This window comes from Cupressus sempervirens, chromosome 4 (assembly GCF_028749045.1).
Source record: "Cupressus sempervirens isolate cs-2001-9-10 chromosome 4, ASM2874904v1, whole genome shotgun sequence".
In the NCBI taxonomy this organism is placed as follows: Eukaryota; Viridiplantae; Streptophyta; class Pinopsida; order Cupressales; family Cupressaceae; genus Cupressus; species Cupressus sempervirens.
The window spans coordinates 779,038,763-779,110,851 of record NC_143121.1 but is presented as its reverse complement, the minus strand read 5'-3'; the positions used below and the strand labels follow the sequence as shown (position 1 = coordinate 779,110,851).

General features: G+C 34.4%; 2 protein-coding genes across 3 annotated transcripts; one reads left to right on the top strand and one right to left on the bottom strand.

Moving 5' to 3' along the window:
- Nucleotides 1-7,304: 7,304 nt before the first annotated feature.
- Nucleotides 7,305-10,291, top strand: LOC149563707 (RING-H2 finger protein ATL65-like). The gene is made up of 2 exons (XM_089826848.1): nucleotides 7,305-9,248; nucleotides 9,965-10,291. The coding sequence occupies exon 1, from the start codon at nucleotides 7,825-7,827 to the stop codon at nucleotides 9,124-9,126; it is 1,302 nt and encodes a 433-aa protein (XP_089682974.1). The 5' UTR covers nucleotides 7,305-7,824; the 3' UTR covers nucleotides 9,127-9,248; nucleotides 9,965-10,291.
- Nucleotides 10,292-50,641: 40,350 nt separating this feature from the next.
- LPA19 (photosystem II 11 kDa protein-like protein) lies at nucleotides 50,642-60,451 on the bottom strand. 2 transcript variants are annotated; one of them, XM_089826846.1, is made up of 3 exons: nucleotides 60,007-60,451; nucleotides 59,476-59,894; nucleotides 50,642-50,962 (listed from the first exon to the last, which is right to left on the bottom strand). In XM_089826846.1, exons 1-3 carry the CDS (start codon nucleotides 60,095-60,097, stop codon nucleotides 50,825-50,827), a joined length of 648 nt encoding a protein of 215 aa, XP_089682972.1. In that variant the 5' UTR covers nucleotides 60,098-60,451; the 3' UTR covers nucleotides 50,642-50,824. The 2 variants fall into 2 exon arrangements, with proteins under 2 accessions (XP_089682972.1, XP_089682973.1); XM_089826847.1 differs by having other exon boundaries at nucleotides 59,476-59,899; nucleotides 60,030-60,451.
- Nucleotides 60,452-72,089: the final 11,638 nt, after the last annotated feature.

Genomic DNA, 72,089 nt, shown 5'->3' with positions numbered 1-72,089 from the left:
TTGAGGAGTCTAGATCTACCATGCGGTCTTTCTAATGTAGAGTGTGTGCCTTTTCCCATATTTCTATTTGGTCCACATTATCATTATGAATCAAGATAAACTCATTTATCAGTAGGTTGTATGTTTTTAGATTATCTTTTATATCCTCGATTGAAATGTTATGTTCTACACATTTTTCACATATCTGGATCTTTTTAATTTCCTCATCATGCTTAGAACCTATTAGTTTGAGGTTCTTCAAATTTTGAACATTTGTTTATGCCCTACTAATATCTCTTATTGTTTCTCATTTTTCTAAGATAGGCTTGGATAGGAGTGTGATGTTTTCTTTTGATTCCCTAATTTCCTCATTATCTTGAATTTCTCCTTCTGATGCATGCTCTCTTTCTTGAGTAATCACACTTTGTCTTTTAGTCTCCTTTCTACTAAGATGTTCCAATTGTTCACCTTCCTCTACAGCTACTATTAAATGTTCCTCAATGTTTGCTTTATTATGTTTTGTGATGAACTTATCTAGATTTGTATTTCTCTTTATAGGTATGAATTTGGATTTTGATGGATTTGTATATAATGCATTGTTGACCAAAGATATGTCTTTGATTTGTCCATTATATTTTTCTTATTGCAGATCATAAATTGATCTCTTGTTATAATCCTAATAAATCCATTCTCTTTGTTTTCTGAATTTAGGTTGACTAGAATTTTTCTTGAGCTATACATTTTTTTATCCACATCTATCCCTATAATATTTCCTAGTGTCGATCCTAATCTTACTAGAGTTTGAGAGTGCAGAATTTCCATAGGGATGTTTTTGATGATTAACCATTTTGGAAATCTAAGCTGATGAATTGATGCCTCAGTGATGTTTGGTGACCATATAATTAAATTAATTAGAAAACCTTAAAAAAAACACAAAGGAGCAGACAATATTTTCTTTTTAACTGATTTAGTATTACAATGAATGTATACTAATCTATGAGATAGTGGAAGTATACTTACCTATTCCAGTTTGAAAGTTTGAAACTAGTCCCCCAGTCTTTCTTCTCTACCTTTTGGAGCATCCCAATATGCATACAATCCTTTCTTTTGGCATTCATGCCATTTTTCTTCCATAATTTCATTACCAATGATAATGGTGTTTTTTTTTTTTTTTTTTTCCTGATCTAACGTTGGAGCTTGATGTGATCAGGCTAGGGTTTTGGTAGGTTGATATCAAATTTTTTAGTGTGGAGGGAGATATACCTTGGGGAAAAAGTGCAAGGGATTAGATCTATCTATATATTTCTTGATAGTGTGCTTATGATATATACTTTGTTCTTGATAGGGTTTAAATGGAGCTAGATTAATGTTAGAATTATAATTAAGAGCCGAAAAGGTCTTCGATGGTTTCAGGTCAAAACCTATAGGTATTTTATTTGCTTCTAAAATTACTACTGGTTTTTTATGGTTTAGATTTGGTTCATTTTGAAGTTCAGATCTATTTCCTAGATGTGGTGGATGTAAGTTGGGAAAGGGTTGGAGTGAAGAATGCCTAATATGATAAAAAAAAGCTTGTTACCTTGACTATTTTTGGCAAACTGAGCTCAGTTACTTGGGCCAAATTTGCTTGTCCTTATCTAGTTATGCATTTTGACTCCTCCATCTCTGTTCAACCGCTTTCATTGAATGTTTTCTTTTCCTAGTGCCTTAGTGCTTTGATCGATGCCTTTCTTTTGCTTTCTATGTTACACCATTTTCTAGCCAGGGCTCTGATCTGTATACATTTTTGCGTTTGGTTCGGCCGCCCTCTATCTTTGGATTTCTTTACTCCTTTCATTATGTGACTTCCATATAAATATTTATTAGATATTTGTAGTATGAAAAAAACTATAAAAAGGCTATGATCAACTAATAGGAGTTTGTTGAACAATCTAAACTCATTTCTTTATAATTTTAAATTTTAGTATATATAATGACAAAAAAAGAACAATGTTGTTGAATTATATTTCTCATTTACAATAAGAAAAAGAGTAATTGTAGGTCAACATTAAATTCATGGTTTTAATAAATATGTTTTATCTATACATTTAATGTCCATGAAGTGGCAAAAGTGCATTGTACATGAATCAACATCACATGTTTTCAAAGTACATTGTTACAAGGCATTAAAAATAACACAATTTTTAATGTCATGTACAAGTAGGACATGCCTCCAACCTCCATGTTGATGTATGTGAGTGGTATGTTTTAAATCAAGCTAAAATGTCCATGGATAGCTATATTCTTATTCTAGTCACATAAGACTAACAAAAGAAATATTGTGATGTTAATCCATGAACAAAATCAAACATAACTCTTAACATATTAAATTTAGAATTTCAAAAACATAAACATAAACATTGTAAATGATCTATGCCATTTTGAAATGTTGAAATAAGAGAACATGCCAATGATATTGCCCATAAATATGAAGTACCAATTGCAAAATAAAAACCACAATAATTAAATACTTAACAATCACCTTCATGATATATGTGCCTATCATTCATTTAATATAATCTATACATATAATCTATTCATTAAAAATTGTAACAAATAAACATAGTCTATTATCATGTAAGATATCTTCAAGCTCAAAAATTAGTTGTATTAGAAACATATACACATCATATACATACACACACATCTGTATGCGTGTGCATATGTATGTATGTATATAGACACACACACACACACGCATGTGTGTGTGTGTGTGTATACATACATATATGTGTGTGTATGTATATATGTATGCATATATACATGTATACATATATACATATATATACACACATATACATATATATACATATGTATACACATATGCATATACATATACATATACATATACATATACATATATGTATGTATGTATATATACACATTGCTTATCTGTTGCACAGACTATTCATATTGATGCAGGGATCCCTTTCTCTCTGTAACTAACCTATCTTACTAGCCCTAGCCCTACCCCACCCCACCCCACTATCTAAGGGCTTATAAGGGGAAGGGCCCACCCCCCATAATTTTATGGGCAAAATGGGTAGATTATAAGGAGATGGCATATTGTGCATGGGCATGTTACCGATCCCATAGAGGCACAAGGAGTACACCCACTAGGGTGGGTTAGGGGATAGGCAATATTGAATTGAGAAATCAATGCCAGTATCAGTCAGCCCTAGTTCGTCACTATCACTATTAGAATAGTTAGCCCTGGTGAATATATTGGTGGTGCATGATGTTGGACCCTACTATTCTATGGGTCGCCAATCGAATCCATTGGGGATTGGTCTCCACTCTTTAGCCATAAGAGGTGGATCAACAAGAATTGGGTCAGCACCAATCTACCATATTTGGATATGGATATGGTTTGTTAACTGCATAAACATCTAGCTTTAGACCCCATACTTTGGCTCTATAAATGTTCTCAAACCCTTCCTTCTATTGGTGGTTATAGGTCCTAGGTTATAGATAAACAAGTGTTGTTTCAATTCAATTGCATGCTTGATAAATGAGGGTCTTGGGCCCCTCATTTATTGGGCCACACCCATCACCAACAATAAAAGCATAATGGAGGAGAGGTAATCTCATCAGCAACAAGTAGGGCACATGAATCCTCGAGCAGGGTGCATTACCCCTTTCATTTTGATATCTGACCTATGATTACCATTTGGAGAGGTTTGTTTAATATTTGGTTCCAGGTTGGGAGAAGATAGATTTGTTGAGCAGCGGATCAATTTCTCACTATAGATCCCTTATGTGCCACACTGGCCCTAGTCAGCTAGGCCTACCCCTACAGAATCAACCTAGGGGGCACACATGTATGCACCAGAACACCACCCGCCCCCATACAGATATACATACATATATATATGTACACACACACACACACACACATATACATATATATACATATACATATACATATGCATATACATGTATGTATGTATATGTATATGTATATGTATGTATGTATATATGTATATGTATGTATGTACATACATACATACACACACACGCACACACACACACACATACACACATACATACATACATACATATATGTGTGTGTGTGTGTGTGTGTGTGTGTGTGTGTGTGTATTTATTAAATCAACATTTAAAGTAGGTATAATGCTACACCATATGAAAAAGTCTATATTTCTTAAGTGATTAGTCGTGCACAAGTGGATTGTGCTTAAGTCAAACTTACTCCAATCTTTATGCAAAAATATGTTTGTGGTAGGTTTTAAATTAGATTGAAATACTGACATAAGAGAATAATAAGATTCAATTGTAATGTTAACCCACAAACATAACTAAACACACTCTCACATATTTATATTAGAAAAAAGATACATAAACATTATAAATGATCTATACTGTCATTTTAAAGTTATAAATTAAGAAAACCATCATAGTATAACCCACTCACTAAATATAAAGTTCCTACGTCTATAAACAAAAACTAAATTAAAACTTAACTATCACCTTCATGATACATGTATGGCGCAGTGGAGGTTCAATTTGAGTATAAAAAATAATGACAAAAAAAAGAACAATGTTGTTGAATGATCTTTCTCATTTACAAAATGAAAAAAATACTTGTGGATCAAAATTAAATTCATGTTTGATATATATGCCTTATCTATACATCTAATGTTTATCAAGTGGCAAAAATACATTGTACATGAATTGGCATCACTTTTTTCAAAGTACACTCTTACAAGGCATAGAAAAGACTATGATTGTCAATGTCATGCACAAGTAGAAAATGCTTACTCCAATCTCCATCGGTGTGTATGTGGGTGATAGTTTTTTAAAACTAGGCTAAAATGTTCACAACTAACTAACTATATATCTATAGTAGTCACATAACACTGGCAAAAGATATTGTGATGTTAATCTACAAACAAAATAAAAAATAACTCTTAACATATTAAATTTAGATTTGAAAAAAAACACATAAACATAAACACTACAAATGATCTATGTCATTTCTAAATGTTGAACTAAGAGAACAATGCCAATGATGTTGCCAATAAATATTAGGTACCTATTCCAAAATAAAAACCATAATAATATTAAAGACTTAACAATCACCTTCATGGTACATGTGCCTATCATTCATTTAATATAATCTATACATACAAATATTTATATCCCTATACATTTATACATATTATTGTCTATCCAATTAAAATTAAAAATTTGTAAGAAATAAATATAGTCTATTATCATACAAGATATCTTTAAGCTCATACAAAATTTTGTAAAATAAAATATTAGTATATTTATATTGACAAAAGAGAACAATGTTGTTGAACAATCTTTCTCATCTACATAAAGAAAAAGACAATTCTAGGTCAACATTGATAATGCCTAATATATATGTGTATTTATTAAATCAACATCTAAAGAAGGTATAGTGCTACAACACGTGAAAAAGCTATATTTCTCAAGTGATTAGTCGTGTACAAGTGGAATGTGCTTAAATCAAACTTACTTCAATCTTTATGCACAAATATGTGTGTGGTAGGTTTTTAATTAGATTGAAATACTAACATAAGAGAATGACAAAAATCATTTGTAATGTTAATACTCAAACATAACTAAACACACTTTCACATATTAATATTAGAAAAAAGATACATAAACATTCCAAATGATCTAGAGTGTCATTTCAACACAATAAATTTAGAAGACCATTGTAATAAAACCCACCAACTAAATTCAAAGTTTGTACTTCTAAGAATAAAAATTAAAATAAAGACTTAAATAAGTCACTAAGCAACAACATTAATAGTGAATTATATATGCTTGGATCAAATAGCATCATTGGTTGTATTTATTAATTTCAAATAGAAATACAACATTTTTTATTTTTTAATTAATTACACATACGATTAATGAAGACATTGTGAAGAGGAGGTGGATGTCAATCACTTGATTTACTCTACTTGTATGAGAGTCCAAAGTATCCACAAAAAGATCCTCCTACTCGCTATCTTTTATCTTCTTCACAAATTGATGATATGAAAATATAATCAATGATGCATTTTGATCCCTATATAGACGTTGTCAAGACATGAGTCTCAATCACTTGATTTACTCATCCAAAGTATCCACGAGAGAGTTGCAACCCTTGTCGTCTTTATCTTCTTCACAAATCGATGAAACAAAAATACAATCAACAATGCATTTTGATCTTTACATATACACCATCAAGACGCGGTGGTTCTGGATCATTTGATCTACTCTACATTAATAGGATCTTATGTATCCATGAGAAAGCCCCAAGCCTTGTCATCTTTATCTTCTTCTTTACAATTCGATGTACAATCAAGATGTTGTTTGATCCCTACATAGACATTGTCAAGAGGAGATGGGTCTCGATCACTTGATTTATCCTACATCAATATGATCCAAGCTATCCAAGAGAGAGTTTCAATCCTCATCATCTTTATCTTCAACCAATGAAACCAAAATGCGATCAACGATGCATTTTGACCCCTTTATAAACATTGTTAAAAGGAGGTGGGTCTAGATCATCTGAGTTACCCAACAATCAATATGATTTAGATTACCCATGAGAGAGTTCCAATCCTTGTTATCTTTATCTTCTTCCTCACGAACTGATGAAACAATAATACATTCAACAATGCATTTTGATCCCTACATAGACATCATCAAGAGGAGGTGGCTCTTGATCACTTGATCTACCCTACATCAATCTAATCCACAGTATCCACGAGAGAGTCCCACTCCTCATCATCTTTATCATCTTCTTCTTCTTCTTCACAAATTGATGAACCAAAAATATAATCGACAATGCATTTTGATCCCTAGATAAATATCATCAAAAGGAGGTAAGTTTCAATGCCACTTGTGCTGCTCTTGACAAAATGGCAAAAAACAACACACACAAAAATATGAAAAAAATTACAAATATGCAAAACACATTATTTTTCCACCAAATTTTTTGTGGTTTTATAACACTAAGGGCACCGATCACGAAGATCAATGGTTGACTTTTTTGTAAAATAATATTATGTTTTCCACAATCTAAAAAATGTACTCTCATTTTGTACAAAGAATAGACATGTCCAATGACCACTTTTAAATATCACATACTCTAAAAAAATATTGAACTTCGAAAAAGTTAGTCAACTTGGACTATTTGACATTTCTAGCCTAAGAATACTAGATGTTTACAACAAGGATGTCAGATTTGGATCACTTGATTTACCCTCCATCACTAGGACCTAAAGAATCCATGAACCCATGAGAGAATGTGACTATACAACTTCATTTACAAACAATTACAACATACTAAAGACAATTACACACTAATAACAGACTATTAAACACAAGAAGAAACAAAAAGCACTTTTGAGGATAATCTATCAAGAGCAAACAAAACCAACGGAAGCGTGGGGTTTCTTCAACGACTGTACTACTCCAGCTGAAGGAGATAAATGCTCGATTGGCACTCCAAAATAGGGGATTGAAAGTCCCACTTTCAAGGACGTCAAGAACCATTAAAATATTTGGCTAAGTATGTTACTAATAAATGTGACAGCACCTCAACCGGAAACATCAGGCGATCATTCAATGCAGCTCCATCAATCTCCTACCCCTTCTTTACCCTTCCCTGTTTCACATTTCCATCCCCATTCATTCATTGAGATTCCATTCATCCGTTTTTTTCCCACCTGGAACCTTTTCTTTTTCAGCTCTGTATGGAGTTCATTTTTGTTCTTCTGGTTTTCCGCCATTAAATGAGCTCCGTGTGCTCAGTATTTCGACATGAGTTCGGCTCAGCAGAAATCCCATGTCTGGGAAGGCTCACCCGTGTTGTATGAGTTCGGATGGGGGGCAGCTCCTCCAGTGGCGGGAATCGAACCCGGGTCGAAAAATAGAGCTGCAAGTTTAAGCCCGGCACTTATAGCCATGATTGCTGTTCTAGGCAGTGCTTTGTTGATTGTAATCTACTACAAATTCTTCTACAAGTACTGTAAATCGTGTCCGAGGCGTCGCGGGTTCGAATCCCCGGAGATGGATGATGGTGGGATGATGTTTCAGGACCCGGAGGCCTGGCAGATCTTCAATCACAGCTATGGGCTTGATGAATCTGTGATTAAGTCCATTCCCCTGTTTGTTTTTAGAAAGGGGGAAGAAGATGGGGGGAGATTTTGGGACGGTGGTCTTGAATGCTCTGTTTGCTTGTTGGAATTCAAAGAGCTTGACTCTCTCAGAGTTTTGCCCAAATGCAGCCATGCTTTTCATGTCAACTGTATTGATGTCTGGTTGCGCTCACATGCAAATTGTCCGCTTTGTAGGGCAAATATAGTGGTGAATTGGAGTAATGGAAGTTGCCCTTTTGTTCCTGCCATGGCGGGCAGAGTACGTCCCAATCTTGAGCATGGCATTGCCGGTGTCGTACATGACAGCTTCAGATCTATTGAAGAGAACAACAGTGATGTGGCGCAGAGGAATTTGACTCAGGGATTCACTGAATCCATGGATGTTTTACATGAAGCTGATGGTGAAGAAGAATTTGTTGATGTGGGATCCAATTTTGAGGATTTGGGTGCTTTTGGGAAGCCCGTTTTGACGAGATCTTATTCGTTTGGGTGCTCGGGTAATGAGCAATATGGTGGTAATGGGCTCGAGACGTTGTTAATGGCGGATACCTCTGCTTCTGCTTCTTCGCCATGGAAGAGGGCGTTCAAGAAGTTTAATTCAAAGGGAAGTGGGCTTTTCTCGTTAAGGTCCCCGTTTTTTAACAGAACCAGAGGATCCTCTGCCTCAGCCTCTGCTTCTGTAAATGGGTTTTCATCAATGATCATGTCGCCCGCAAGAGATTTCAGTCACAGGCGTTACAGGAGAGATTTCAGGCATGGAGGAGGAAGCACGAGTAGAATTAGAGGCGGGAGTTTGAGCCCCCCAATTTCAAGAGTTCATTATCAACAATCGGGCAGAGCACAGGCCATGACTAGTCCCCTGTTCTTCAAAAGAACAAGTTTTTCTATTTTTACACCGAGCAGATTGAGATCAGGAGATCCAGAGGCCCTTCTTTCGCCCGATAGATTCAGCAACCAACCTTAACGAGGACTTGGGATCCTTGGGTTTTTTGTTGTTTTCGATCAAGCGGAAAAGATCAGATGTTCTGTAAATCTTCTAATTCAACGACTGATCAGATTATACAATCTCGGATCATCTCAAGCACGGTATACAGAGTTAAAGATCACAACTTTGAGTGAATAAAAAACTGTTTTTTTCTAGATTAGTCTTTTGATATCATATATATTCAGTGTTTAAAGACCGCATCTTTAAGTCAAAGACCCGTTTATTCAATTATTTATCTTTTGATATCATCTGAATCACAATATACCGTGTTAAAAATTGCAATCATAAGCCAAAAACTAGGTTTTGTAAAAGATTCTTCTTTTGATATCATCTGAGTGACAACATGTGTAAAAGATTGCAACTTTAAGCCAACAACTGTTTTTTCATAAGTTTTTTCTATTGATTTCACCTGAATCACAGTATACCGTGTCAAAGAATGCATCTTCAGTCCAGAAACTGGTTTTTCAAAAGAATTTCCTATTGATGTCATCTGAATCACAATATATCGTGTTAAAGATTGCAACTTTAAACCCAAAAAACTGGTTTTTCAAAAGGTTTTTCTACTGATTTCATCTGAATCCACGATATACCGTGTGAAAAGCAACTTAACGCGAGAAACTGGTTCTTCTTCTCAAGATTTTCTTGTGATTTAATTGAAGACAAATTTTCTTCTGGATTTCTCCTGTGGGCATTCTCTCTTGATTCTATTTTTCACCTAGGTGATGAATGTTCATTTAAAAATTTGTTGGGTTTCTCACAATTCATTGATTTAATGGGCTGATACTGATCTGAGCATTGGATTGATTATGAATTGCAGAGTTGTAAGAGGGACATGCATGCACATGGACATCTTGGTGCAATTTGGGTGGGCGTGGGGGAGGTTCAATTACTCTCTCGCTCTTCTCTCTGCAACAGTAATAAATGCATGGTAAATGTGGCGGTGGAAGGCAACAACCAGAGGGACCGCATTAAATGAGCTGCACATTAATTGTTCCAAGCATTAAATATGACCGATGGGATTTATATACCGTCTGACGTGCTTTCCAATCAATCGTTACTGCAATCTTCTTCCACTATACAAGTAATGGTCATCTTTTTGTTTTTGCCACTGATTTAATATAATGGGACCCGATTTATCTTCAAAGCGTAGAACTTTGAATTTTTTCGTTTTGGTTCGATCTATTTATTAGGCAGCTTTTATCGTTTTCCAATTAAAAATTCTCGAAGTTCCAAAAATTCATACTTTGTTTCATTTAAAAAACATCTTGGAGATTTTTTTTAATGTTGTAAATTAGTTCCAAGCATTATCTTCAAAGCGTAGATTTTTATTTTTTATTTTTATTTTCGTTAGGCCGTTTTGTTTTATTAGGATTATATCGTTTTCCAGCAAAAAAAAATTCCCCGGTTGTCAATTAGATTATATAAATTTATATTTTGTAATGAATATTTTGGAGCCGAATTTTTTACGATTTATTCTTAGGCCGAACTTTTTTTGGGGAAACAAATTGTTTCTATAATAGAAAATGGTGTTTTTTTATATTAGAATATGTAAACTGGTCAACTTGTTTTTATCACCAGTTTTTAAATTCACATTCTATGCTTTGAAGTTGGATTTTTTAATATTTTGATCTGGTTTATTTTATGGAAGTTATTAAATTTAAAATATCTTATTTCTTAATTCGGTCAAGTTTGGGAAAGTATGTGTTCTTTAATATTTCTATTTAAAGTCGTTCTTTTATATTTCTAGTTTCAAGTCGTTCTTTATATATAGGAAAGGAAAGGAAAGGTGGTTTTATAGTCCACGACACTATGCCATAGTTTTTGGGTTTACATATGGTGACAGTGATATGGGACTACCTCATACTCTTTTTCGAGAGGCGCTTGGCGCTACAAACGAGGTGTACATACCCTACCCCCCAGTGGGATTTGAACTTGTGACCTCTCTTTCAAGAGTACAAGTTCTCGTATATATATATGAAGTCAGAATTTTTTAGAATTTTCTAATTTTATTCTAGAGATTTATGTGATGCTCGTATAGATGACATCTGAATGTTTAGAAACATTTTCCATCTTAAAACTATTTTCAGTCTGTTCATTTGATCATATAAAGTTTAGTGGCAGGTCCAACCAGTTCATTTTCAGTTTTTATTGATTATTTTTTATTTATAATAATCTTTTCTATTTTTAAAATATTTTTTCTTTATTCAGACTTTGTATATATTAATATTTAAATTTTGAGTATTATATTCTAAAATTAAATTTTCTAAATTCAATTGTTAGGAAAAAACTATACAGTTTTTACTTTTCTGGCAGCACTCTTGCATTCTTATAATAGATCATAAATTATGATTGGGAAATGTTGATGATAATAATGTTTACACAATTAATCGTAAAAAACAAATCTCTAATAGATTGTAGAAATTGAATAGGTGCTGTTATTCTCCGTATAAAATGCACCAAAGATTAAAAAAACGTCAAACGCGATTTTTTTCAGATTCACGAAAACACATTAAAATTGTTTTAAAATTTTGTTGTTTTACACTTGAGAATGACAATTTGTAGAAAGGATAGCGGCATTTAATTAAATAGCTCTTATCATTTTAAGCTCGTGCTAAAGATCAGTCTACAAGACCAAGAATATAAAAAGTAACAACATTTGTGTCTTTCAGTGTTAGTTCTATCATAGATCTTATTAAGATAATCCACAATTTTGTTGAATCTTAGGCCACGCAAATGATTTATTCAGACCATTCACCTTGAAACTGCTTTGATAATGATTTATCAACGGTTCAATTTGTAAGAGAATAAAAAATAAAAAATCCCGGGAAACAATTCATCACAAGCATTGCATGTGGTACCACTTGTGGACAGGCATGACCCCGGCTTTTCTCTGGCCGAGCTGCATTTCTGTGCATTTATGAGTTAATGATGGTGAAATTGACGTGGCGTGAGCGTTGAACGGTCAACTTGGTTCATGAGAAGGTGAGTGTTAAATTCAACTGGTCTATCTATCTGCAACCAGTTTAATTCAGTTTAAGCCCATGGGCAAAGCCACTAAATTTAATTATGTTTTGTTTATTAAATAAAATACTGAAAGATGTCTGGTTGGGCTTTGAGATGTTTGAAGAAATGAAATGATTTTAAAAATAGTAATATTCAGTTTTGATTAAGTAATTTCTTGGGTTGTTTGTCTATTTGTTGGGAACTTTGGTGTGTTTTTCTGTTTTGCTGGATGGTTTCCCACAGTTGTATTTTGATTTTCATTGTTATATCTTTCCTGACTTTTGTTAAAAGATTTTGGGTCCTTCCAAAATCTGTTTTCACTTAATCAAAATAGTAATATTTAGTTATTCTTTGAAAAATGTGTTAATTATTCGAAAAAAATCTCTCAAAACTATACATTGGTAGTTGTATATAATTAAGCCGATAGGCTTATTGTGGGAGCTTTGCTCCCCAAATTTAATGTGTCAACGGAAAAGTTGCAAGACCACCTCCATTTTTAATTTTTCGATGAGCCAAAAAAGTTTGTCCTCAAGTTTTAGATTTTAGAAATTACTAAAAAATGAAATTTTATTTTATTTTCAGATGAGCCAAAAATATTTATGTCATCAAGTTTTAGATTTTAGAAATTACTAAAAAATAAAATAATATCTCTATTAATTAATTCTACTTTCCTTGTTATTTTCTTTATTCCTGTAACTTTCTAAAAAATTTATAGTAGTACAACTTTTCAATTTTTATTTACTATTTTTTTACTGATTTACTAAAAAATGAAATTTTATTTTATTTTCAGATGAGCCAAAAATATTTATGTCATCAAGTTTCAGATTTTAGAAATTACTAAAAAATAAAATAATATCTCTATTAATTAATTCTACTTTCCTTGTTATTTTCTTTATTCCTGTGACTTTCTAAAAAATTTATAGTAGTACAACTTTTCAATTTTTATTTACTATTTTTTTACTGATTTTTCTAAATTTACTAAGGCTTTTATTTTCTTTATTCCTGTCACTTTCTAAATTTTTTATAGTACTACAACTTTTCAATTTTTATTTACTATTTTTTACTGATTTTTCTAAATTTACTAAGGCTTTTGGCCTTGCAAGATGGGTCTAATATTCTAGGATTTATGTGAGCTATTATATTTATTACAGATTCTACTTTTTTTTCTTAGATTGAATCTGTATGAATGCACATATGATTAGTCTTTATCTAACAACTTTTATACAGAGTATATTTGTCTAGTCAGGGCACTAGATGATGTAGAATTTTGTGTAATAGAATTTGTAACATTTTATATTCTTAATCTTATAAAAAATCTATTATGTTGTTATTTTTGGATCAATTTTTTTGATGGGGCATTGTGTATAGCTTTTATTAAATCTTTTCAAGCGTCAAGAATTCAAAACTTGCCATGTTTTGAACAAGAAGAAAGCGAACGACATTATGTCAACAAAGCTTGTAGTGGTGGTGGTAACGTGGTATAGATTATAATTGGTAATTGATGTAAATAAAACGAAGTGTTCCATTTGAGTTTGGTTGTTTGGCGTTGTCCAAGTGAAGGCACTCAAGCACGAAGGAGGTGTCTACTTTCAATGTTGAGTGAAGCAATTAATGACAGAGATGTTTCTTAAGTAGTGGTTAGTGGAGACCACAAATTTCTCATTTGGGTAAAGATGAAAATTAATCTGCATTGAATGGCTTCCTTTCTTTCTATATGATTTTCTACTAGAATATTATATTTTTACCATAGAGATTTTTATAGTACTGATAAATTTAATGGAACTGTGACGAATTTTTGGCTGAGGAATTTTACCAAAAATAGATGGAGAAATCTCATTTTTTATTCTTTGTTAGTTTTAGCTTTCTTTGATTTTTACTCCATCTACATTTGTCATTTGCTATTTTCATCAATTGATGAAAACATAATCAAGTGAGTGATAAAGAAAAGAAAGTGGATTAATATTCAATATTTTTGAAGACTTAAATCTAACAAACAATTGAGAGACGGTTGTATATGTACCTTCTAACTTTGGACTCACCATCAAAGAACAATGAAAATTTAGTGTACTTCAACACTTTAATCTAAATAAATTATGTTAAGAGTTAATTGTTTAATTTTATAATATATAACACTAATGGGAAAAAAATAAAAATAAAGAATCAAGGAATAGTTCTAATATTTTAGTAAAATTTTAACTTCATTTTCTATTTTTTTAAAAATATTCTATAGGAGTCAAAGTTAGTTATAATTTATTTAGCTTTTAAAATGTGCTTATCAATTTTCAATTATATTATATTTTAAAAATGATGATTAACGTTAAATTTTTATTTTATATTTTTAATTAAAAAAATAAAAATATCAATTTTTTTGTTGAATGTATATTAAAAGTTTATTTTTTCTATTTGTATAGTAGTCTTAATGTGGGATGGAAATATAGAGAGATGTTGGTGCTAAATGGTGGCTATTTTAGAACTATAGCATAAGGAGACAATTTTAACCATAAATTACTATCCATATACAAACAATACACGTCCTACAATATAAAATGATTAGACAACTGAAGGAAGCTTTAGTAATAGAGATGATAGGATTTTCTCATTGATAAAAAAAATTACGAATGAATAAAGTAGATAGTTGTGATTTATATGTACCATCCTAAGTGTACTCTAAAGATAAATGAATGCATATTTTGACAAGATGTCAACAGATAAGTAAAAAAATTTGTCTCATGTTCTACATTCTTCACTACCAATCATAAGTTCTCTTGTGATCCACTATCCAAAATTAGTTGAAATAGTATGCAAAACCTCTATTATAGAAATAATGAAAATGTGATCTCTATTACAAGTATAAAATTTGAACTCTATCTAATATAAACTCATTTTTTCAATCATATACATCCTATCGGCTCATCGTTGCACATACATAAACGTGCAACTGCTAGTTATGAGGACATTTGTGTACAACTAGCTGACACATTTGTTGAGTGGATGTTGTCCAACATTTTCAAATGGTCATTAAAAAAAAAAATTAGTGCCTTTTTGGTTGTCAGAATGTTATTTGAGAATTGGCATTTGGAATTCTAAATTTGGGATTTTGGAATTTGAAATCTAGATTATAGTGTACATAAATTATTTTGGGACCATTTGATTTATTTCCAAAAATATTTGATATTCAAAATTTGTTATTCTAAGCCTGTTTGGTTCAAAACACGAATATGTGATTTAGAGAATGAATATATAAGTTACAATGTGAGGCAGTGTGTATCTCCAACATGTTCAAGGACCTATTCACATGTGGTGCTTCCAAATCTACCCATGCTAGAAATGTCGATAATGGAAACCCATATATCTCAATTGAAATTGCTGCTGATTTCGTAGCACGTGATAAATGAAACTAGAGAGCTTTGCATTACTCTCGAGAAGAATTTGGGCAAAAACTTTAATGAAAAGTTACTATCAAATGTGGTTGTCCAATGTGTCTCTATACGAGTCTATGCGCTATTAGTGTATGTTGGAATATGATTTGAGAATTGGCATTCAAAATCCTGAATTTGGGATTCTAGAATTTGAAATTTAGATTACGGTTTTCAGACATTATTTTGGGACCATTTGGTTTAGATCCAAAAATATTTGATATTCAAAATTTGTTATTCCAAGCATGTTTGGTTCAAATTACGAATATGTGATTTAGAAAACGAATATAAAAGTTACAGTGAGAGGCAGTTTGTATCTCAAAATTGTTCAGGGACATGCTCACATATGATGCTTCCAAATCTATCCATGCCAAAAATATTGATAGTGGAAACCCATATATCTTAGTTGAAAATGCGGCTAATTTCGTAGCCTGTGATAAATGAAACTAGAGAGCTTCTCTGCATTACTCTTGAGAAGAATGTGGGCAAAAATTTTAATGAAAAGTTACAATCAAATGTATTTGTCCAACGTGTCTCTATGCAAGTTTGTGCACTATTGGATTCATGTCATCGTAACTCAAGGCACATTGGGCTACTAATGATTTTCAGATTGGAGGCCTACAAAATTGTGTAGATACTAATGGAGAAAGAATCTCATGATCGAGGGATTCTAAATTAAATGTCACGAATTAGAGGAATGTTTAGTGGGAGCTTCAAAGGAGATCATAGATTGGGTGCAGAGACATGTGCCTAAGAGATTCTAACTATTGAGATTAGTCTACGATGGATCTTGGGATTTGTGTGGATCTTTGATGAGTGTCAATGCTCGGGGGTCAAAGAATGCATCTACTGAATGCTTTGATTGAGTTTGAATGTAATGTCTTCCCATGGCTTGAGTTGGCAAGGATCTCAATGGTGGAAATGTCCCAAAGACTACTATTGAATGATGGGAGATGCATGGGTTTGATTTTGCAACCATTCTTTGACGATGTTATCTTTTGTAAAAAGTGGATTTGCATATTTTGAATTGTCACTATTTAGATGCCAAACCTAATTAAATTTCACTTTATTTAGGATCCTTATTTTCAAAATATGGGATTTAAAATGTGGATTTCAAATAATAAGTATTTTGAGGGGAGATGGAGTACTTGTTTTCAAATGGGAATACCAAATCCATATTTTCTTGAATTCCAATTCCTGGTTTGTAGACCTAAACAGTGGATTAGGTTTTTTTGAGAATTCCTGCTCAAATCCACGATCCAACCGAACCCTTAAGGATGAGATCTCTACATAGAGTTAATGCCTAGAAGCCAAGAAACATTTTCTAAAATGACAATTAACATACTAAGAAAAGAAAAATGGTGGATAGGTTAATTGTTTAAAGCTAAGGTTTTAGCTTTAAGGTAATTCACACAACTTTCTATAGAGACCATTAGACACAAAGTGGTTTAAAAATGGTCATTTCAAAGTTCGGCTAGATACCCTCTAAATTCTTGCACCAATAGTTGTTCACTAAAATATGCTAGTACTTGTGGCCAAATGTCCCAATAGGGTGCACAAATGGGCCAATTACCAACCAAAAAAGGTAAAAAATAATTGGTTATTAATATTAGTAATTAGGGGTTCAAAATGACAAAAAAAGTTGACATCAGGGGTGATGAGCTAGTTGTCGCCCATGGTCGCATGATCGCTACGTCTATCATTACCTATCTTTGCAATTACTGCTCATAAAAAATACCAAAAAATAATGTCACATGTATTGATAGTTGATCCAACATGTAGTAATAATTGATCAGTTTTTTAGTTTCTTGGTTGCTGATTGTTCCATTTGTCCGGAAAGTACCATTTATTTGGTGAGTGGCTATTAGGGGTGAACATAATGGGGTTTCAAGTGAATGTTTTAAAGTGACACTTTTAGACCACCCCACACTCTACGAGCTCTACAGAGAGCTTTGTAAATGCGGAAAAGTTGAAAGCTTTAAGCTCTTCACTCACACACATTGGTTAACAAAAAAATTGACAAATTTTGACATGCAGATTAGGAGTTTTAGGTGTCCGAAGTTAGCCTGTGTGGCTACTAGGTCATCTCCCCTATTGGTCCCCATATTGGTTACTACGTACTTTCCCTAGTTTAGACTCTCCATATGTGTAATAATGAGACAATAAGAAATTCAAATGACCACTTTTTAGTTCTTGTGTACATAAACATTCAACTTTAATGTAGATAGGCTAGAACACTGTTAGTAAACAATTAAGTCAGAATTAAGTTTGAAAATATATAAAGATTAGTCATGCTCTTCTATTGTATTGATTATTTAAGAATATATTGAACATAAGATATTGTTAAGACTAATATGCTATTTCTAGTAATTTTAATTAACAATTTTGCAATCTCTCATTTAAATATTCAATTAAATGTTTTAATCAAATAATCACCCATAATATAGTCATATTGCTCTTTCTTAATTAGAATGAAGATAAAAAATTTGTATAGCCACAAAATTTAGTGTACATGTGAAACATAATTTAACATTGAAATATTATTATAATGATAAAACTGTTTGTTTCAGATTTTTCCTCCTTTTTAAAGATTTTTTTGTTTTTAAATATTGTTTCTAATACATTTATTTTTATATTATCGTAATGATATAAATATATATCTTATATTTTCTCTTCTATTTTAAGTTTTTTAACTGTTTGTAATGTGTATGTGTATTTGTCACAAAAAATAATCTACAATTTTATCTATTTTTGACATTTGTTAAGATTTATATAGAGTTTTCTTTTGATAGGTAATGCGTTAAAGTTTAGATATTTAATATTTATTTAGAGTTATTTTACATATAATAGATGGTAATGTATTTTCTAGGCATGGAATTTTTTCTAAAATTTTAAAGTATAAATCAAGTGACAACAAAATTTAGAAATATTCTACTGTTAGAATGTTATATATAAAGACAAGTTCTAATTTTTATTGATGATCTATCATTTAAACTATATATTACAAGATTGAAAAGTGGGAAAAAGAATTGTATGGTATACTATTATATAAAAGTTGACTCATAACTTACAAAATTAAAGAAATGATAGAGAGCTTTTATTGTTCATTCCATTACTATTGTACCAACATTAGATCATCTTTAGATTATAAGAGAATTTTTGCTATTTGTTACATTATTAAGACATAGTATCATGCCAACATGCTAAGCATATGTATAATCAATCATTATCATTGATTTAATTAAGAAGAATTTAAATAACTTCTTTCTATGACATTATTTTTATTATTTTTTAGATATAAGATCAGTTTTATAGATATTCGATTAATTTTTGCAAATATAAAGATGAACTTAAATAACAATAATAGTTTTCTCTATTCTAAAATAATCAAATGAAAAAAATTGATTATCTTTTACACTAACATCATGATAAATCTATATTGAAATTAAAACTAAATATCATTTTATTGTTCAATTTATAACTTTTAGTTTCAATAATGTATTCCATCACCATCTTTATCCCAAATCAAATTATTAGTCGATAGGCCTTTTCATGGGGAAACTAGCTAGCCTCGTCTCATGCAATTGACAAAATTAGTCTGAAAACATGTTTTGGCCCCATTCCTAACGAGATCAAAAATATTTTTGTTAATAAATCCTTGATCAAAGGCTAATCGACAAGGGGAGTTAACAAATAAAGAGCCCTAAATTAGGAGAAAATGCTTGTATATTTATGATCTAGTTGATTCGAGAGAGTTGGGTCGAAAACTTATAAATGTAAGAAATGGTACTTACAGGTGAAAGGAGGAGTACCCATTTATCAAGTCACGTCTTTTATTGTCATGCAACAAGAGGAGGGAGCAGAACTAAATCCGTTTGTCGTGGAAACCTTCAAAACTTATAAGGGTTTGTAGGGCTAAGACATCTTTACAGCTCTAGTGTAGTGTGTTAAGGTGTAAACACCAATTTGATGGAACATGCTTCTTGTGGAGATGTTCTATAATTTTGTTTTATCTGGATATGACTTTCTTCTCACAATTAATGTGTTCTAATTAGATGTGAACCCTAACTTTTGGAATACACTACTTATAGAGATGATGTTTGACCGTATGCAACTATCAACTATACCCTTGCACCTACTCTCCATACAAACACTGATTAATAATTAAATTAAATTATAAATTAGATATATTATTTTTCCAAAAAAATTATTAAAAATCAGTAATTTTTTTAATTTCCAATTATACAATGTGAAAAATAATTTATTTCATTATCTAAGATGCTTGTTTTTAGAAAAAAAATAAAAAAAGCATTTGTCTAACATGTATCCAATTACGTATATACTATGGTGAAGTAAGTACTTACCGTTGATCGATACATTCATGTTGGACAGGTACATAATACAACCTCCAATCCACTATATTTTTCTTAACCAAAGTGTTGAATTCAAACTACTCAGATGCACATATGAGTTTTGTGGTCCAAGTACTAGAAATGCTTTGTTCTGGCTACATTACATGTTAGTGGAATACCCTTTGTATTGAAAGGTGTTGAATTTTATATTGACTCAATGTTTATAAGTCAACAAACAAGAGGCCAAAATGGAAGGACACAAAAATTAATTGTATAAGAAAGCAATTAAGGTCATAACATACATGATATACATATACTGTTTTATCCTATGTGGTTTAAACTTTGAAATATTTATAGTTTTGATTAAAGGAAGAAGAACAATTATGCAAACTTTGTAATTGTATTGTTTATATCCTTTTCCAATAATTAAAAAAAGAAAATTGTATTAAAAAAAGTAGTTGTGATATAGAATGTTAATATAGAAGAAAATTGTTTATTAAAGAATACTCACATTTACATACAATATTTCATTAAATTTATTTTGAAGTTCACCTTCTTCTAACATATATTAGTGTTAGTAAACAATATTTGAAACCACAATATCTAACATTTTATCTAGAACCAAGTCCATAAAATAGAACGATGAAAGAATTGTGTGATGCATGGTTACTCAAACTTGTTAGAAACATCTAACATGTATTTGGTCATTTTGAAAATTAAGGGAAACACATATTTTGAAAGTATTGTAAATATTGTCATGGATAATCAAATTTTAATTGTGAAGTTTGAAATAAATTTCTTGATTTTCTATTTTAGTAGTATTGGTACACACAAATTCATCTTTCATTTGTGTGCATTTACGTGATTTTCACATAAATGATGTATTAGAATTTCTAGGAACTATTTTGATCTTTTAAAACTTTTTTCATTCAAGTTCGTTTGATCATATGGAATTCACTTGAAGATCCAATGAATTTAATTTTTCATAATTTTTAGTTTTGTTGATTATTTCTTGTTCATGATAATCTCCTCTACACTAAAATGTTAGAGTAATTATTTTGTTACGCTTATTAATTAGATAATCTTGATTTAGTTAATTAAGTGGTTTATTACTCTAGTTATTTAAGCTTACTCTTAGGTGAATAAAATTAATATTTTATATTAATTATAATGCGTAAACCTAGTTTTCTTTTCCTTTAGGGTTTTGTTCACCTTTAAGGTTGAACATTTGTATTTTTCGTTTTTCATAACTTGGAATACATTTTGCTCTCACTTTGTTGAGAATTTCCAAGCTCTGCTTTTTCATTTTCTAGTTTCTCTTCATTGCAGGATATTTGTATGCAGGTGTTCTTGGTGAACTGTGAAGTTGGTTTTCTCAACTTCTACATGGTATCAGAGCAAACTTGCTGCTTCCTCGTCTAAAGTTTCTTGAAGCCACGATTTGGAGTTAGAAACCCCATCTTTTTCATAAATTTTTTCTTCAAAAGGGAGAAGGGCAATTTTTCGGAGCACTTTGGGCCCAAACAGACGCTGCCATTGAGTCTAGAAGGCCCGTTATAGTAAGGATTCATACAAAACTTTTAGTTTTTGGCTTCTAGGCATCTAAGAAATTTTTTTTGGCCCCCCTATAGGTGGTCGTACGGATTGCATGCAAAAAAAAAAAAAAGCGTTTTAAAAAATGCGCTGCTGAAGCTCCACTCCGTAGCCACCACGGCCCTGCCTAGTGGCCATCATGACCTACTCCTCCGCCAGTGCTCTGCCAAGTCCCGACTGTTGTCCAAGCTCTATCTCCACCAGTGGGCACCATCGGGTTCTCCTCTTGAGTGCCACCTTCGCCAGCGGTGCCACCACTTATTCAATTCATCGGCTGACGTTAGCATTCCATCAACAATCCGATCTGTTGATGTCACTTCCCTATGACACGTCAGCTTTTTTTGACCAGTGTTGTCATTTTTTAGCTAGGTGGCATCATCATTTTGATCGCTGATGTCATCATTCTGGCCACCAGATTATTTTTTCTGGCGATAGCTTGTGATGGTCGTACGAGCGTCAATTTTAAGATAGTCTCTATAATTTTTCAGAGAGCCTCTTTTTTGGAGCAACAGTCAGTTTTTCAGCTATAACTTGAGCATATGGATGTATTTTTCCGATCTAAAAGAAGTGTCAGAAAGCTAACTCAGAGATGGAGACAATGGTGCTAGTTTCATTTGATTTTGAGTTTGTTTGAGCTTCCAATTTTGGCCTTTAAGTAGAGGCTTTTGTTTTCCTCTTCTCTGCATCCGAATTCTAGGTTCTTTTCTTAGTTTTTATGCTTTCTATAGTTATTTTCTTTGGTATTTGAGGGATATAACTATCTGTTGTTGGGGGGCGGGGGGGAGGTATTTTCTTTTTCTATAATTTAATTCAGAATAAGACCCTTCTACTTCCATCTTCTTCTTTCTCTCAATGTCGGATCCTTCTGTGACTTAGCTCACGCCACACAAATATCACACCCGGAAAGCACAAATGACTAGGCTTCTAATGTCACGAGGTCTATGGTCATGTCTGGATGAGAACCAACCTGTTCTACAACACCCTTTTGAGGTTTTTCAACACATAAAGAAAATGGATGAGGCCATGGGATTGATTGCACTAAACATCTCAAATAGTCTATTGTTTCACTTGGATGGTTTGGCCAATCCTCGGGGTATTTGGAACAAGTTCTACAACTTGTTTGGCATAGTGAATGAGTTCCAGGCATTACAGCTTGATGCAAATTAACTTCTTTGTCACTAACCAGCTTTCCCACCATTGAAGACTTCTTGATGAAGTTCAAATCTCTGTGTACAATCTTGCAAGGATGTGGTAAAAACAAAACAGATGATGAGTGTATTTTTTTGATACTCTTAAAGTTGTGAGGACTATATCAGATCTTTTCTTCCACTTTCTACTCCACTATGGATGCCTTGGAAAATAGACATCAGATGCCTTCTTTTGAGACATTTTGTGATCGGTTGACATGAGAACAGGCTAAGATCGAACAAGTGGATGCCTCTAGCTCTTCTAGCCAAGCATTGGTTGCTCAGACTTCTTAGGGGAAACCAAAACAGAAAGCTAAACTGAAGAAAGATACACCAAAAACTGATGCCAAACCTCCAGCTAACCCTTCCAAGGGTAAATTTTCTTCGAAGTCTACTAAGTCTACCTCCAAGACTAAGAAGAAATCAACTAAGACCTGCAGTTTTTGTGGAAAAGATGGACATCCCATTTCTAGGTGTTGGAAATGTTTGGAGGCTTTAGAGGAAGCCATGCAGGAGCATCACATTTCAGCTCCTAAGTCTCCATCCCCCCTTGTAGGGAAAGGTCATGCTCTTACTGCACGAGCTATGACTTCTGGGCCTACTTGGATTCTTGATTCCGGTGCCTCTCACCATATGAAAAACAGTCAGCAATTGGTCACCTCATTTTCTCCTTATGCTACTTCACAGATTGTTGTTGGAAACTCATCACATCTTTCAGTCATGGGTTCTGGTTCTGTTACATTAGCTGGGTGTTCCTTTCAGGATGTACTTTTTGTCTCTGACATATCGATGAACCTATTGTCCATTTATCAGATTTGCCACTCTGGCTCTACCTAGATAGTTGAATTCTCACCACATGATGTAGTTATTCAAGATTTACTTGATTTTGAGATGATTGTGGCTACTGGGAGTGTTGACTCTACATCTCACCTCTACAGCTTTGATGGATTTGAGTCCTCTTGCGACATAGGTTCTTGACTTGTAGCACATGTAGATTCAGTAAGCAGACTTTGGCATGAGCATTTTGGCCATGTCAATTACAATATCTTCAGCAGATGAGCACACAGGCACTTGTTCTTGGGATTCCCCATATTTCCTATATAGATGGTGTTTGTTAGGGTTGTGCACTTGGAAAATTACATAGGGATCCTTTTCCACATGGACGAGTCACTCGTGCTTTGGCACCATTGGAGTTGATTCATAGTGACCTCATGTCATTTCCCACTCCTTTTTCAGGTGCCAGATATGTGCTTACTTTCATTGATGACTTCTCTAGATGTACATGGGTGTACTTTTTGAAGTACAAGTATGATGCCTTCGATTCATTTTGAGTCTTTAAGATATTTGTTGAGAAGCAGTTTGGTCTTTCTATTCGGTGGATACACACAAATAATGGGGGGGGAGTAGGTGAACCAAGCTTTTAGGGATTTTTTCTCTGAACATGGTCTTCAGCATTAGTTTTCAGTGCCCTACACCCCTCAGCAGAATGGTGTGGCTGAACGAAAGAACAAAACCCTTTGGGAGATGGCTAATTGTATGATTCAGTCCAGGTCCATGGATTCATATTTTTTGGCAGAGGCAGTCAATTGTGCCAACTATATTCAGAATCGGATGCCTCACAAGGCAGTTCAAAATATGACTCCTAAGGAGGCTTGGTCTCATGTCAAGCCTGATGTATCTTCATTCTGAGTTTTTGGTAGTGAAGCATGGGCATTTATACTAGATGCTCAGAGGAGAGCCATGGAGCAAAAGAGTCGACACCTCATTTTTGTTGGCTATTGCGAGGATGTTAAGGCCTACAGGTTGTTTGATCCTGATTCTCGAGAGGTCCTATTTCGATGGGATGTCCAGTTTGACGAGCGCCATCCTGCAGTAGATACCTTGTCTCCAGAGTCTACTTCACTTACCACTACTCCCTCATCATTTACACTCTCTTTTTCAGATGATGATCATGTTGATCCCCATTTACCTTCGCCACAGGATCCTCCCCAGATGCCTAAATGGGCTTGAGCTATAGTTGAGGCTGCAGGATCTCTAGCTGGTGATCCTACCACTTCCCGTCGCACCCGTTCACATACTGCGGGTTCTAGTCTTCTCAATCATGCTATTTGTGATTATCCTCATACTTTTGTAGCAGTGACAGGACATCCTAAGTGGGACAGTGCAATGGAGGAGGAGTATTCTTCTTTGATGAAGAATCATACTTGGGATCTTTGTTCTCTTCCTAAGGGAAGAAAGGTAGTGCAATGCAAATGGTTGTATCATACTAAGTTTGTTGTTGATGGTTCCATTGATAAGCACAAGGTTCGTCTTGTTGTGAAGGGTTTTTCATAGGTTGAGGGTATTGGTTACACTGAGACATTTTCCCCTGTTGCCAAGATGAACTCTATTCGCTTGTCTTATCCCTCGCAGCTTTATAGGGATGGTCCATTTTTTAGATGGATGTGAAGAGTGCATTCTTGCACAATGATCTTATTGAGGAGATTTACATGGATTAGCCTTAGGGATATGTGCAGGATTCCTCCTTGGTTTGTAGACTTCGACACTCATTGTATGGTCTCAAGTAGGCTACTCGGGCTTGGTATGAGAAGATGGACTCTTTTCTGCTTTCTATAGGCTTCACCCGCTGCCATTCTGATACTATAGTCTACATTCAACATCTTGAGGCTGAGGTTTTGATCCTTGTGCCATATGTTGATGATCTTCTTTTCACAGGTAGCTCGTCTGCTATGATTACGGTTGTCCAGAGAGCATTGATGGACCAGTTTGAGATGACTGATCTGGGTCTACTACACTATTTTCTTGGTCTCCAGATTGTTCAGTCCTCTACTGGCATTTTTGTTTATCAACAGAAATATGCTCTTGACATGCTTGATTGCAAGCCTGCTCCAACACCTTTTTAGTTGGGTTTCACCTTGTCTACCTCCTGCCCTTCACCTTTAGTGGATCCTACATTATATCGGCAATTGGTTGGCAGCTTGTTGTACCTGACACATACTCATCCTGATCTCTCCTTTGCAGTGGGTGTTGTCTCTCGGTTCTCACATGATCCTCATGAGAGTCATTGGCAAGCTGCCAAGTGTATTTTGAGATACATTGAAGGTAAATTGATGTATGGCATTCATTACATACCAGAGACTCCTCACCTTGTTGGCTACACAGACTCAAATTGGGTCAATGATGTTGATGATCAGAAGTCTACTTCTTGCTTTGTTTTTTGTCTTGGCTCTGGTCCTATCACATGGTCATGGAAGAAGCAACATGCTCACACACTTTCATCTATAGAGGCTAAGTATTGACCAGTGGTGCTTGCTAGTCAAGAGATTTTATGGCTTCGGCAACTGATGATTGAGTTTGGTTTTCCTCCTAATCGTCCCACTGTTCTATGGTGTGATAATCAGAGTGCTATTCATATTTTCTGCAACTCGATGGAGCATCAACGCACTAAACACATTGAGCTTCATATGCATTTCATTCATCATCTGATCTAGGACGATTTTCTCTCTTTAGAGTACATTTCCACTGATGCACAGGTTGCCGACATCTTCACCAAGTCATTTGCATCACCTCGCTATCTTCAGTTGTAGTCTATGCTTGGGGTTTCAGAAGTTGTCCTTGGGGGGTCTTCTTGAGGCCTTCCTTCATGTTTTTTCAGCATGTTTGTTCTATCTCTTTTTGGAGAGGGGTTTTTCCCACTAGGTTTTCTTCTTTGTCTCTGGTTTACAGAGATTTCCTTGTTTTGGGTACTTGATTAGGCCTTGTTGCCGGGACCCATTTTCCTACTTTCATAGCTTTGCTAGGTTAGCTTCCTCCTAAGCTTCACTTAAGGGGGGTGTTACAGTAATTATTTTGTTACACTTATTAATTAGATCATCTTGATTTAGTTAATTAAGTGGTTTATTACTCTAGTTACTTAAGCTTACTCTTAGGTGCATATAATTAATAATTTATATTAATTATAATGCGCAAACCTAGTTTCATTTTCCTTTAGGGTTTTGTTCACCTTTAAGGTTGAACCTTTGTACTTTTTTTTTTTCATAACTTAGAATACATTTTGCTCTCACTTCTTTAAGAATTTCCAAGCTTTGCTTTTTCATTTTCTAGTTTCTCTTTATTGCAGGATATTTGCATGCAAGTGTTCATGGTGATCTGTGAAGTTGGTTTTCTCAACTTTTATATTAATTTTTTTTTTTTTAATATTTGAGTAATTGATTTGAATGTCACTTGAGTGTTGCATTCTAGAATTAAATATTTTTGTGATTCAAAGTGTTGTTAAGATTCTGTAAAAGAATACTTGCCTTTTCCTATATTTGTCTTTTATTTTCTCCCATTGAAAATGGTCTATATGAAAGATAATAATGTTTTATGGTTAAAAGGTCCATTATTTGAGTAGTATAATTAGCAACAACACTCTAGTTTATGATCACTCACTTTGAAATTGTCTCGATAATAGTTTATGATCACTTTAATTTGCAATAAAATGCCAAAAAAATCCACGAAAAATTCTTCATCAAAAGTTATACATGTGTTATCATTTATGGATGAATATTCTTAAACATCATGCACTAAGGGAAAAATTAAGTTTGACAAATTAAGCCAACTTTGACTATTTAACATTTTTAGTTTAGGAATCAAGTTAAAGTGTGTGCTGTTTAGTTGTCTATTTCTATACAAGCATAGCACCCCATTTGTTTGGGGGAGTTGAAATTTTGTGCATTTACTAATGATAGGAAATTGCCATAACTTTGAGTGATTAATTGTCTGGTGGATGAGAAAAGAAGTGTTAAGACATGCTTATGATTTCATCCTTCTGATTTACTAATGTACAACCAATTCAATCTAATTTTAGCTTGCAAAGTGAAATTCAATTTATTTATGAATTTGTTTTGATGTTCACCTTCTTCCAACATATTCTGGTGTTAGTAAACAATGTTTAAAACCACAATATCTAACATTTCATCTAGAACCAAGTCCACAAAATAGAGTGATGAAAGCACACACAATAATGAATAGAACTATGTGAATGCATGGTCACTTAACCTTGTTAGAAACAACTAACATTTGTTTGGTCATTTCAAAAATTAAGGGAAACACATATTTTGAAAGTATTGTAATAGATCAAATTATATTCTTCAATCAAATTTTAATTGAGAAGGTTGAAACAATTTGTTGATTTTCTATTTTACCAGTATTGGCACACAAAAATTCATCTTTCATTTGTGTGCATTTGATCATATGGAGTTCACTTGAAAATCCAAAATTTAATTTTTTATAATTTTTCAGTTTTGTTGATTATTTCTTGTTGATGATAATCTCTTCTACTTTTAAAAACAAAAATATTTTTAATATTTGAGTAATTGCTCTGAATGTCACTTGAGTGTTGCATTCTAGAATTAAATATTTTTATCATTCAAAGTGTTCTTAAGACTTTGTAAAAGATATACATCCCTTTCTTATGTTTATCTTTGATTCTATCTTATTGAAATTGGTTCATATGAAAGATAATAATGTTTTATAGTTAAAAGGTCCATTATTTAAGTAGTATAATTAGCAACAACATTCTAGTTTATGATCGCTCACTTTGAAATTGTCTTGATAATAGTTTATGATCACTTTAATTTGCAAGAAAATGCCAAAAAAATTCATGGCATATACCTCATCACAAGTTATATGTGTGTTATCATTTGTGGATGACTATTCTTAAACATCATGGACTAAGGGAAAGATTAAGTTTGAAAAATTAAGTCAAATTTGACTATTTTAACATTTTTAGTTTAGGAATCAAGTCATAGTGTATGATGTTTAGTCATTTGCTTCTATACAAGCATGGCACCCCATTTGTCTATGGGAGTAAATGATAAGAAAATTGACCAAACTTTGAGTGATCAATTACCCGGTGGATGAGAAAAGAAGTGCTAAGACATGCAACATTAAAGCAATTGCTTATGATTGCCTCCTTTTGATCTACTAATGTACAACCAATTCAATCCAATTTTAGCCCATGGGTAAAGCTGCCAGATTTAATGATGTCTTATTTATCAAATATGATTCAATTTTTATCAATAAAAGGGTGAAGGCCTATAGATTATATTAATAAATAAAGATTACAAAATCTTTGTTCAAACGAGCACTGGTAAGAAATGACGAAGAAGAAAACCTCCAATCTTGACTAGGACAAAGTCCTATACAAGAATACAAAATTAAAAGGAGCATACCCCAATTTCCAAACCTTAACAAAGGGCAAACCCTTTTTGACATCTAAATTTAGGCATGTTGATAATTTTATTTTGAAATACGAGTGGCCCTGTCATGGTTGGGGTCTTAGGAAGGCATTACTTCCTTTACATTTTTGTTTGCATGATTATATGATCCCCTTTTTATGTTTGTCACAAGAACAATTTGGATTTCAATCAAGACCATGATTTATTAGAGCCTCTCTTTGCATCAAGTGTCGAGCTTTGACTATTGCTGATAATTATTCTTTTTTCTTTCATGAACCTCTACAACTACAAGAAATCTTCCAACTCACAAGTAATGTTAGTCCAAAAACTACCATAGAAAGATAAAAAGTTATAACCCAATAAATCTATAGACAATCGAACCTCTAGAAAGTTTTAAAACTAGAACCATGAATTGTTATTGAGAGTGGTCTGATGTACTATCTTGCTCTTTTCACTTAATAGAGTTTTTTTTTTTGAAATATATGCCTAAGAAAAATCCACTATAATATCCTCTATATTAATGATGTATGAGAATGGAATCTTATCAACTCTGATTATATACATAGTAATTATAATTACTGTTAGATTATCTTCCTAATAATTTCTCATTTGCAAATTCTTCTTTGAGGCTATCTATATGTTGATTATAATACTTTTAGCATTCATGCTTTGTCCTTTCTCAGGTTTCATTTCTATCAGCTTAATACCATATACTTTTGCATTGCTACTGAGAATCTCTACCTATGACAACTTGCCTTATTACCCATGTATTTGGATTTGAACTAATTGAAACTAAGTATTAAATTATTATGGCTATGTTCTTACAGAACCCTTTGAATTTCTACTACTCATTTTAATTCTCTATATCTAAAATACTCACTCATATTGTAAATTTACTATTTTATTGAAGTGATACATAATTGGATCGCACAAACATTCAAATTTTATAAAACTAACCCTTTTTATATGTTGTGAATAATGTAGAGTACATGGAGAAAGGTTGAGATAAACAACTATAACTTGTACTGAGAATATTGTAAATCTAAGAACTTACAGAGAGAGACTAATAGTAGAGGGAGATGATGACTAAGAAACAACAGAGAGAGAAAATACAACCACTATACAAAGGAATTGATATTAGAAAGGAGACAAATTAACACATAAACAAGACAATAACCCTATGAACATTGCCAAGCTATGATCAAGATCCTATGAAAATAAGTCTACTATATATGAAGATTATAATAGCATATTGGACAATAGCAAGTAGTCTTCTACACCCTTACTAATGTCAAAGTTTGATGATAATAATATCTCCATCGAATTTTGAGTCTAAATCAAGGATATGTGCCCCTCTTGCAAACCTTATCCTTTTTGTTATGAAATCTAGTAGCTTTGCGTAGGTAAGGGAGTTACACTTTGTATTGCTCTCGATCTCTGCAATTCACATTTGAAGGAGTCTTTCTCCCTGAGGATTTAAAGAAAGCTTTTTCCCGAGTGCTCTTATCTTTGATGATGTTATTCCACCTAAACAAGAATTGCAGGTGCTTCACCATATTTGGCCACAATATATCAAAAGTCTCTTGGTCTTTAATATATAATTAACCTTTTTGGCACATTTGTATGCTTAAGACTCCCTATAGACCAGATCGTGTAGGCCTCTAGATGAGTGATTTCCATTAAGTAATTAATGCTTTTCACCACATTGTCAAGGCCTTTCATCCAAGTCTCATCAGAGATTGAAAGACAAAGAGATCTAATGTGTCATAACTGGATCTTGGCTCTGAATGCTAGAACTATGAAACTACAATAACATCCCCATTGGTCTCCAAGCTTTTTCTATAGTCCAAATCCCTCTCACCAATTACTTTCTTGACTGCCAGCCAAGAAACATCGTCAACTTTCTTAAAGATCCTCCCCCAACATTCAAGCTTAATGCATCTAACAAATGTCATAGTTCAATCTTCACACTTGTGATACATGGAAATTATTGCCTCGATGAATAAACGACTAACACAGTCAAATGTAGGGCCAAGATAAATTCATAGAGATGGAAGGAAAGGAGAACAAGGATGCTATTCAAAGGCCAATAGATACTTCCAAAAATTTCAAGAAAGGTTTGGAAGCAATGTAGGCCAAGCCAAGTCATGATTAAATAATAACTATTAACTGATAAATGGGAGAGCATTCAAACGTGTTGACAAGAGAACATAAATTTTAGCTTAAGATAATGACATCAAGGCCACCTAAACTTATCATAAATTGAGTAGGAGAAAGCTAAACAAGGAGACAAGACGAAACTCATCTTGAACTTAAAAGGAGAAAACTAATCACAAGCATACCCACGAAACAATAAACTTGACTAACTAGGCTTAAGGAACAATGATGAGAGAGAGACAAAAAGAGAGAAGGAATACCAAATAAATGAGCTAGCAGACCTATAGGAAAACACAATCTAAAGACTAAATGATGAAACAACCAACTATTTGAACCTGAGTGAAGGGGAGAAAAGGCAAAGGGCTAAGCACAAAGGACAAGGGTCAGGAAAAACTATAGGATAAATTAGAGAATGGTGAATACATGCATTGGAGAAATCTCAAAATTGTTAATCAGGGGGAATATAAGGATAATTATAAAGGGAACCTAAGGCAAACATGAAATTAGGAGAATCCTAACAGGGAAGGATAACAATTCCGACTGAAAACTACTCTTGTTAGATAGTTTTGATTTGTAAAGTATCTTGGAAATTAATGTTTTGATTTTTCCTAATTTACTCTAATATACACCCTAGATCTATGTTAAATGTGACGAAGTCTTCACCTTCTGCCCCTCTATTAGCTAGGACATCTACCTCTTTATTCCCTTCCCTATAGATGTGCCCAATTCTAGTCCCTTGAAATTTATCTAATATTTCGATAGCTTCTTCCAATTTCGATTTGAGAATCTAGTTTGATGTGCTTCATTTTCTTAATGCATTGAGAATAATTTGAGAATCTTCTTCTATGAATAATTTTTAAATACCCGCCTTAAAAATTAGTTTCAAGCCTTCTATAAGAGCTTCTAGTTCAGCTAAGTTGTTAGAGGTAATGCCTAGAAATTTACCTTGTTTAACTAGCCATGCACTTGAATCATTTTTGATGATGCATCCTAGACCTGCATCCCCAAGATTACCCCTCATGGCTCCATCAAAATTTAATTTGAACCATCCACCCAAGGGAGTTCCCATTTATAGGAAGCTCTTTCAAGCCTATTATCTTTAGTGTAGGACATCATAGGGATGATTAAATTATGCCAACTCTTCGTCATATTTGCATCCCAGTCAAAAACTGTACCTTCTTCTTTGAGGGAATTCCTTAAATGATTATTAGCAACTTCAAGAATACAAGTCTCCACTTTATTCAACAATGATTCTATATCCATCTTTTTGTTATGAAAGATTCTTATGTTTCTTTCTTTCTAGATTTACCATAGAAGAATGGATGGAGCTATTCGCCATAGTTTACTATATACTTTGGATGATCCATTTTGAGGCCATCTCCTTAGGAAGTTCCAAAGGTTATCTATGAAATCTAAATTCCAATTTAGCTTGTTACATAACTATTTCCAACATTGATTGGAGTAAGGAAATTCATATAATAAGTACCCATCTATTTTAGATTCCTTTTCACATAACACGCATCTTGACGATCCTTCAAAGCCTAACTTAGAAAATCTATCTATTGTTAAGATTCTATCTTGCATCACCGCCCATAGGAAGATACTTGCCTTAGGGAGACATGTTGGGTCCCAACACATATTAAGGGGGTTTTTGTTTTTTCCCATCCTTGCAAATTGGTAATAGTTTCATAACCTTTTTTGACATTGTATTTTTCATTTTTAGCTAGGCCCTAGACTAGTCTGTCACTCCTTACTTTGTGATTATTTGATCAGTTACTCAGAAACTTTTCAAATGTTATTTTCTCTTTGCTAGTCAAAGTTGTAGTTGTTAATTTTTTCCAATGCCATCCTCTTTGGCTATCCTCATTTACACACTCTATATAATATTTGACATGAGGGCCCCATAATTGAGTTGAACTATTCTTAATGTTAATAGGTGAATTTGATTTATCCGATGAAGGAAGACCATCCCATGAATCTTCCGAGAAAAGAGCATCCTATTCGTTTCATGTATCCCAAATTAGGTTATTCAAGATTAGATGTTGATTTTGCATCATAAAATTCTAGACTTTTGAGCCTTTAGGAGGATTTCTAATGTGAAAGAGAGTTATGCAATTTGAATTGTTTAAATATTTGTGATATAAATTTTAAGCCCATTTACTATCCCGTTCTTGATACATTTTCCATACTAGTTTGGCTCCTAACACCTCATTCTGCCAACTTAAATTTTTGATACCTAGGCCTCCAAATTCTTTGGTTCTGCATATTTGGTCCCATTTTATCATGGCTAGTTTCTTATTCTCATTTATTCCTTGCCAAAATAAGTTTCTTAATTTTTTTGTCTAATTATTTTTTGGTGCCTTGGTGGAGGGGTAGACAAGACATTTGATAGGTAGGAATAACTGTCAATACTGCTTTGCTCAAAGTATATCTACCTGCCTTGTTTAAGTATTTCCCTTTCCAACTTTCCATTTTTTAAAATCAATTTTAGCTACAATCAAGTTCCATGTCTTACTTTCTTGTACTCCTCTTTCTAATTGACTTGCTAGATATTTACACAAAAAAGATCCTTTTTTGTAACACCATAATGTTGCATATGTTTCTTTCAAGATCCAAGGGTGTGTTGAGGAAAAAAATCTTAGATTTTTCTTCATTAAATTATTGACCTGAAGCCTTCGTATATGTTTTGATGATCTTCTTAAACTGTTGGGCTTCTTCCATGGAGCTTTCTCTTGGTAATATTGCATCGTCAACAGATTGCTGATGTGTAACCCTAGCCACATTGTCATTAACTTTGACTCCTTTGATTTTTCCTTCTACTTGGGCCAGTTTTATGATCCTTCCAAATGCATTAGCCATAATAATGAAGAGAAAGGGAGATATAAGGTATCCTTGTCTTATCCCTCTCAATGTATTAAAAAAGCCTCCTGGTGTGCCATTAATTAATAGGGATATCTTGGGTGTTGAAATACAATTAAAGATTAAATCAACCCATTGGTAGGAAAATCCAAATGCTTTCATTCTTTTGCAAAGAAATCTCCAATCCACCTTGTCGTAAGCTTTGCAGATATCGAATTTCATCATCATACATGGGTCCTTAGTTATTGTGTTGAATGAATTAATTCTTGGCTAATGATTATTCATCGTAGGTAGACCTATTAGGGACAAAACCAATTTTTTCTTCTAAATTAATTTATGGATTACATTTTTTAGCCTAATCATTAGAGCCTTCGATAGTATTTTATAAAGAGTGTTGTATAGTGCTATCAACCTAAAGTCTCATGGAGTTTCTAGATTTGAATTCTTGGGAATCAACATTAGGAAGGTATAATTAATTTCTCAAATATAATATTATAAGATATTTGGTTTGGCTTTTAAATGTTTGAAGAAATGAAATTATTTAAAATTAGTATTATCATAGGAAAAGTGTTGGTATTTTAAACTAGAGTTCGTTGAATTTTATAATAATCATATATTTGTTAGAACATCAATTAACAAATTAATTGTGCAACTTTATAGGTATGGATAGTGTAGACTATTATTAAGACATTTGTAATTAAATATTAGATCAAGAAAAAAAATTATAACAAATATCTTATAATATCCTTCAACATTATTTTTTTTGTAGGCGCAAAAATAATTTTATAAGTGTAGAGCTAAACTGGAATAACAATAATATTTTGTTCTAATGCAAAAAAAATATTTAGAAAAAAATACTAACATCATAATCAAATCTATATTGAACTTGAAGTTAAACATCATTTTATTATTTAATTAGCTAATAGGATTTTAATGTGGGACTGCCCTTGTGTTTTGTTAAAATCCACAATACAACTTTTAGGAAATCGCAGAACCAATTTGTGGTGATAGAAAAAAAAATTTCACGTGAGAAGATCAATGTTAAATATTATTCATTCCTAATTTTAACTATTATTTTGGCAATAAAATAAATAAATATTGTTATCATTACAAATTATCTTTTTTATTAATTAAAAATACCCAAGAAAAATCTTTAGTGAAAATAAAATAAAATGACAATATCTTCACATTTATAAAGAGAAAATAACAATAATATCTTCAAAAAGTTTAGATAATAAATTTAAGATTACTTTTTATATTAAAAATTAAATACATATTAGGCAAGAGCCTACAATACAATAGTAAATAGAGGTCTTGGGTTCAAATCTACTTACACTTAATAAATAATAATAATAGATTGTAACACATAATAAATTTTAATCTTGGCTTCGACCTCTTATCCATAAAAAAAAAAAATTCTGAACTTTTAAATTTTGATAATAAAAAAAAAATCATTTAGTTAATTAATTAAAAATTCTTACATAAACGTTAACAATAATAATATTCCTAAATCTCTATAATAATAATAATACAATTATATTACCTAAAAAATATACTTTTTTATTTTAATTTTGATAATAAAGGAAAAAAATCTTGTTGTCAGCCCAATAATCTAGTTGTCAGTATAGTTAAATAATAATAATAATTTTAATTTCAACAACAAAAGAAAAAAAAATTAAAATCTTATTTTAATTTTATGATCTTAAGACAGTTTCCCATGAATAATTGTATTATTATTATTATAGAGATTTAGAAATATTATTATTATTTATTAAGGAAAATAGGTATTGAAGGGAGCCTGAAACCCTATACAGATCATAAATTTTTTAATGAAGCCCAAACCATACAAAACTATAGACCAAATGTGAAATAGGTCACCCAACAAGACACAGTGACTAGGGTGGTATTACAGATAATACAATACTCATCAGCCACACAAATAGGTTTTGAATAACCACTTGAAGCCCCATGGTAAAAAAAAGAGGAATAGGCAATATGTCCCTTACCATGTCAGACAACAAAGAAACAACAGGCCAAAAAAGCTAGGAAAACCAACGAAAGGGACAACCACAACTCAAGCTTTCCCTTTCGGTCCCAACTTTTGAGAATGTAAAGCCATATCAAAAGGAGTGGAGGGCTTGACCTTTTTTCCTTTAACCGTGGTCCATCCATCCTCCACCAAACCAGCTACCTTTTGCCAAGCAAAGTCAACAACACCACAACCATCCCCTAAAACCCCCATAGCCGGGGAATGGACTGCAGCAGAAGAACGATCAATAACCTCTAGAGATGAGGTAACAAAAACCAAAGACGAAGCCGTAGATGGGACAACAATCGAATCGCTAGAGACAAAATCCAAATGCGGGTGAACAGAAGATGTCACCACCGTAGGGATCGTCGTGCCATCAGAAACAACAATTGAGTCTGCCACCAAAGGGTCCTAAGAAGAGTCACCATTCCCAACAGAAGAATCTTTCTGGACCATGTAGTGATCATCTGAAACCCCCTTCCACCAAGAAGGAGACTTCTTTGGTCTTGATTTTTCAGAAAAGCAAAGGGTAGCAAGGTGGTCGGTCTTGTGGCATATCTTGCATCAGAAAGGGATGCCCTCATAATGAAGAGGCTAGTTCTAAGGGCCATGCAAAGATTTCAAATTAATCATTTTAGGGAGTCCCTTGGAGATGTCGATCTCAACATGAATATAGGCATACATCGTCCTATACACATTGGAAGATGTCGTATCTACCAACAAGAAGTCCTCGAGGGCTTGCCTCACCGCCTCCAAGACAAAATCCACCCAAAGGTGAAGGGGGAGATTCGGTAACTTGACCCACAAAGGGATCTTGTTAAAAGATTTCGTTGATGGGTCAAACTCCTTATACCAAGGTTTAGCCATCAAGGGAAACTCCTCCTCCCATGAGAAACCATGGCACAGGATGGCATTTCTATCTTCAATAGTTTCAAACTTCACAAGGAAAAAACCCCTTGTAATAGGGTATATCTGAGCTATACCTGAAATGAAAGGCTTCCAAACATGGGTGATCTAGGCGTGCAACTCTGGCAGAGAGGGCCAAAAACCCTTAAAATGAAAGATAGCAACATTGGAGGAGAGATCATCCACATAAACATAGACCCCATCAACAATATCTAGCTCTAAATCAATCGTTAACAAGTTACTAACTACAACTGGCATAGCATCACGAGACTGCAAACACAATGGCTTCCCACCAATGCCCACCTCATAAGTGGCAACATCAACGTAGGATATTGCAGATTTGCTAGCACCATGAGGCGGAGACGCCATGGAGATACCACCAATCGACCGCAACCCAACCCCAAAGGACGAGTTAGGGAGGACGAAATGGACCCCTGCTAGGGCAGAGCCGTGGAAGTCAGAGTCATGGGCAGCCGATGTAAAAACTGATCCAGGATCCCCAACTTGAACAAAAACGACCACAAATGAAGAGACAAAAGCCAAAATGAGAACAAGTCCAAAAGCGAAGAGGGCTGTGTACGTAGGCTTGGGCGGCAAAATGGATGCGGACGTAGGTGCCATTGCTTCACAGGTGATTTTTGTTGTTTGGTTCAGGACTGGCTTGTTTGGTAACTTTTGAAACACAATCACAATCACAAGACATTCACATCGATCTGGAAAATGCTTTTGGCCTAGAAATGATCTGTATGTCGCTGGAATATTATTATTGTCAACATTTATGTAAGAATTATTTTATTATTTTAATTTTGATAATAAAAGAAAAAAATCTTGTTGTCAGCCCAATAATCTAGTTGTTAGTACAGTTAAAAAAATAATAATAATTTTAATTCCGACAACAAAAGAAAAAAATTTAAAAATCTTATTTTAATTTTGACAATAATAGTATGAAGTTTTTACAGTGAGAAGGTGTAACCATGCGATTAATCTTATCTTAAGACAATTTCCCATGAAAGATACTTGATCGCATTCCCTAATGGTAGATTGAAGGAGGTCAATGATGTTTAGTATATCTTGAATATGGAAAGGAACCTTTTTTCCATAAGTGAATAGTATGAATATACAAGTTGCTTTCTTTAGAGGATGATTCAACAAGATTGTAGGAGCTACGATGCTTACTATAAGTGTTTCTATTGGTACTCTATTTTAGTTGGATACATGTATTGTTTAGTGTAATAGTTCTATTGTTGAGTCAAAGTATCGCATTTCAAAGTCTGCATACTCACCACTAGAACCAACACCAAACAAATGTGTTCCATCTACTTCCATATGGTAGTGCTTTCTAGACCCCTAAGAGTGCTTGTTCCTTGGAAATGAAACTTCATATTTGTTGTTCCAAAGACTTGGTCTAATTAATCATTAAAAAATTCCTAAAAAATCAAAAACCATATTGAAATGTTTAATGATTATAATCTCAATATTGATTTTTGTGAACATTGTATACATGGAAAGCAAAACATGTTCAATTTACTCTAGTGCTCTCAATAGTAGTATGACCTTTTACAATATAATAAAAATTGCTTGACATCTATAATACCTCTAAAAGACTTATACCTCATAGATGTTGAATACAATGAGTTACACAAGACAATTATGAATAATGTATGCAAAAGTAACATTAACTATTTTCACAACATGAACTTGAATAATCCCATAATCATGTTTCTCACAAGGTAGACTTTCCAAAATGGTGATATTGAATAATGCCTAAGAACAGAGGCTTGAAGCATGAAGAAGAAGTGTCAGTAGTTATTCCCCTACTCTTGAGAGCCCATACAGTCTCTAATACCATTAAATCTTTGGCAAAATGAAAAAAAGAATAATCAAGGAATATTTGCAAGTTTAAATTGAACATTATTTGATCGTTCACCACAAGCACAAGAGAACTAGCTAACCATATTGACCGATAACACTTGCACTTCAATTCTTTAAGTAAGGATGGTGATGGTTGTGAAGGATGGGCAATTCGCCTTAAAAAATATTTAATACCATAAATATAATAACCATGGACAAATACGTAGGCATTTGTACTAGAAATGATGAGACAACTAGGCTCCATACACATATACACAAAGAAAGATTGTTACACTAGAATCAAAGAGATTGAACTATAACTTGACATTAACTTGGGGGTATAAAAGAAGAATTTTAGAGTAGTGGCACTTCAATGATGGAAAACATTCTTCAGATACTTCCATGACTTTCTACATACCAACCAAAATGCTAAAGCTCTTTGCAGTCTAAGTCACCTAGAGACTAAGATAATCGACATTACACATATAAAAGATATATTATGTAGCTACTAGCTATCTAGTGGAAAAATGGAGATGCTTAATAGGTTCTAGAGCTCAATTTTTCACAATTAAAGCATTCAAATGTGTAGTGTAAAGGAGAATCTCTATATATGATTCCCTTTTGAACCCAAATTAGATTAGTAAGGCTGAAAAAGAAGGGATGCCAATACTGAATTTGAATTGTGAAAATGAATGCAATATAGGGAAATAATCTCTATGACTCGTGTGTGATAATGTGTATGAGGAATTGAACTAATTCGGTATGAAAAATTGAACAAATTGATTAAGTAATATAGATCTAGGTGTCAAGTGTATACAATCAACCCAATTAAGATACAATGTTTTGTTAAAATTATGAATTGAATTGAAAGATAGAAGACTCGTCTTGAAATGCATAGTGGAAGTGTCGATCCAGACATGTAATTGAAAAATCTGATTGTGGATCCTTGAACATAATGAAAACCCAAAAATTGATTTTTTGACTAATGCGCAGAGAACAAGTTGACTTGGTGGTAATTATTTTGAAATGATTCTCGCGATGTCACTATGTTCCCAAGCCATTGTAACAAGGTTGATTCAAATTCCTCGAAAAGATTTTGGAGAGTTATTTCCATATTTGCAATCACAATTTCACTATCCTGGTCTTGCACACACAAAATTGAGGTTTTTATTGTTGGGTGGATGAGGGTTTTCCTTGGCAAGCCTTAGATTGAGGAATCAACCTTAAATTGAGAATGTAAATGTATGTAAATGAAACAAGATAAATGTAAGTATTCACCTTTCTTGTAAAAACCCTTGTCAATAACGTTTGTGCCTTGTTCTATGTTGTATATGTTGAATTCGATATGTAAATGTAGGATATCTCCACAAGTTGCAATGGATCTACCATAACCACATCATGGAGCCATGGATGTAAATGTGCATCAATGAAGAAAAACAATGTATGCTTCAATGTAGATCTCATCCCTTGATGGCCAACAATATGTTAGATCTTGAAGAGGAAATGCTCACAAAAGATTCCTTAATGCTTGATGATAACTCCTCTGTTTGAATGCTTTGATTGCAAAGTGTAAGTGTAGCTTGCATGTAGGTATGATATGAAAAATGAAGCCTCCAGGTCTCCTTACATACTAGTTTTTAGGTAGGAAAACAATACAAGTCAACTAGAGAGTGAAAGTTAATGATTTGGAATCACGAGACTGTTTCAGGCCCCGTGCTTTGCAATCACTCAGAAAGAGGTCGAATTGGGCTGACCTCTTCTGGGCTAGGTCAACTTGTTCTCAAAGAAGGAAAGAGACAAACCTCAAAAAGCTCAAGTGGAATGTAGATGGATCTGAGAAAAAGGTGGAAAAAAAATAGAAGGTCTAGAAGCCACTATGAAACATGAGCCAAAATGTCCTAAAAGATGAGTGCATCCATTTTGAGATGGTACATTTAGCCCCCACTTCAACGGGAGTATGAATTGCCTCAAACTCACAGTAAAGTTGATCAAAAGAGAAAAGTTGATCTTATCATGACTTAGGAGACAAATTAATAATCAAACCCCACAAAGACTTGAGTCTTTATCATATCCAAAATTACAATAAGAGAGATAGCACTGCAAAAAGGAGGTGTAGTTACTTTTCTAATAAGGTTTGTGTGCCTTATTGTGAACTACACAAGGAGAAGAAAGAGAAAAAGAAAATTAAGGGAGGGAAGGTCTCTATAGGAGATGGCATTGAATGGACTAGCAAGTCTGTGTGGCATGCTAGTCAATCCATCAAAGGATCCAACTTCAAGGGAACTCCATGTCTCAAATTGAAGAATCAAAAAACAACCTAGCCATAAGGATGTGTGTGTTCTTAAGGGATAAAAAACAAAAACAAGCTTCCTATACTGTGAATAGTCTAAAGAAGGATCAAAATCAAGGATTGAGCCTCCCAAACTATCAGTAGTTTAGAGAGATATCAAAAGAGGCCAAGGCCCCAAGGAACTATCAATAGTTCAAGGAAACTGATAGTGTGCAAAAGGAGAAAGAAAAATATGAAGCAACAATGCATAGATTTGAGGATAACCCATAAATCATAGCAAGCATAAAAGAATAAAGTACCCTAAGCCGTACTCAGAATCCATGTTTGCTACTCCATGATCAAAAGGATGAGTAGAGTGTATACCCCCACATTATAGAAATTACAAACACCTTAACAAGAGCAATGACTTTAATGGAAGCATGCATGCATTCACTAAAAATGCTTCCACTGTGAGATTCCCCCAGAAAAGAAAACATATCAAGGGAAATGAACTCATAACAAAAAGGGAGAACATGAAGAGATCTACCAACTTTGAGGTCCATATGATCATATGATAATATGTAATATTATATCAAGTATGAAATATCATCATTCCCTACAGGATGTAGAACTACAACACAATGTAAGAGTCTTTTTGGGCCAATAACATGGAGACAAAAAGGAATTGGTGCTAGCATATCATGAGCAACCAAGAAGACTAAATAAGGTCATTGTTACAAACAATAACACATGTACACCACAACATTTAACAACATATAGAAGAAGAGAGCTACAAATGGAAGAATGTATATGATAGTTCGATTACTTTATCCTCTCATGCTAATAGAGAAACAAGAATCATCTAAAGCAATCTAAACAAAACATATAACAAAAAGCACAACACCACACGGAAACACAAAAGCTACCATGTTAAAGGAAGTCCATTTCAAGCATTTCACGTGCCCCTCCCCTCCTCTAGGTGTGAAATGCTAGGGGAAGGATGGCAACTTGCGAGAGAAACAACATCCAACTTGATAGGAATCACAACTAAATCCAAGCAAGGAATCTGGCGGGAGTCACTAGAAGTGATTGTAAGCTACATAGAAAGCATGTTAGGAAAATCACAATCCATATCAATATATTCATCATCAAAACTAACATATTCGTCATCAAGAGTGTCTTCAATATCAAGATTAATAGAATCTAAAATACAAAAACTAATCATCATGTTTATCCATTTGCATATTGCTACCTTGATTAGTTGCTTCCAAAGCCTCACGCATGGGTTGGTCAAAGGAAGGTAAAGGTTGAGATGAAGACGCCGGTCAAGACACAAGAAAATGAGCCTTAACCTTAGCCTTAGCTTGACAATTCTTGCAACGCTAACATGCATGTTGCTTACAAATGGTTTTACAAGATAAACTAGAAGGATTAGGATCAACTATTATAGGTTTCGAAGAGGGAACAACTACATGTTCATGAATGGTAGTTGAAGGAATAGATGAAGAAGGTAAAATACGTTTAGAAGCGATGGTTGAAGAAACTGATGGGGTAGGTAAGATAGGTAGAGGAGGAACACCCTTAGGAAGGCTAAGCTCAAGAATATTGTCTACCTTATATCATTGATAAGAGTGATAAAGATTATCAGGCCAGTAAAAATCAATCTCAACACAATGTCAAGGACGTGAAAGTTTATAAAGGGAATGCTTAATAGTGATAATTTCTCCATTACGAGGAAATTTCATGCACTTATGAATAGGAGATGCTACAACTTGCATGGAAGAGAGCTATAGAATACTAAGCTTAACTTGAAATTGATTGAAAGTGGGAATAAAAACAAAGGTAGCATAAATAACCCTTTTTGTAAGAGTTATAGAACCTTGAGGATGATAAATAAAACCACTGCCGATTTGAATCCACACAATAGATATATCGTAGGTATCTTTGAGCAGTTGTTTGTTATAAAGATGCTCTTCAGTAATCACATTCACAATGGAAGAAGGATCAATCAAAACACCACAAGAAAGAATATGAGAAACCCTGGCAGTAATGTAAAGAGGATCATTAGGTGCCTTAAACATATTAGTTTGACTAAAGGTGATAAGAGGTGATTTTTTAGGTTCAGGTGGGGAAGAAATCAAAGGTTAAGAGTCAACATGATTAACCACATGCTTAGCTTCTTCTATCTTATCTTCATAACTAATGTCAAAAGAAGAAAGTTAATTAATGACATTTGTTGAATGTGAAGGAAAAGGATTAGTGTAGATTTGTGAATTCTTATTAGGAGGTGCAACAGATTTATTCGTACTATTAACCTCAAAAATATAGATATAGCATTAGAATCAATAAGGTTTTGAATATCATCCTTCAGAGCATAACACCTTTGATATCATGACCTAGTTGATGATGGTATTAACAAAAAATATGTGACTCAAATGACTTAGGCATTGGTTCGCTAGTTGCAATAGGAAAAATAGGAGAAAGTTTAAGAATTCTAGCATGAATCAATTTAGTCATCACCTCAGGTAAAGGTTCAGATGATTGAGTGTACTTACAATTAGAATGATACACATAGGAAAAAGTAGTTGTATCTTTAGATGTAGCAGCCACTTGATCAACAATTGTGTTGGTCGACTTAATTTGATGAAGCTATTAGGTTTGGAGAACTTGTTTTGAATACCAACGGCATCACTCTTATCACTAAAAATAGGAGCCACCAAAGTAGAGCTCTCGAGTTGACTCACTGGTAACTAGTAATGGTGAAGCACTGCACAAAGATGAGAAAATGAAGTATACTATGTAAGGAGAATCTTATCTCTAATGACTTTTTGTAAATTAGAAAAAAATATAGATCAAGAATATCATGATTAGGCACATGATAAGATATTTGAGCATACAAGTGTTTAAATATACCAATAAAATTAGTAACTTTCTCTTTAACAATTTGTTTGCAATGTATTAAATCAATCAAAGAAATTTGTGGACCAATTGTTGAATGTAAGTGTTAGCAATCGTTTGAGAAGAATCAATAGAATAGAGCAATACCATTGCAAGGCTCTATCCCTAAAAGTGTGCAAGAACAACTTAGCCATAAGTCTATAGTCCTAAGTAAACCCACTACATATAGTTTGAAAAGTGTTCATATGAATCATAGTATCACCCTTATCATTATAAGTCTCAAGAGAAGGCACCTCAACATGTTGTGCTATAATAACATGAATAATATCTAAGGAAAGGGGAATAGCAAAGTCACATGTAGGAATATTGTACTTAGATTGAGTAAATTGAGCCACTTGTTGCAACACGATGATGGTTTGAACCAAGATACTAATTGTGGGATCGAAAGACATGATAGTAGGCTTAGATATATTAGACATGTTAGAAAAATTATAGGAAGCGGAAGGAAGATACAAAGATGTTGGCAAAGGATTAAAAGGAACAGGTAAAGGATTGGAATATGTGAAAGGAACAACATTATATGAAGGTAATAAAGAAGGTATGGAAGTAGAAGGAACACTTACAGAAAGTGAAAGGTTAGGAAGACCAACACTTAGAGGAGTGGAGACTTGTGTAGAAGTTGTCATAGGGGTGGAGCATATAGAGGAATGCTAGAAAGAGTAGTGGAAGTAGGAATAGAAGGTTCAATGATTGTGGAAGGAGGATATCCTAACTCTTGAGCTTATTCCATTAAAGGCTTAGCATGAGCATTGATAAGGTGAGATATACCACACAAGATAGAGATGTTATTGTCACCATTATTAACAAGCTTCTTAACAACCTCAATAGTAGCAATACCATCCGAATTTTGATGTTCTTGCACAAGACAACTTTCCAATTTATCAAATTTATGAGAGAGCATATCAATTAAAAGGAACTCTTAAAGCATACTTGAGGAAAGATACTAGTGTTATCACGAGTCCTACGGAGAAAAGAGGAATCACGGTCGAAGGAGCCCATGAGTCTACGGCTTAGCCTAACAGGAATATTATAGGTTAGGCTTAGTGTAATTAAACTCATAGAAAGGGAGATCACAAAAGAGAAAGTCTAATTAGATCTAACCACACAAATGTAAGGAATAACATTAAAAGAGAGATCTAACCACACACAAAATATAGTTGAATCTAACTTTAAAAAGAAAGTAAGGGTTCACTAGAAGAAGATAAACACCTAAGATAGAACAATCTAACTCCAAAAAGAAAGGGGAACAAGTCAGGTTCACCAAAAGAAGGTAAACACCTAAGATAGAACAATCTAACTCCAAAAGAAAGGGGGCCAAGTCGGGTTCACAAAATGTTTAGGGGGGAAATGGAGACATTTTAATAGGGTGTAGGACTCAACTTTTCACAACTAAAACGTTCAAATGTGTGTGTGTGTGTGTGTGTGTGGGGGGGGGGGGGGGGGGGGATAATCTTAGAATATGATTCCCTTTTGAACCCAAATTAGATTAGCAAGGCCCAAAAGGAAGGGTTGACAATACTAAATTTGAATTGTGAAAAGGAATGCAATCTAGCGACATACTCTCTTTGATCCGTGTGTGATGTTGTGTATGCAAAATTGAACTAATTTATTAAGTAATGTAGATCTAGATGTCTCAAGTTTTTACAATCAGCCCAATTAAGTTGCATATTTATGCTAAAATTATGAATTGAAATGAAAGATAGAAGACTCGCCTTTAAATGCATAGAGGAAGTTGTGTTTTGGCTATGAGGAATCTGGACTTGTAACTGAACATCTAAATGTAGATCCCTCAACAGAATGAAAACCCCAAAAAAACTAGAAACTGATTTTTTGACAAGGGAGCAGAGAAAGGGTCAACTTGGTGGTAGTTATTCTGGAAAAATTCCCTTAATGTCATTGTGTTCTAGGGGCACTATAACAAGATCAACCCAAATTTGTCAGAAAGCTTTCAAAGAGTTATTTCGAGATATGCAATCACAATTTTGCTATCTTGCTCCTGCACACATAAAATTGAGGTTTTTGTTGTTGGGTTGACCAGAGGTTGACTTAGTCAAGCCCTAGATTGAGGAATCAACCTTAAATTGAGAATGTAAATGGATATAAATAAAACAAGATAAATGTAAGTAATCACCTTGCTTGTAAAAACTCTTGTCAATAAGAATTTTGCCTCCTTGTATGTCGTAGATGTTGAATTCGGAAAGTAAATGTAGGATATCTCCACAAGTTGTAGTTGATCTGCCGAAACCACATTATGTAGCCATGGATGTAAATGTGCATCAATGAAAAAGATGATGAATACCTCAATGCATATCTCCTCCCTTTATGGCCAACAATATGCTAGATCTTGAAGAGGAAATGCTCACAAAAGATTCTTCAATGCTTGATGAAAATTCTTTTGCTTGAATGCTTCGATTGCAAAGCGTAAGTGTAGCTTGCATGTAGGTATGATATAAAAATGAAGCCTCCAAGTCTCCTTATAGACTAGTTTCCGAGTAGGAAAATAATACAAGTCGATTGGAGAGTGAGAATTAATAATTTGGAACCCCAAGACTTTTTGGGCCCCGTGCTTCACAATCACCAGGGAAGAGGTTGACCTCTTTTGGACTAGGTCTACCTATTCTTAGAGAAGGGGAGAGACAACCCTCTGAAAGCTCAGGAGGAATGTAAGATGGATTTGGGAAAAGGTGGAAGAAACCAAGACAAAAAAGGCATTGAGCACATATCCATCTATGGTCTAGGAAGTCACTATTAAACAGGTGCTAAAAGTTTTACAAGATGAGTGCTCATTTTAAGACGATACACTAACACTCTTTCTTAGCAAGTGATATATCTTTTCCAAATTCTCATTCATGTAGTCTTTGAACATGACAAATATAATGGCTACAACCATATATGCTATAAACAAAACTTTATCATAGATTCTCTCAATGTGATAGCATCATGGAACACTCAACATGATGGTCACTATGGCTACTCCTAGGTGTGAAATAAACAAAAAATCACATCACAGATTCACTCAACATGATGTTGTCATGGAGTCTCTCAACATGGCATCCACTGTGGCTACTACCATAAGTGGAAATAAATACATCATCTTATTATGGAGTCACTTAACACGATGTTGTCATGGGGTATCTTAGCATTTCATCCACTATGGCTAATCCTATGAGTGGGAAGAGCGAGAAGGGCTTTCACCTCTATTTTTTCTGATTCAAAGAAAAATGCATTAGAAGGGTTTTCACCTCAAATTTCTCTCTCAAAGAAAAATACATTACAAGAGCCTTCACCTCAAACTTATCCCTTCATGAAAAATGCATTATGAAGGCATTCACCTCAAATTTCCCCCTCTTAGAGAAAAGTGCATTACAAGGGATTTCACCTTAAATTTCCCCCTCTAAAAAAAAGCATTATAGCACATAAAAACAACTAAATATTGAGACTCCCTCTCAACAGGGACTGCATTCTCACAATTATTGATTATCACAATAAATTATTGTTAGCTCCAACATTTGACCAAACAAGTAACTTTCGAAGCCATATTGCTTCTTGAGGTTGTTGATCCACTTGAAAGGATTTGACACTTTCCAATGCCACTGAAGTTCCCTTTTGAATCTTCAAGCATTTGCATCAACCTCCTCAGCTCCTCATTCAAGATTACCTATAAAGCTTGACTTGGAGGAACAATTTTCAGTAAACACGTCTGAAGATTCTATCATGCTAGAGGTCAAGATTGTCCTCCTTCAGCTTATCCTAGATTTTCTTATCCTAAAGCTACCAATGTCAATTTCAGATTGAATATGCAAATCTTTTCTTCGCAGCTGAAGAGTCTCTCTTTGAATCTCATTTCTTCCTATTCAAAGAAACTAATCACAATGACAAATTTATATGTTCTTCCTCTTAAATGAAGTTTTATGCCACCAAATCAGTTCCATGGCTGCAAGTTTGTTCATTCCTACAACTTGCATGACTTTTTACAAGTGACTCATCTTTGTCACCTTCAAATTTGAAGTTACCATCTCACTTGCTGAAATAAGTCAAAAAATACCAATATGGGTATTCGAAACTCCACTAAGTCGATATTCCATGACATGAGAACACAAAATGCCTCCCAAACCTACTACCATGAATGTTCTTGAGCAAGTTGGGTTGATATCACTAAGATATTAGAAGTTACAAACCATAAGGAAGTATTTAGAATCCACCAATACACGAAATCCTTGTTAACTTAATATTTGCACAACAACCACGAGCCAAATACAACTTATAATCCTAAAAAATTACAATCTAAATAACATCCGTATGCTACATGACCTAAACCCATAACCAAGGGATATTAATAATAATTCATAGAATTAATCTATCATAAAAAGAGGAAATAAACTAACCAATGCTGAAAATAATATATGAATTACTATTCTATAGTAAGAACTACACAAAAGATTCATAAACATTACTCAAGAGTATGAAGTACTCATCTTTTTATAGGTATTAGCTTCCCTCTCATGTTCGTACAAGATTTTAAGACTCGTCCAACACCTCTAAAGAACACAAATAGGTGTGCACCTAAAATCTAGAAGCTATTGAAGTGTACTATGCACTAAACCAAGGCAAATGAGTCTCTAAGCTTCACATATTGCCCTAAAAGAACTCACTCAAATAGATTAAATCAAAATAACAGACTACATAAGATTGAATAACAATTTGAAATACCCAACAAAATAAGGCCAAGTTCCCAAACAAATCTTTGTAACAATCCCATCACTAATTAAATCATCAATCATCCAAAATTTCTTTCTATCTTTTCCAATTATATATATATCATTTCCCATATACTCAAGTCTTGAGAATCCAAAAAAAAATAGACAACAAACTTGTTGATCACTTCAGAATACCTATACTAGAATGCGATAACCTATGTTCTCTCTCAATTGCATATGAATTAGCACAAATGAATCATTGAATCTTGTTGACCAAGAAAAAAAAATCCTGCTACCCATGAAAACTCCAATCATGCAACTCAAACATAGTCATAAAATCATATCTTTACTATAGAATTTAAACCAATAGCACAAAATACGAATAAGGAATTTGGACTTAAAAAATCTCTTTGTTCAAACCAAAAGTGTGAACTAAAATAAACTTTGAAATAAGAATCCTCCTGAATTGTCACTAGACTCTTTATAAGGTGAATCAACATCAATGTTGCTATCAATTTTTGTAGTAACAGCTTGATGTTTTGGTCTTAATAAACAATCTTTGGCAAAGTGACCATACTCGTCACATCTCAAACATTAAATCTTGGATAGATCCTTACTCTTGTTCAATTCAGAATTTGAATCAGAATCCTTACCTCTATATCTCTTAAATTTTCATTTTCTCCATTCACTTCTTTTATTTTTAGATGTATGAGCAACAAGAACATGATCTTCATCATGAGAATTCTGCTTATTTCTTCATGTCTCTAATCTGTATTCCTCTTGAATGCAATCAGCTCTCTAGCAATCAAACTTGGGTGGTTGATCTCTTCCACTAATCCCTTGAATGAAAAATTCCTAAAAGTGAGGGAAGCCATTCATGGTCAACATAACCAGATCATTGTCCTCGGTTGATTCTCCAATAGCATTTTGTTGATCCTTCAATTCTATAATCTTTATAAAATAAGATACCATAGATTCTCCTTTATACATCTTACTGTGTAGGAGTTGACGCCTCAAGGCTAGAGCTCTACTAGTGTTGTTGAATTCATGCAAACTTTGAAGATTCTTGAACATCAGTTTAGCTGAATTCAACTTTGCTATAATAGGTACCACCAAATGATTCTTAAAAATAAAGTATTTCTTGCCATAACATTATTCTTTCTCCATTGAGCTTTTTCAATGCCATCAAAAGGTTCAGCTACATCAACCTTCATGTAGTTGAGAATATCATTCTCTACAATAAGGACTCTAAATTTCCATTAAGTAGTTGGATGCACCATCTAGTGTGCCTTTAACATTGAGTACATTCTCCATTGATGGAAGCAGAAACAAGAAAACTGACAAAAGAATAAAGAATTATTTGATGCTTAAAAAGAGTTTTGCTTTTGCTTTTGCTTTAAAAAAATATTAGGAGAACAGTTGAACTCGAAAGAAATTTGCATTGATGTTTGTGGTTGACATAAAATAGTGAAAAAGACATCAGTTGTAATTAATAACACTTTCCCACCCTTAGATAAAAGCAAACTAAAAGAAAATGTATCAATATCCATAAGTGAAAGTTCGACTAGAAGTTATATAAAATAAGTGAAAAGGGATAAAGCAGTTGCAAACCTATTTTAACTCTAGAGGATCAAGTCTAAAACTAACAACTACATGTATATTATTTGAAACTTTGATTAATATATGGTAGATATCTCAAATCTGTGTTTCCCCTTCTTTTCTGAAAATTCTGACTGTAAAACATTGCCTTTGATACAAATGTTGTGCATGAGCTATGACATTTTGTAGGGATTAAAAGTCTTGGTGCAGCTGCTTATGAAATTATCAAAATCACTTCAAAGGTATGGACTCTTTCAGTTATTTTAGACACTTAGGGACTGAACAAGAAATTCAGTCAGTTATTGAAAAGGTCTTGTTGCTATGACTTATACAGAAACAAAGACCAGACTGCATTATCTTACACTAGAGCACCATGTGCTCTTGCTAGAATTCAATATGATTTCTAAACAATAAGCTGCTTTTATGTATCAATATATATAAGAGGGTATACAGCATATTTTCAATAAGAGTGTATGCTCAACTAGAATATTAAAAACACAAAAATTTCTGAAAAGTTTACAATATATCATTTGAAAGATTTCAATTTACTAATCATACTACAAAATAGATCGATAGAATATCAAAGAGCAGCTTCTGCTGAGTTCAAGTCATCCATAACCTTTGTCTTAATATCTTCTGGCATAGCAGCTGTTGGCCCTTTCTTAGAGTAGAAGTTTGCAAGAACTCTAATTGCACTTACAAGTGCTGTATATGAATCCTGTAAATGACATATTCCACATTATTCGGGAATGTTATCAAAGAACTTGAAAAAAGGTACTAAAAAGAACTAACTTCATTGTCTGACAATACAAGTTTGATATTGCATGGTCAGGTTATGAACACGGACCACAAAAACTATAGAACGGATCTAAAATGAAAATGGAAAATTCTACTAAACATTAGTCATGGGAGGCAAATTACAATCTCAAAGAAAAAGTAGGAGCCATGCTCTTTGAAAGGAGAAAGTGGACTGCAGTAATTCACCTAAAATCAAGGGTGGGCATGAATGTTAAAGGCAGTCCATACATATTACTGAAGTTCAGACTATGGGCTGGCTGAATCAGTCCACTAGAAGATAAGGCAGATTTGAAAAATGAGGACAACTGTTAGTATCAACTCCAAGAGGTATAGGGGCTTGGTAAGAGCAAAGTAAATACTCATTGGCAAGTGCAGTCAGCAGGAGGATTGAGGAACAACATTGAGCATGGATCAGGACACATTGAGAATGGATCAGAACAACTGCAGCAATTTGCCAACAAAGCAGTTGTTACAGATTGTTCAGGTTCATCAGAAAAGGATGAGATAGTGAGGGCAGTTTTTCAAGTTCAGAAACTTGCTTCAGAATAATTGTAATAGTCATTCTCGCCATAATATTCAATCTCATGCAAAATTCTAGCTACTGTCATTTCAATCTCAGTAAATAGTTCATCTTAAGTACTGAACCCTGCCATTATATACTCTGAACCTCAAGCGACTGCTTAGTATCATAACACGTCCACTTCTTAGAAAATCCTTAAAGCTTGACTGGATACTAAGAATTCTCTGCTAAGGAAAGAGCAAAAAATTCTGACTATGTTCAATTTCCTTTGGATTGTGATAGTTGGGATCATGCAGATGGTACAACTCTAGCTGATGTTGCAGCTTGTCTTCACAAATCTATGGATCTGTCCATCATGACTATTTTGGGTAAAGTAGCAGTATTTCTTTTTGAATGTGATCTAATATAAATTAAAAGTCATACGGAATTGGAGGCATGAGAGCCATTACAAAGGAAGCTCTGAACCCCAATACCTATCACAGCACCACCTCCTGCTTGCATTTTCTAATGGATGCCAAAGATGGTGCAGCTGCTCCTGTCACCCTAAGTAAACCTGCGAATGGTTCACCTCAGTGGGTTTCCTCTGATTCTCAGGGTGTCAAGTCTGTGGGTCCTTTGGAAGGTACTTGTAGTGCTGATGGGTTGAGTCTGGTATCACAGCAAGCTACGAGTAATGTTGAAGCGGCTTCAGACAGATTGAGTCCGGTAATACAGCAAACTGCAAGTACGCTGAAGTGGCTTTAGATAGACAGAAAATGGGTTCTCAGGATAGTGTTCTTGCCCCTTCTCCAGGTGGTTGTACAGACACTGGTGTCTCCCCTGGGATGGAGGTGGCTTACAGGTGGCCGGTTGAAATTGTTCAGAAAAAATCCCATTGTTGGAGATGGATCCAAAAGTTCAGGAAGAAAGAGAGCATTATGAAGATTTGGATCTAAATTGCAGGCTTTCCAACCAGTCACTGACTGGAAAGAATATGAATTTGGATGTATCGAAGCCAGCAGGGATGGATATATCTCCTGAGAAGAAGAAAGAGTCCCCTTTTCTTGAAGTTACTAATAAACAAAGTAAGAAAAGGAAAGAAAATGATAATCGGAGTTTAACTAACTCTTAATGGTTTTAAAAGTAAACAGGGAGATATCTCTGATTGTTTTAATAGATTGTATAATAATGGTAAAAACACCTCTAAAAACCATGAATGTGATCAACATCCATAGTTGGAATGTTAGAGGATTGGAGATGGCTGATAGGAAGTACGTTGTAAGGAGATGGTGTAATAAAGTTAAACAGAAGGATTTCTTATGCCTTCAAAAGATTAAAGTTGTTGGATTTCAGGCTCATACCATTTTGAAAATGCTATGGGATCAAGCTACTGCCTTCTATTCTCATAAAAAAGAGATAGAGGGGGGGTGGCTATATTAGTTGGACCTAACTGGGCTGATTCTATTGTGAACAGAGGGGTCTCTCCTTGTCAGAGAGCTCTATGGATTGTGATTAATAAGAATGGACTGACTTTTGGGATTTGCAATTTCTATGCACCTAATGATTATAGAGATAGAACCTCATTATGAGAGTGGGCCACAGCTAATCTGCCTAACACTCACTGGATTTTTACTGGTGACTTCAACATGGCTGAATGTAGAGAAGATAAACTGGGAGGTAACTCTTTTAGCTGGAAAGGTAATGAATCATTCTTTTGGAATAAACTTGAGAGAAGATTTAATGTTTTAGACCCTATAGAAAGAAGGAAAGTTGACTTCCAAGACATTTGGTATACCTGGTGTAGTAACCAAAAAGGGTCCCAAACGGTATACTGTCGGCTTGACAGAATGTATGCAGAATCTGCCTTCTTCTGCTTTCAATCTGAACCTAGTAACTCTCCTATTTTTGTCAATCCTGCCTCTCTCTCAGATCATTCTCCTATTTCTGCTAAGATTTGTTTTCAAGATGAGGAACCAGCTCCAAGAAAGAATATATGCAGATCCTTTAAGTTAAATCTATCTCTTCTTAAGGATTAAGATACAATTGGTGCACTTCAGCAAGTGACCTCTCTATTTAAAATGACTAGTTTAAATACTCAACCAAGAGAAATTTGGGAAGGTTTAGTTGAATCATGGCAAAAAAAAAATTCAAATAGTTGGAAAAAAGAAGAAGCATGGACATGAATATTGAAGAAACTAGGGCTCAAGCTAACCTTAACATGTTGGAGAAGGAACTCCAGGTTAGAATTGAGGGCTTAGAGTTAGACACTGCTCTGATTAAGACCAAAAACTCACCAAGGAAGATAGAGAACTACAAGATTCAAGGACATAGGACTAGGTCCAAATTGAATTGGATTCTTGAAGGAGATAGAGGATCTAAGTATTTTTTTAATATCATTAAAGCTAAAAATAAGAGGGAGTTTATTGAAAGTATTCATATCAATGATGACTATACTTTTGATCCAGGAACACTGGAATCAACTTTTTATTATTATTACTCTCACCTTCTTTCTTCAAACATGACTTCTGTCAATCACGAGGCTCTTGATAAATGTCTTCAATTGATTCCCAAAAAAGTTTCAAATGAAGATTTTATAAGGCTCAATAAACCTATCACTCTAGAAGAAATTAAATGGGCTATTAACTCCTTAGCCAACAACAAATCTCCAAGAATTGATGGACTTCCTGCTGAGATTTACAAATCTAATATAGATTGGATATCCAGTATCTCTTGGCATTATATGAAGACTCTTTCAGCAGAGGATCTTTAGGTGGGAATATTAATAAAGGAATGATGAAGTTGATTCCAAAAGGTGGTGATAAATCTCAAATTAAGAATTGGAGACCAATTACATTGTTGAACATCTCTTATAAGATCATTGCAAAGTTGCTTGCCAAAAGAATTGAGGACGTGCTTGATAGATCCATCTGAGTCACACAAACAAGATTTCTTAAGGGAAGGTACATTTTGGAGAATTTAATAACAAGCTGGGAAGCAATGCATTGGGCTAATAAGAGCAATCAGAATGTGGCAATGATCCTACTTGATTTTGAAAAAGCCTATGACAAAATACAGTGGCTATTTGTTATTGGAATGCTTTAAGCATTTGGTTTTCCTGAATTTTTCTGCAGTTGGATTGAGGTGTTGTTTAAAGACCCATCTATAGCCATTGATGGGAATTGCAATCTTGCTAATACCATCCCTCTTGGGAGCTCAATTAGACAGGGCTGCCCCATTGCCCCTTCCCTTTTTGTGATAGCAGTTGATGCCTTATTTTGTATCCTTAGAGACACCTCTCTTGGTCCTCCTGTTATTTGTCTTCTCCTTCCTAATGAAGATACCTTACTGAACTCTCAATTTGTTGATGACACTGCTTTGTTCCTGGAATTAGAAGAAAGAAATTTCTCTAATGCCTTGGACAGACTAGATTTTTTTTATTTAGCTTTAGGTGCTAAAGTTGCTCTGCATAAACCCTCTGTCCTAGGCTGGTCTAATTTTCCCCCTATTGAATTCAGTCAATGGGTTGGCAATGGAAAGGCCCATATGAGATTGTTAGATACCTTGGTATCCCTTTTGCTATTAATCCTTCAACCAAAGCCATGTGGCAATGAATATTTGATAAAATTCAGAAAAAGCATGTTAAATGACAAACCCATCACCTCTCCCTAGCTGGAAGGATTCAAGTCATCCAGAAGGTTTTGTCCTCTCATCATCTTTATTTTGCCTCTACTTGGTTGACGGCAAATTACCAAATGGATAAGATAGAAAAGATTTTATGAGATTTTCTGTGGTCTGATGGGATGGGAAACAAAAAAAGACATTGTGTAAATTGGAATTGGTGTCGTAAACCCAAACAATATGGAGGCTTGGGACTGAAGGATCTTAAGAAGCATGCTATTGCTCTTGCTTCTGAACGGATATTAAAGGCTATCCAAGGCAATGAGCCTTGGAAGGTTCTGATTAGGCATAATATTCAATGCTCCACTATCTTCAAGGGTTAAAATTGGAGGAATATACAATTTAATGACATGTTGCTGGGGGACTTTAAAATCAAGATTTTTTGCTCTAATGTGTTTGCTAACCTGTGGAAGGCTTGGATCCATGCAAAGATATTCCTTCCAGTCAGAGCTACTGTTGGGTCTTCTCCATCTTACATTGTCTCGAATAGATCAGTTTGGTGGGGGTTATATTTGAATGGGAAACCATTGGCACTTACACAAAGTTGTTCAGCCAAGCATTGGAATGATCTTGGTATTTCATTAATCAGTGACTTAATGATTAATAATCGGTTGGGAACCTGGGAGGAAATTAGAGCCATGTTTGGCATCCCTCAAACTCACAAAAAAACTTATACATTGATTATTAAGGCACTTGGTAGCTGTAACTTTTCTAAGGTAATTGATTCAGATAGTTTCCTTAAACAAATGATGTGGTGTGATGGGAGTGTGCTTAATGAAGTAACTTTAAAGCAAATCTATAATATGCTTGTTTCAGATCCAGATATCTACCAAAGAGTGATCCAGGGCTGGGGTTTTTGCTCTCCATTTTCTGATTGGTGTCTCTTTTTTCAGTATTTTTGGCAGTCAAAAGTTGAAACAAAGAAGTTATGTTTTAGGTGGTTATTGTTACTTAAAAAACTTGCTTTAGGTTCCAATATGGAATCCTTGGGTCTTAGTCCTGTGCATTGCAAAATTTGTAACTCAATTGAATCTTTCAAACATGTCTTTTTTCTGTGTGACTTTGCCATCATGGTTTGGTCAATCTTTTTAGGAAATCCCATTGTGTGGAATTCAAAACCAGGTCTTTCTTAGAATGAAATCTTAGCAGGATATGTTGAAGCCTTTGATTCTAAACTTAACATATTTTGGTCTGTTCTTACTTGTGAGATCTTATGGTTCCTTTGGAAGGCAAGAAATGAAGAGGTCTTTCAGTAGAACGATAGAAGACTTTTTTTCATTATGTCACAGTTTATCTTTCCTTGGAAATTTCTATGGCTCAATTTATGATGTTAGTTCGAGATGGTATGCTGCTTATTCACAAAGAAGAGGTCAAAGCCTTCCAGTATTTGGACCACTTCAAAGATGTGCTGGATCCTGCTGAAATAAATCAACTTGAGAAGATGATGGAAGATCTACACATTTCCAGTAATGTTCAGAATTTTGCTACTGCTATCAGTGGCAATGAAGAGACCAAAGAACCTAGTGACAATACTTCTAAAGAATATGTGCTTGCAGGCTGGCATGATGAAGTTTTTAATAGTGTCTTAATACAATCTCTGGTTTCTAATGATGGCTGCAGCCCAAATGGAGAAGAATAGCAAGCTTCTGGATGTTTTTGAGTCTGATATTTTGTGATATATTCTGAACTTTGTATAGTTGCTCTGAGCTCTTCATACTCTATATACTCCCATTTTGCTATATGGCATACTTCTCTGATATGTAATCAAATGTATAGCGCTGCTGGGTCTAGATACTGGAGTAATTGCTTAAGTTTGATACTCTTTGCTGATCACTTTCAGCTGAACTTATTGTATGCAGTTTCTAAACTATTCTAATATTAATTAAATCCTTAAAGCTTGACTGGATACTAAGAATTGCCTGCTAGGATCAACGTTTGCAGAAAGAGTAAAAAATTCTATGTTCAATTTCCTTTGGATTGTGATGGATGGGATCATGCAGATGGTACAGCTCCAGCTGATGTTGTAGCTTGTCTTCACAAATCTATGGATCTGTCCATCATGACTAGTTTGAGTAGAGTAAAGTGGCAGTATTTCTTTTTGAATGTGATCTAGTATAAATTAAAAGTCGTACGGAATTGGAGGAGGGATGAGAGCCATTACAAAGGAAGCTCTGAACCCCAAAACTTATCACAGCACCACCTCCTTGCATTTTCTACTGGATGCCAAAGAAGGTGCAGCTGTTCCTCTCACCCTAAGTAAAGCTGTGAATGGTTCACCTCAGTCGGTTTCCTCTGATTCTCAGGGTGTCAAATCTGTGAGTCCTTTGGAAGGTACTGGAAGGTACTTGTAGTGCTGATGGGTTGAGTCTGGTATTGAAGTAAGCTATGAGTAAGTTGAAGTGGCTTCAGACAGGTTGAGTCTGGTAATACAGCAAGCTGCAAGTACGCTGAACTGACTTTAGATAGACAGAAAGTAGGTTCTCAGGATAGTGTTCTTGCCCCTTCTCCAGGTGGTCATGCAGACACTGGTGTCTCCCCTGGGATGGAGGCGGCTTGCAGGTGGCCAGTTAAAATTGTTCAGAAAAAATCCCATTGTTGGAGATGGATCCAAAAGTTCAGGAAAAAAGAGAGCATTACGAAGATTTGGATCTGAATTGCAGGTTTTCCAACCTAAGACCCAATCTTCCAAAATTGAATACATGGATTTCATAATTGGAAATCTTTCCAGGAAGAACAATTGTAATTTACACCTGTAGTACAGGAGTTCTTCATAATAGTCTTTGTTTCTATAATGATCAGACATAATATATAGTCAAAAGATCTGTGGTCATGGGGGAATACATCTCTGTACATAAAACCCTGGTTTCCACCCTTTCATCCCTCTACAGAATATTCTGCATTGTTCCTGTCTCGGGTCAGATTACTATTCTGTCCCTGCATTACTGACTATATTCATCACTGCAAAAATTGGTAATTCTTATCTCCTGTAGTAGTATACTTGGAGTTGTCTTTGCTAGCAGAGATCTGGCTGAAAGCAGGGTAAGCAATCTTGATGCAGCCACTTGACAATGAGAAGCAGGCATTCTAGTGCTGAAACTATTTTGGGCTTGGACATCAATCAGGAGGATGTTTCGAGAGAAGATACAGGTGAATGCAGTTCCACACATCAAGTAGTCAGTGACACCATGGTGTTCCTATCACGATATACACTTTCTAACTGGAATTATGGGCTATAGGGAGCATGAAAACAGTTTCCCAAATGTAATTTGTTGTGCAATTATATATCAGTTACACAATATAATGTTGAAGTAGAAAAAAGTTTCAATTTTGAGAGATAAGAAACATTATATGCTATAGGTTATTATTTGAAAAAAGGTTATAAGATTTAATAATATTGATTTTTCCCTAATCAAATACATAAGGTTTTATGTAAAATTTTGATATAATTTTAAAAATTTACTAAATAAGCCCCATTAGCTGGCTATAGCTCCTAATTTAAGCAAGGAAATAATGGCAGGAAAGGTTCAAATTTTGTAGAGATAAAATTGTAATATTCAATAAACGACAGTTGCACATATTTCGACAAGACTGTGATTTCAAACTAGCCTCCACTTACTTGTCCATTTGGAAACGAGGTCATCTAAAAATTGGAAGACGAGAACTGCCATTACTTTATTCTGAAACATGAGAGCAGCCATTATTTCATTTTGGAAACTTTTTCAGGTAGGTTGAAGCCTCTGGAATTTTGCAGCTTCACAGATATTCTCAAAGATATTGTTCTGGAGTACCTCCAGGGCCTTAGCGATGTTCTCAAGAGGTAAACGCATTGGCACTTTCATTGGGGATAAAAACATTCCTACTCACCCAAGCCATCAAAGGCCAACTACATGCTATTTACAGTCATATCAAATGAAAATATATTAATTTTTTTGCTTTTGAAATCTATAAAATAAATTGGGCTGAAAGTTATGTTATTTAAGGAACATTTTTAAATCAAAAATAAAATGTACGTTTGGAAATCTTCAAAAACAAATCGCAGCAGCGCAGAATATGAAACAATCTTACGGCAAAGGAATCGAGGAAATTTTTCGAAGGTCCCTACAACAGACCGCTAGATAATGAAAAGATTAAACTTTCGAACATTTTGTGCAACAGGAATTGAATCCATTTCTCTAAGGCGCTCAAAATCTGAAACAATAAATTCAAAGTAATGAAGTTAAAAATACAATAATTCAAAATGATGAAGTTAAAAATACCTCAGATGCCACAGATTTCTGGCCCGTCCAGTTCTGCATAAAATCCCTAATTGATTCTTTTGCAGAGTCCGCCGTTCTTCTAAACTTAGCGGTGTCCTTCACATCTTCCTTCAGCGATTCCCGCAAGTTCTTCACCACTTCTCTCGCACTTTTTACATAGCTCTTGGGAAGAACTCTTCCAGACTTAGTCTTCTCGTTGGGGTCGAATAGCGTTAATAGTCCTCCCAGCAAACCCTCCTCGTCATCATTATCAGTTCTCTTCTCAGCAGAAGTGTTTTCATTTCCTTCTGCGGCGTGAAGAAAATTGAAAGGAAGAAGAGAGCCTCCCAAAGTAGTGCCGACAAAAATTAACAGGCGCCTCTTGTGTTTCAAGGAACGGCAAGGAAGTGTGCGAATTCGCCATGAAAATTGCAGTTTCCCTGCTCTGCTAGCGAATACATACCATCAGGAATTATGTTATCAGGCAAAAATACAGATTTCATGCATTTGATTTGGATATTGAATTTACAGGCACTAATTTAATAAGCTTACACTGAGATAAGGGTTGATTTTGCCTGAATGGGGTCGCCGGGTGTAGCCTTGCCGCAGCCTTGTAGCACGGTGAGAGTCTTAAGCTTCCCATTGCCCCTTATCTGGAACGAAGAGTTTCTGTTCTTCGAGATTACAAAGAGTTTCAAAATGATAGACAAACTAAATAAGAACTAAGGATTTGAACACACATTCTAAATTCTATTAAAAAAAAAAGACACCTATTCTAAATTGTATTAAAAAGAAAAGATTGTTGTTGTCGTTGTATTAGGGAAATTTGCAAAAAGTCACATGTTATATGGGGAAAATGACACAAAGATATGTGTTCATACGGATGGACATTCAATGTACTCTCTTTCAAATAGAGACGACATTCGTAAATGGGGGAAAGTGGGATTGTTAGAAGGAAGAATGGTTAATTGTCAGAAAAGAAAACATTACACCGAGTAGTTTCGAAGAAAGGGAGGGAATGGTTTATATGCAGGATTAGTTCTGTATCTCGTATTTTATACGTTATAACACATAAGCTTGTATTTGTTAACTAGTTGTGTTAAGCTTGCGCATAGCATTTGAATTCGAAATAACGAGTATTTCAAACTAGTTTTTGGCACTCATTTTTCATTGCTATGTATAAATCCTATATAGTTATTGAAGTTAGAGCAAAGTAAGATGATGTGATAAAATAGATTCGTAGCTATTCAGGCGCAAAAATGACATGCTTGGCTAAAACATAAACTAAAACATAAATATTACTAGGGGGACACTTGGAAGTTTACGTTTAGGTATATGTTTCAAACTCATCTTGGCATAGATGCAAATTCCATGACATCAATAACTGCATTGATCACATATGTGATAAATTTAGAATACAAATACAAATTGTCAAGTGGGAATACATCAGTCATATACGAAGATGCCAAGGCACATGGTTGTCTTACAAGATAAAATTATGGCTTGCACAAAAATGAGCTTGGGGAGTATGACCTCAACAACTCCATTCTAGTTGATACAATGTATGATTCTATGTTGATAACAACTAGCAAGTTCAATCAAATGAAAGATAACATATATAATCATGTTTATAAACAAGAAATGTGCCATGAAAGTAATGAAAGCAAGACAGAAGATAAAAACATGCAAGGCAATATACATATCTAATAGACAATAAAAATTGTGAATGAATTGATGATAAGAATGATGACCTCTAATTTATTGATGCTCCTTATGATTGCCAAAGCATCCCTACAAATGAACAACCTACATGGACAACTTGTCTTAGACAGTGTTTCGAACCAATAATCAACACAGGACACCACATAGAATTCCTATGTTCCCCAAATCACTAGGTTGTGTGTACACTACAAGCCCACGAAAGGAACGTGGTAACATAAAACATGGAGAACATGTGCCAATTATCTTTTTGTAAGTAGAAGAAAGGCAACATAATTTATGAATACAAAAGTGATAATGTTTCAACATGTCCACTCACCAATTGACAGCTTGTGTGTGTTTTGGATACAAAGGCTTGCGTGGTAAAAATTGAGTTAGTTGTAGTCATACTTCAAAATTGTAATTTTTAAAGGTACCAACCCATTTATCTTCAAGAGTCAACAAAGTTGAACACAATGTTATTTTGCAGCAACACGTGTAGTAATGTACTATCAATTGACATAAATAGTCAACTATCCAATACCACCATAACGAACAATTCAAAATATTGGTAACATTAGTAATACATATGACCAACAATATTTGTCAATTTTTCATGATGCTACAACTATGCATAAGAGGATGTTCATTCCAATTTAATGATTTACACAACTCATATGTATGTGTTAAAACATATCTGGTAAGATCTTGGGACAAATTGATCGAGAATACATACTACTTTGAATTTGCGAGTTAAAAAAGTACAAACTATTATTTTAAGAGTCGGCAAAATTGAACACAATGTTATGTTGCAACAACACATGCAATTGTGTATCGTCAATTAGCATACATAGTCAATTGTTCAATACCACCATAACCAACAATTCAAAATATTGCTAACGCTGGTAAAATATATGACCAACAACATTTGTCATGATGATATAACTATACATAAGAGGATGTTTATCCCAATCTAATAATTTACCCAACTCATATTTTCTTTCATGGTAAGAAAAAGGAAATTACATCGCATTTTCCTATCATGCCATGAAAGTGGTAGGAAAAGTTAAATGATTGTGTCCAATAGATAGAAGGGCTACAAAAAAGCCTAAAAAACAATAAATATCGATTGTGATGCACTTGTGCCATGAAAATATAGAGAGAATTCATTCGATAATAAATATTTTGATTTGGTAATGTGTCATGGTTGCAAACAATGAAATCATGTCATCGATAAGCTATCAAGATAGCCAATATAACAAGTTAGTTCATATATGTAGGATTAACCCATTGACCATAGCCACTTGGAAAGGACAATTCTAGACGGTTGAACAAAATGTAATGACGTGAGAAAAATATATTAGTTTTTGCATTTTTCATGGCGAAAAAATAGAGGTTACATAATAAAAATAACAAATAACATGAAGGTTGACTCATCCAAGATATCAACAAAAATGAGACTTCCAGTTGATGATATCATGTATTTGCATTTCAATAAAACATGCAAAATATGTTAGTGAAATTTTCCCATAGGGGTGTCATAGCCCGTTGAAGTGCCAATTTTTTCCTACTTTCGATATGTGATGAACCTAGCCACTAAGAGCAATGTATTGCAAATTAATAAATGGTTGTGTGTAAATTCAAGAAAAATATGGACCTTATCCTACTAGTAATAGCCATATTGAAATAAATGACACTTCATGATCACACTTATCAATAAAGCTATCACCATCAATATAGAAGTTTTGGTAATTGTTGGATATTTTTGTCGCCATTCATCCCACCACGGGTAATTGATATGAGAAAATTTCAATGGGCTGAAATGTGTCACAGTGGGTTAACATGTAACGAATTTGGTTAACCTTTATGTTATGCTCATTTTGCCATTTTGTAGGTTCACTCCTTGTCCCTGGCAAAATGGTGAAACCTTTATGCTATGCTACACCATTTCCTTCTATTCGACCGATGTGTGTTGTAGGCCCTTAATTGTGGAACATTTTCTCAAGTTTTATGTCGTGGATCTCTTCAATGGTCAATGGCCCAACTTTCTTTCACATTTTGCACAACAGATTTCTAGGGGTCCGTGTGAAATGGCAGCAATTAATGGGTCAACTTTACAGGTGTGCACAAGTGAGTTAATACTTTGAGTTATCTCATCCTTATAGTTTTTTTATAGTGACACAATTTGATTGCATACATGTCATACCTTAGTTGGACAGTCACAACATGATTGCCCAAGAAACCAAGAGACTTATTTTACTCCAAATTACCAAGTCATATTAGGTTGTGAGCATGTTCAATATGCCCCCATCCAATACATCCAAGCCCAAGATTACCAATAATATCTCTAGGAGCAACAAGAGAAATACCATCAAGATCTCTTCCACTCACCATAGTGGGAGGCATTGCATAAGAAATGTTCAAACAACCTTACAACAAGGATTGCTATTGAAAATCAAGAGATGATGCTTAAGCTTGCTCAAGTTCAAGCATCTAAAGTGCATGAGCCTCCTAGATGCAAATTCGATAGCTTTAGACATAGAAATCCTTCCCCTTTGTACATTCTTATACATGAGATGCTGCCAATGGAGGACGGATCAATGCCGCAACAGGTCAAGGTGGAAGAACACATACTACTAGCCATACACTCAAAACTATTTATGGGCCTATAAGGTATAAGTGTTACAAAGCACAACAACATAGTCAAGGCTGATCGCTTAGACCCAACGCCATCAAGAGGATGCCCCATAAGGCATCAAACTTTGCAAAAAATTAGCATGTTGCCCTCAATCATGTTTGTTTGAAGCATGAGGGGAAGTTTGACAAAGAGGAGCAAGTATATGTTGCTCAAAAAGATATTGTCTCAGTGGTGAAGAGTTCATTTGTTCTGAGCATTGGGAAGGCATTCCAAAGTGCAACTATATATTTGTCATTCTTTCTTTATTTAATTTCTTGATTGTAAATACTTGTGAATAGGAGAGTAGGTGTTTTCAACTTTCCAAGATGTGCATGTGCACAACTATTTACCCCCTGGAGATAGAAATTTTTTCTTTTTTGCTAAGGTTACAGATTATTTTTTGAAGTTATAGGTGCATTAATGCATCATTCTCTATTGGTGACTTCATGTCCAACTGATTTCTTAGGGCCACGAGTCTACTGCTTAGCAGACAAGAATTCCTTTGAGTCGCTAGAAATGTTGGCTAGTTTTTCCAATATTCATCCCATCATAGATAAGAGATGAAAGAAAATTTCAGTGGGCTAAAATCTGTCACAGTGGGTTAACATGTACATTCTATGGATAACCTTCATGTAAATATCAATTCACTATTTTGTAGGGTTCACTCTTTGCCCCTTGCAAAATATCAAAAATAGCTTTCTATGAGTCCTTGCAAAATGGTGGTAGTCAATGGTTTATCTTTATAGGTCTGTGAAATATCCCCCACTATGGATCCCTCTCTTGAAAATTTGTTCAACACTCCCCTCAGGATTCATGACAAGGGCATAACTGCCTCCTGTGTACTATAATTTGAGTGGTTGTATTGGGCATTAATAGATCGGTCTTTTGGTGCAACGACAACCCCACTCTAACAAGTGGTATCAAAGCTTGGTCACAGGTTTGAATCCTCAGATCCTCAGGTAATGTTGAGGGAGAGATTGTTGGAAAATTGCTCAATGCTCCTCGTGGGATTCATGACAAGGACTTAACTGCCTCATGTGTACTATCAATGTGGTTATATCAAGTATTATCAGATTGGTCTTTTGGTGCAACGACAACCCCACTCTAACACCCTCCACTTATTAGACAATGCAAATATAATTTCCATGATTCCCCTTTTCAATAGATAACAAGATCATAAATATCATTGTATTCATCAACGAAACCTTCTATTTTGACCAACTTCGCCAAACCTATTTTCTCTTTTTCTTTCTCTTGGTTTTTAGTAGTACTTTTGGTTTTCTTTTCTCCATATTTGGTACTTACACTTTTTATGATTCCCTTTCAATGATTAAATTAATGGTAGATAAGTCACTTGCAAATTAGGCAGTCATTTATTAGTCTGCCACCAAGTCTATATCAAAGGGAATGTGATCATGTAAGTACAATGTATCTTGTGCCAAGTAGTTGCAAATTCCTACCATATCATTGTACTATTTTTGAAAATTCTTGTAAGATTTTGATGTGACCATTTCTTGGTCTATAGCTTGTTGCTACCCTTGTTCCTATAAAAGATAATCAAGACTAGAGACTAGTGTCCAAAGTTCCAAACATTGATATATCAAGTTTTTTTTCTTGAGGTCTATCATTCAAATTGTTGGATTTACAAGGGGAAAGAGTAAACTTCTAAGGGGTTGGGGGGGGGGGGGGGGGTGTGGTGGTTTGAATCAATAGTTTAACCTTGGACCCATAAAACTTTCAGCATTCATTCATTACATGCATTTATAAGTAAGCTAAAATAACATGTAAAGTATATGCATCTAAAACATATAACCATGTAAGCATTCACACACATAACACTAGATATGATTACCCAAAAACCCTCCAAGTGAGAAGGTAAAATTGGGGTAGGGATGACACCCACAAATCTTCACTACTGCAGTAATAAAGTATATCTAATGAAGGTTACAATGTTTTGACCATGAAATATGATCTACCTTGTGAAAGGTTTGCCCTGTTAACGGCTTATAAAGATTGTTAAAGGTCTCACCTTGTTAGAGGATTTCAACACCCTGTTAGAAGTGTGCCTGGTTAGAGGACTTCAACTTACAACTAAGTAAGCACCTTGTTAAAGGATTTCATACAGCCTGTTAGGACTACTCTGTTAAGAGATTCAACTAAAATAACCTGTTAAAATGTCTTAGCATAGATCTTGTAGTTGGCACTTGCTTTCTTGATAATAGATCGCCTCTAAACAATATCTTATTGATCCTTCATGATCAGATCTCTCAATGTTGTATCCATTGCTCTATCCTCTTTTCTTCTCTAAATGATTCTGCAATTCATTCTCATGTCTAAGTCACCTTGAATGCTCTGCAAACTATCTTTTCCGCTCCTTCAATTCCTTCCACATTCACTCTCCTTTATCATTTCATCATCATAAAGAGTTTAGGGCTTCATCCTCCTTAAGAAGACTTAGGTGGCTTAGGATTAGGTATGAATCTACGACTAAGATTCATCCATTTTGTCACTTAAATCTTCCCTTTTTCTGATTGGTTGCATGTAATTGCATAGAGAATCCAAATATAGATTCATCCTTATCTCCATAATATCAAAATATAATCTTAAGTCAACTCAAAAATAGTTTACATAGTTGTTTGTGCCATTACAAACAAATATGTCAAAATTGTGTCACTCGGCATATGAAGTCTTTGATGCTTGACATGCACTATTCTTGTATACTATGACTCGACACCTACATCACTCGAAATCCACTATTCACTTGGCTCCTAAATCACTTAGCATGGTCTGTTTGCTTGGCACCTGAGTGACTTGACACTCATTGCAATTTAGCATGGTCTAATATTTACATATTGTGCTCAACATATATTGCTATTTCAGCATGAACAAGTAAATGGCTTAAGTGTGTTGACACTCACTTGTCAAAACCAATCTGAGATCAACAATATCCCCCTCTGACATGAGTGTCAAAAAAACTTGAATATTCATGATCAACCTTAATCCCTTGAGCATAACATATCCATGTCTCAGCATATATACAAAACTTCAAAATTTCAAAATTTTGCACAAACTTGTATACCTCAAAATTTTATAACTCTCCCTAAGTTAATGTGTCTAATTTGTATCCAAAATCTGTGCTCCCTTTGACTTCAATGTGCTACATTTGATACTTTTTCATCTGATATGCTCTCTCTTAGTTGATATCTTTCCCTGTTTGCTTGGTTTTTCTCAAAAATAAAAAAGTATATTACCCCAATGATATAACTTTGTTACTATGCTCCCCCTTTCTTATTTATTTCTCTTTTCCTTTGTTCATCAACCTTATATTCTCTATCATCTCCATATTCTCTATCTCCCCCTTTGTCTTTATCTCCCGCTTTTCCCGCTTTTTGAAAATTATGTCAAATGGGTTATACTCTTATAGTGTGTTTGTCCAAAAAAGATTTATGGAGATCCATTATTATCCTTAGAGTTGCATCCCAGTTATCACATGCAACATCCAATGATTTAATTTGGATTCCAAGCTCGACAACAAGGTGTACTAGAGCATCTAAAGTAGAAAGATTGGGGTCTTTCTTCAATAGAGTTTGAGCATAGCCTAGATCCGTGTGCATTATCTACATATGTGGGGTGAGGGTAGCCTAAATACTTGTTAGTTTGGATCTAATATTAGTCTCATCTATTGTTAAGACAACTAACTAACTTTGTGTCTGAAGCAATGTTCTGAAATGCTTCTCACTCTAAGCTAGATTTGATGGTAGGCTTGCACCTAATGCAAATATTTTGCTCTCCAAACTCAGAATGTGACTTTTGGTCTCTTGAGTGAAGAGTGTAGGATTGCATAGTTTTGTGTACAATGAGAATATATTCTAAAGTAGCTTCTTCACATCCTCAACCTTTGTTGCCAATGAAACTTGTTGTAGTGCTATCTCATTGGATATTTTCTCATTTACCTTGCATTGAAACTTCTTTTTAGACTATTCTAAGAGTTTTGCATTTGTATCAAGGTCTTCATTAGTGACCTTTTCCACTTATCAGTCATTTATTCTATGAGTGGCTTGGTCTCTTTAGGAGTTGGTAGGCTAAATGCATCTAAAAAGATGTCCTTTATATCTTGAAGTGCTTGCTTCTGCCTATGTTCTCTCCTAAGCATTTCTTGATGCTTTTTCCTTTCTAAGGCTTGTTGTAAAATGCCTATTTGCTCCAATGTCATAGTCTCATAGTCATACTTTGGAATAACAATTTTCATCAAGGTTTATGTCTCCATAATGAATTACCTTTTCTACCTTTGATGAGTTGGGGCTTGACACTGAGATTTGCAATGGAATGGCTTCTATGTTCAGCCTTTGAAGAGTTTGAGTAGAAGGAGTGGCAAATGTTGATAAGACTACCAGTGGTTGGATGGCCACTTGTTTCTTTACCTTTGGTTCTATCTCTTTAGGATTGCCCTATTCTATTACTATGACTTGGCTAGCACCTTGTTCCTGTGTTGTAGGTATAGATGAATCTATCTGTCGTGTTTCCTATTGTTGACCTATAGTTGTGTCTTTCTCTTCTGCCTTCTTCTCAATTGTATCAATTTTAACACTTGTATCAACCTTGGTAGATGTGTCTACTATTGTTTGAATTAAAGGTTGTACAAGAGTAACTAAAGGGATGATTGAAGGTGGTTCTTGTGGATTCACCTTTTCCTTTGTGACATCAGTCATTGCCTTCTGCAATTCCTCTACACTAACCAAAATTGGATTTTCACAAAGTTTAACTTGGAGTGTAGACTGATCCAATATCTTCTTTAGATCTTCTACAGTAAGTGGATTGATGTTCTAAGTTGATGCATCAGAAACATCCTTAACAGTTATAGTTTCAATGGTTTTGGTTGTGTCTTGGGGAGGACTGATGCTCGACACTTGTGTGTCCTAGACACTTTGTTCCTCTTGTTGCTACTCGGCTATTTCCTTATCATCCATTTGGTTCTCTATCTCTTCCCCAACTATATTATCTTTATTAGTGTATTCCTTATCATCATCTTCCTTTTCATCATCATTATCATCATGTTTACCCTTTGAAGGGTCAACTTCTCCTTGCTTCATAGTGGTCAACCCATAGATAAGTTTCCATATTTGAGTTGATTTCTTGACCACATCTTCAATGTTATTTTGGAGAATTCCGAAGGCTTTTTATTTAGGTGTAAACCTAACTACATATTTCTTGATAGCCTTAGCAATCTATCCCTTTGTAAACTCTCGCATTACTTGTGCTAATGTTGTTTCCCTGATTTGTCTTTCCACATTCAAACAATGATGCCATTTTTGCTCAACAATATCATATAGGCCTTTTGGTATTGAGTTGGAAAATTCTAGTGGAATGTTCTTAAAATTTGACATCGTGGCATACAATGCCTCTTCCACTTATTTTTTCTCTTCTTTCCCCAATTTATCAAAATCAATATGTCTAAAGCTAGATAAATTAGCATTGCTCATGACATTTTCACATAAGTTCTCAAGGTCAGAGAGAGGATTGTGACTTACCACCTTGAATTGACCATTATCATCTAATTTTCTCTTCTCTTCATCAGAATCTAGTTGAATCACATATTTTCTTCTCTGTCTTTTCTATTGTTGTCCACCTTACTCTATTTGCTTTGACTTTTCCTTGGCCTTTTGAGTATTTGCACATGTGTTAGCTCTAGTGGTAGGTGCAATGGGCTTGGCTTGGCTAGTTTTGACAATCTTCTTTGCCTTTGTCATAGGTTGTGACTTAACCTTCCTTTTCTTTGACTCAACAGTAGTAGGTACTTCCTTGGCTTCTTCTCCCTTAGAACCTATAGTCTCCTCTTCTTCCTTATTTTCTCCCATGCCTTGAGTCAGAGCTAGAGGTTCTTGTACTTGTTTTTGTTCTTCCTCTTCATCCTCTTCTTCTTCTTCCTCTTCCTCCTCGACAACATCTCCAAATTTGGCTTTCAATTTCTTTACCAACTTGTCCTTTTTCTTGATTGTGGAGGCAATCTTTAATTCCATGGAAATCTTTGATTTCACCGTCTCATAGTTTTCAAAAAATTTAGCAGTCTTATCTACTTCCTTTGCCAGTAGAGCTGTGATGGTTGTTGAGGCTTCATCAACATTTATCTCATAACCTAAGGGTCTTAACCATCTTACCCTTGGCATGACAACTTGTACAAATGTGAAGTCAACATCAAAAAGAAAACATACATCATTATAATGTTTCTCCACTAAGGAAATTGGTATCCTCATCCTTTCCTTCATTGACTTCTTGAAATCTTCAAAGTAACTTATCATTATAGATTCAAAGTTTTCTCTTAGCCGTTCAATGTCCTCATTAATTTGCATTGCAATTGATCTATTTGTCTTCTGTCGTACTGTACCAAATGAGGGAAATGTGTTATGCACATAAAATAATATACAAACCAGCATGGAACCAAATTTGCACTGTGTACTCTTGGTTTTCCTAATTGCTCCAAGGTTCTCCATCAGTTGTTGCAATTGTAGCTCCGCCATATCATATGTATGATCTTTCTTAACAATTTTATAACAAACATCCACAACTATGTAGGGTACATTGTTCAATCTGTTAGATTGATAGAATTTGTGTGAGATTACCCTTTCAACAAAGTTTAACAATGGATCAACAATTGTATCTATTTTTATGCCTCTCTTAATCCATTTTTCTCTAGTGTTCTTTTCAATGACTTCCTTGAAATCACTCCTGAGTGTCTTTGGTTGATCTAGGGTTGGGTAGCTAGTAACCCTATGGATTATTCTCTTAGATATTTTGATAGGTCCTCCCTCTAGCCATAAAGAACCATCATGAATTCATCTTAGCACAATTCAAATCCATTCTATTTTGAATACATTAGGAAAATCTAGGGCTCATGTTAAACCCTTTCTCTCTATGATATTGTATTCTTCCTTCAAAACACCATTTTCACACAACCTATTGTATGCATCCCTTATTTCCATGTCTCCAATGCTACCAGTTTTGTAGTTATAGCATCTCCTTACATCTTGCACCATTATTACATTTGGCAGGATCATGGATAATGCTCTAGATGGGTCTTGTTTATAGGCTATGTTAGGAATGGCTTTAAATATAGGTTGTTTAGCTTCATTACTAACAAGCTAAACATTTAAAACCTCCTTCCTTTTGACATTTTTTGAACTAGATGCCATCTTGTCAAACTAGGGTTTATGAAAATTAAAAATTGTGTAGCTCGACTTTTGATAAATACCTTGGAAATCTGTCAAATTGGCATAAAATCACTTTTAGGATCTTTGCAAATACTTTGAATGAGTTTCTAAATTGCCTTATGCTCTGCTTGTTTTTTCTTGAATTTGAAATGATAAAGAATGAGAAAAAAAATGATCATATACCCTTCGAAAACCTTGCATTTAATGCCAAGTGCTTACATAGTTGTAAGCTCAACATCAACCAATTTTGGGTTCATTCAACATCCATTGATGTTTCCATTACTCAGTAGATACTACAAGCTTGACATCCACTAGCCAGACTACTAGCTTGGCATCTTCTTACATTCCACTCGACATACATAAGGAATGTTTCATACTCGGCAACATGAAAAACTTAAAGATTTGTCTTGGATTTCTAACAACATCTCGCATCTTTATTCATGCTAATTTAGTCTTTTCAGTGCTATATCCTTTTGGAATTGATGTATGATATAACCTTTAAATGCTAGTCCCACATAACTCTTGTTTGCCTAGTTTGATGAGGTGTGATCACCTGACCTATGGGGTGAAGTGATCCCTTCTCCATTTGATGTGCTACAAACACCTCTCTTTTTCCATGTTTTGTTCATCTCATCTCTGATGTGTTCAACATCTGCCTTGCCTTTACCCTTATCAAATTCACAACTTGGTGCCTTTGAACTAGTTGGACAATATTTACTAATGTGACCAGTCTTCAAATAGCTAAAGCATGTGGTTTGACTCAACCACCTTTTGTAGCTACCATTGAAGTGTGTCCTAATACAATCCTTAGGAACATGTCCATATTCTTGACAATAATGACAGCTATATCTTGTATTATAATCCCAATTGTAGGATTTCCCATTGTTTCTTACCTTTGTTGGCTTGTTTGATGACCACATGGATTTGGATCTGCATTCAAAAGCTCTATGTCCTTACTTTTTTGGCTTGTTTGATGACCTTGCTTGTTGCACTTATGACAATGAATCATGCTCTTAGGCTTTACATTTTGATTTGTAATTTTTCTCCTGCACACA

Coding starts and splice junctions, on each gene's coding strand:
- LOC149563707 (XM_089826848.1), top strand. CDS start 7,825: ATGAGTTCGGCTCAGCAGAAATCCCATGTCTGGGAAGGCTCACCCGTG.
- LPA19 (XM_089826846.1), bottom strand. CDS start 60,097: ATGGGAAGCTTAAGACTCTCACCGTGCTACAAGGCTGCGGCAAGGCTA. Junction 59,895..60,006: donor AAATCAACCCTTATCTCAGT/GTAAGCTTATTA, acceptor CTAGCAGAGCAG/GGAAACTGCAATTTTCATGG. Junction 50,963..59,475: donor AGAAATCTGTGGCATCTGAG/GTATTTTTAACT, acceptor TGTCATTTACAG/GATTCATATACAGCACTTGT.